Here is a 66,833-nt window from a genome sequence, read left to right as displayed (position 1 = left end):
AGATCCTTGATGCGTTGCTCCAGCCCTCTGATCTCCACCTTCATACGGTCCATGTCATCAATGGCCTAGCGCTTCCGAGTGGTCGTCGTCTTGATCTCCTTATCTCGTTGTTTGACCATCGCTTCAAGCCGAACGACCTTGCTCGCCAGCTCGGAAGCTCGTTTCCGTTCGGCTTCCAGTAATTTTTTGGCCTTCTCCAGAGCGGCCGCCGACTGTTGGCTGTCCCCCGCGGCCTTGAGTTTTTTCAACTCATCCTCCAGCTCGGCCAACCGATCGCTAATGGCGATCTGCTCCACCCAGTTCTGCTAGCAAGTGTGAACAGGTTAAAAACATAATTCAAATACGCAAACAAAGAAAAAGAGCATACCCCGGTGGCCTGTTGTAGATTGCTGTCGCCAAGCTGCCCGGGAGTCAGCATGGCTATTCGACGCCGAGCATCCACCCAAGCTTGAGCAAGAGGGCCCGTCAAGGTGATCTGCTGCTCAGGGACCATTGGCCGATCAGCAGCAGCCATGTACGCCTTCGAAGGAAGGCGCAGAACGGTTTTAATTAAATTCTGGCCGCTCGGCTCGCTCTGAGAAGCAGCGGCCTTACCGGATGGCCCACCGGTGGACGAGGAAGGAAGCTCGCCCAAACGCCTGATACGGCGCAGAGTTCTTGAAGGGCTGGACGGCGGCACCTCAGAGCTTGCCCTCGGAGAGCCATGTGGGGTCGGGGTACTCTCTAGGGAGACCGTCCCGGACAACACCGGAGCATCCGCACCCCGCTCGGGCTGTGGCTCATCAAGTGGAGTTCAGGCAGAGGCAGATGCCGGTCGTCGGCGCTTCCGAGTGACTAACGGAACATCATCGGCCGAACGGCCCTCTACCTCAGCTTGGTTAGAAGGTGCAGTGCCGTCCGCTGCCTCGTCGTGAGAGGTAGCAGCGGCTAAGGCTTCAGGGGCATCCCGAGTTCCCTCACCTGATTCGTCGGTCGGATCGGCTGGATCAAGGCCCCGCTCGGCAACCTCCTTGTTCTTCACCGCCTCAATCTGAGCGGCTTTCAATTTGAGCTTCTCGGTCGCCTTAGCGCGCCACATAACTTCAGCTGCAGAAACAAAGATTAAATCAATTAGAACAAAAGAAAAAGGAGGGACGAGAATTGCTTACTCATGCTGCAGGGCAGATCGGCTGCGGTGGAAGACAGGCCGAATATATACATTACTCCTGGGAGGAGTAGCTTGTCAATGTGATAGCGCTGACCCACCAACCGCTCGGCCGCATGAAGGTAGGCCGCATCACCTCTAAATTTGCCGAGCTCCGGTTGCGCCGGCATCGCCGTCTGCCACTTGGTACGAAAAGTTGGCCGCTCGGGAAAACGCACATAGAAAAAATGCTCCTTCCAATGTTTGTTGGAGTTCGGCATATTGTCAAAGAGGACGAAGCCTATCCTAGACTGGAAAATAAAGGTACCCCACTCGGCTTGCTTGGGATAAAAAAAGTAGTGAAAAATCTTGGGCTCGAGGGGGATGTTGTTCAGTTTAAAAAGGACTATCACTCCGCTCAACAGCCTAATGGAGTTGGGGACTACCTGGCCGAGCGGAATGCGAAAATAATTGCAAATTTGTAAGAAGAACTTGTGGGGGGGGGGGGACGTAGCCCGACCAAAAATTAGTCTCGGAAGAATAGAACGGTGCCGGGCGGCGGTTCGTCAGGCCGATCGGCCGGTGTGGCTAACACTATTTGGTGGTCGGTCGGCAGATCATATGTTCGAGTGAGGCGCAAGGCGTCCTCCTCGTCGAACCGGCTTTCCATGGTCGAATACCAAAGACCCGGAGCACCACCCGTCGGCTGTGAGGTGTTGGTCATGGTATAAGGCTAGGGATGGACGCGCGATGGAAGGAGGGAGAAGTAGAAATAGGGAAAGAATGCGAGATGATGAAAGAAATAGCTAATAGAGAGAAAAAAGGAGGGCAGCAAGGAAAAGGAATCCTTACGGGCGAAGAAGACGATCGAAGGAGGCTGTAGAGTCGTCGGAGAGCTGAAACGCAAGGTCGCCGGAAAAAAGGAACAGAGGGATGGCTGGAGACGATAAGGTCGAAATGCGGCGAAGAGCTGGGATCGGGAGCTTTATAAGGGCGGCCGCGATCAATTTACACCGTCCGATCCAGGTCGTCGATAACGAGGTCATCATCCAGCCGTTCATTTCAAACGGCGGCTGTCCCATCGGAAGTGACGCCACCGCCATACGCTGACAAACGCACGATCGCCACGTGTCAGCAGGATACTGGTCGCATTTAAGGAGCTCCTTTTACCGTGCGCAGCGCACGTGATGGGTAGTAGAGGCACGGACAAGATACCGCCAAACGGATGAGTATACATATGCCTGGCCGAGCGGCCTAATGCAGTGATCATTGCTCAGTCAGGTCGGCAGTCCAGTCAGTCGGACTTCGCCTCCTTCGACTAGACTCGAGGGGAAGGCAAGTGATCCGGTGGTAAGAGCCCGGGACCCCTAACGAGGGGTCAACGCCACGTGGAGGTCAAAAGGCCAGGTGGTCTGTCGGAGAAAGGTGAGCTGACCGGACTCATGAGAAAAGTTCGGGCCGATCGGTCTGCCAGTAAACATCTGATAGTAAAAGGCACCCTGACAGGAATCGGGGTTCCGACGCTCAATGAAATGGTAAACAATGGCCGAGCGGAAGGCCTAAGAGAAGGTAGGACGTAATGGGCGCGCCGCCCGGCCGGCGCAGGGAATTAGGGTCGTCCGGACGGCGTTCTTCGTCTCGTCGGCCGTGCGGATGTCCTGGCCGGCGAGGGGTAAATAGTGACCGGAACATCTGCTGACAGCCGTCAAGTCGTATGGCTAAGCCATACTCCTAGTCTGACAACGGGGTGTTCTGTTGTCCCATCAAAGGCGCGATGGGACTGTTGCAGTATGGCGTCAGGTAAGCTTTCTGACAAACACATACCGAGGTATGGGCTGCGGACACGTACATGCCTCGGTGGGCGTGTAGAAGCTCTTTCACCACTCTATATAAAGAGCCGCAGACTTCGCCGGAGGTAGCGTGAAACATCTCTGAAGCCACTCTTTTCCACTGTTTGCTTGCCTGACTTGAGCGTCGGAGGGTCGCCGCCGGGAACCCCTTCCCGGCCCGACTTCTGTGCAGGTTCGCGGGAGCTTCGGAGGCCTATGCCATCGACTAGGAGCGCGCCACGTGCCCAGCGTCCTTTGGTTCGACGATTCGGACAGGATCAAGCGGCATCTAGCAATACATCATTGCTACCCAAGTTACAAGAATGTTGAGATCCAACATCACCTTGTGACTATTAATTGTGACTCCTCACAATATATGACAAGTGTCCTTCTATCCTAGACATCTAGATTGATCAATGTGAGGCATAGACCGTGTCATCCTCTGACCAATCTAAATCTTAAACTCCAAGTAGACTCACTCAATCAAATGAGCTCAATATCTCATATTGACTCATTTGGGTATGGCCATACACTTCGTGGTCTTACTCTATCAAGAATATCGATGTCACTCCCGTCATATAGGAGGGATAGATCCCATCTACATCACTCACATCCCTCTGCATAATTCGTTACATACCCAGTAATCGCCTTTATAGTTCACCCAGTTACGGGTGACGTTAGACGAAACCAAAGTACATAACTCCTTATTGTAGGGATCTATGGTGACTTCAGGTCTAAGGACTAGTAGTCATACTAATAGCCACATGAGAAAGTATATGACACTCATATAATGATCCATGATACTTTCTCATGGCGGGTCATTCAGTATACATTCTCTAATGTATACCCATGTGTCAACTTGATATCTCTATATCCATGACTTGTGAGATCAAGTCATCGAGTTGACCTACATGTTAGTCTTATTACATTAACATTGTCCCTGAATGTTAATACTCGACTAGGAATGATTAAGAGTAGTGTTCCCTATATCATCTCACTATCGGTTCAACTAACCGATTGATATAGGTGAGAACCATCTACTCAAGGACATTATTATACTTAGTTTATTTGACACCAATACAAGTAAGTATAATAACCAAAATCCAAATGCCTTTATTAATATACAAGAATATGATATAATGAGTCCATACAATCATAAAATGATTGGCTCTAGGGCTCTAACTAACAATTGGAGGCACCTCGGCACTATTCATCCATGTGCCTTCAGTCTAACGGAGGCACCTCCTGTTGGACCCCATGATTATTTTGATATGATCAATCAAGTTAGTTAGGTCCTGTTTGTTTTTTTATCCCTGTGTCTAAGTGTGCAAGAGCTTAGGAGCACAGGAAGTCGAGCAGAAGACGCAGCTAGCGAGAAGGACGGCACAGGAAGGGAGTCGACGGGCTTGGTGCGTCCGAAGGAAGAGAGAACTGCGGAAGAGTACACCGGTGGGCGAGAAGAACGTGTGCGACTTTCGAAGGATGTAAAGACGAGATAGAAGCCTACTCGAGGAGAAGGCCGGGAATTGAGTTCGGGTGAGCCCTATTCTGGTTGGCCGCAATCACCCAAAAGATCGGAGCATCGGAAGCTAAAGCAAAGTGGAAAGGAGTTGGAAAACAGTCTTGAGGTGCCTCACACTTGTTTGAGGCACCTCACACTGGACTGAGGTACCTAATACTGGTTGGAGGCGCCTCAAGTAGTTTGAGGCACCTTCAACACAGCTTGAGGCGCCTCCAAGCTGGTTAACTCGACTGTTTGCTCGCAGATAGAGTTTTATTCGCTTGACTTGGTTAGAGGCGCCTTGGACTTTCGAGATAGGATTTTCAGGAGCTATTTAGAGGCCCCTAGAGCTAGGAAATATTCATTCATTCAAACATTCAACTCTATAATCAATTCCTAGCAACTAATAAGCGTTCTAAGTGTAAAAAGGCTTCTCCGCCTACAGTGAAGGAGACTCTGCTAGTGGAGCTGTTCAACCGCCTTCGATTAACAACCGTCTTGGTTGTAACCAAGTTAAATTTTTGTCTCCCTTTTCTTTTCTGTTATTTCATTATTTTTATAGTTGCTATTATTTTAAGTTGAAAGTCTAGAGGAGGGTATACTCTTATTTTCAAGCAATTCACCCCCCTCTTGCCGGCATTGCTGCACCAACAAGTGGTATCAAAGCCCGACCGCCTCAGAAGGACTAACCGCCAACTGAAGCACAAAGATCAAAACAATGACCGGAGCGAACATTCATCCCCCGAAGTTCGACGGAGACTTCACTACGTGGAAACGCAAAATGGAGGTATGTTTTAAGACCGAATTCGATATTCTTTTAATAATGAAATATGGATATACAATGCCGAAAGACAAAGAAGAATGCAACTGGACGAAGAAGGAGCAGGTCAATTTTATGGCCAACGGAAAGGCAGAATTCCACCTACTTAGCATGCTTCTGTCCCAAGAGGTAAGTCGGATCGAGAGCTACGATTTCGCTAAAGACCTCTGGGATAAATTCCTAAAAATTCACGAAGGTACCTCGGAAGCTAAGCTAGTAAGGCGCGACATCCTCCGGACACAACTAACAAACCTCCTGATGAACAACAGTGAGAAGGTTGCGCAACTCCAAGCGAGGATCAAGGAGCTGATAACGCAACTGACAAATCTCGGCGAAACGGTAACGAATCGAGATTTCATTCGGTATGCACTCAACGCCTTCTCCAGAACTCCAGAATGGACTTCCTTAGTAGATGCTTACTACATCTCTAAGGACTTTGAGGTAAGTAATTTAGAAAGTTTATTCTCTACCTTTGAACTTCACGAGTCTTGAATTGCAGAGCCTAAATAAGTAGAAAAGTCGAACCTCAACATTGCCCTATAAGCCGAAAAGGACGATCCCGACTCTGAAGCGTCAATCGATGAAACTGAAGTGGCTCTTCTAGTAAGAAAATTAAATAAGTTCGTTAAAACTAATAAGTTTAAATCGCAGCCGAAGAAACATCAATGGAACAGAAGGACAGTTCGATACTACAACTGCAACGAGGAAGGGCATATCAAGGATGACTGCCCCAAGTTGAAGAAAAGGCGCAAGGAGAAGCCTCAAAGATCGACGTCATCTGCACGCAAGAGTCTGAAGGCCACTTGGGATGATTCTTCATCCTCCGAATCAGAAGCCGAAGCCTTCTCAGGATTAGCACTAATGGCCAACCATCTCTTCGAAGATGACTTAAGCTCAGAGATGAGCATAAATGAAGGGGGAGGAACATCAGAAGAAGAAGAAAGCTACGACGAAGGGGGAGCATCACCGCTTAAGGTAAGTAAGGTACGTGATCTCACTCCTACTCAGTCATTTCGATTTATCAAATTGCTTATGAAAGATCTAGCAAAATTAGAAAAAGAAAATGCTGAATTAAAATTGAACTTAGCAAAAGCATGCCACCTAGAAATGTATGATAATTTAAATTTAGAAAATAAAAAATAAAAAATTGAAATTGAGAAATTGAAAAATAATGCATGCTTAAATAAATTTCCAAAATCTAAACTAAGGATTTATGGAAAATTAAATTAGTACATTAGAAAACATCAGGGACAACTTAGGAAAATTTCTAGAAACTATGTACCCCTAAGTTTATAATTAATCCAGTAAGAAGGAACCTTTATTGGGTTCCAAAATCTGTTTTAGACTGATTTTTTTCTTTAAATTAAGGATTTCAGAAGAAAAATTAAACAGATAATTTCTTTTGAGGCTTTGTCCAATGAAGTGGTTGTTGCTCCAATAACCAAGAAGGTCTAGTGTCTCGCCACGACCTGGAAACCAAAATATTGAAATGAAATGTTTAATTAACTTCTTATTAAAGCATTAAAATTAAAATTAGATAATGCTTCAAAAAAATTTTGAAATTTTTCAAAAAATATTTTCATACTTAGGAAAATATTCTTGTTTAAAATTTTTTACTTGGAAAATCTTTAGAACTTTTTTGCCTAAACTAAAAAGTCTTCTAAAGTTAAAATTCTTTTTGGTTTCACTTAAAAATTTTTGTAAAAAGTTAAGGAAAATCTTAGAAATTTTTTTCAAAAGACTTAGAACTTTTTAGAAAGACTTAGAATTTTTTATCTTTTTCAAATCTCTTCTTAATTACCTTAGAATTTATTTTGACATATTTTATACCCCGTTTTTACTGTGATCAAAGGGGGAAAAATAGATACAAGTTAGGTTTAGGGGGAAGTAAACTAAACTTTGGTTAACTTTATTTTACTTTGCTTTTCAACAATTAGTATTAGAACTAAATTTTATGCATGTTGCAATTTAGTTTAATTGCAAATTTAGACTTTAAATGTTAGTTTTGTAATTTCTTTAAATTACTACCTGTCTATTTTTTTCCCTAACTCAAACTTGGGTTGATGTACATCAAAAAGGGGGAGATTGTTGGACCCCGTGGTTGTTTTGATGTGATCAACCAAGTTAGTTAGGTCCTGTTTATTTTTTATCCCTGTGTCTAAGTGTGCAGGAGCTTAGGAGCACAGGAAGTCGAGCGGAAGACACAGCTAACGAGAAGGACGGCACGGGAAGGGAGCCGACGGGCTCGGTGCGTCCGAAGGACGAGAGAGCTGCGGAAGAGTATACCGGTGGGAGAGAAGAACGTGTGCGACGTTCGAGGGACGTAAAGTCGGGACGGAAGCTTGCTCGAGGAGAAGGCCGGGAATTGAATTCGGATGAGCCCTATTCCGGTTGGCTGCAATCACCCAAAAAATCGGAGCATCGGAAGCTAAAGCGAAGTGAAAAGGAGCTGGAAAATAGTCCTGAGGCGCCTCACACTGGACTGAGGCGCCTCATACTGGTTGGAGGCGCCTCAAGCAGTTTGAGGCGCCTTCAACACAGCTTAAGGCACCTCCAAGCTAGTCAACTCGGCCATTTAAGCGCGGATAAAGTTTTATCCGCTTGACTTGGTTAGAAGCGCATTAAACCTTGTTGGAGGTGCCTTGGACCTTCGAGATAGGATTTCCAGGAGCTATTTAAAGTCCCCTAGAGCTAGGAAATATTCATTCATTCAAGCATTTAACTCTGTAATCAATTCCTAGCAACTAGTGAGTGTTCTAAGTGTAAAAAGGCTTCTCCACCTACAATGAATGAGACTCTGCTAGTGGAGTTGTTCAACTGCCTTGGATTAACAACCATCTTGGTTGTCACCAAGTTAAATTTCTGTCTCCCTTTTCTTTTCTGTTATTTCATTATTTTTATAGTTGCTATTATTTTAAGTTGAAAGTCTAAAGGAGGGTATACTCTTATTTTCAGGCAATTCACCCCCTCTTGCCGGCCCCGCTGCACCAACACCTCCAATGTCTTTTTCGACAGCGATGCTACTGATGCTCAAGGCACCTTCACAGCCATTAAAGGTGCCTTGAGCATTGCTCATTGAATGGTCAATTACACATTGACTATTCTTTTCTTCACGCTCACTTGGGTGATGCTCCAATCGCCCGGAGTTGAGTTCACCCAAATTTAACTCTAACTTTCTCCTCGATCAAGCTTCCTCCCCAACTTCTCCTCCCTCAGAATTGTCGCGTCTGTCATTCTCACCCACCGGTATACTCTTTCATAACTTTCGTGCCTCAGATACACTCTAAGCATGTCGATTCACTTCCCATGTCATCCTTCTCATCCCTTGTATTTTTCACTTGACTTCTTGTACTCCTAAGTTCCTACACACTTAGACACAAGACATTAAAAAGATACAAGACCTAACTTAACTCGGTTGATCACATCAAAATCAACCTGGCATACTTACACTTACTGTTCTACATCATATTCATACATGGGATTTGTTGGAACCCCAAGGTGTTTTGATGTGATCAAACAAGCTAAGTTAGGTCCTGCGTTTGTTTAACCCTTGTGTCTAAGTGTGCAGGAGCTTAGGAACACAGGAAGTCGAGCGGAAGACGCGGCTAGCGAGAAGGACGGCACGGGGAGAGAGCCGACGGGCTCGGTGCGTCCGAGGGACGAGGTGACCGAAGAAGTGGGCGAGAAGAACGTGCGTGGCGCTCGAGGGACGAGAAACCGAGAAGGAAGGCTGCTCGAGGAGAAGGCCGAACATGGGTTCGGGTGAGCCCTATTCCTAAGGCCGAGATCACCCAAGCAAACGGAGCCGAAGCAAAAGACCCGGACGCTGAGACGAGCTGAACCGGAGTCAAAAAGTCAACTTATGTTGACCTTAGGGCTCCGGGCGCCCGGAATCGACTTTTCAACAGGATCAAGTTTTGACTCGATCCAACCGTTGGGGGATAAAATTTATCCCCCCAGGGCGCCCGGAACCCTTCCAGGCGCCCGGACCAAGACTATAAATATAGCTTTGGTCCAGAAGCTTAAAAATAATCAAGAACAACTACTTGTAATTCAGTGCTTTCATTTGTGTTATTTCTTTCTGTGCTTTCAACGCTGTAAGAGGCTACTCCGCCCAGAGGAGAATCAATTAGTGCGCCTTCTTTGCCTTGGATTAGCAATCCTCTTATTGCAAACCAAGTAATTCCTCTGTGTCTATTTTCTGTTTTAATTAGTCTCTGCCTTTTTAATTACAAGTTCTTTTAAGTTAGTTGAATATCCGAGAAGGGTTTATTGGTTTTATTTTGTAGGGAAATTCACCCCTCCCCTCTTGCCGGCCTCCAAAGGGACCAACACTGTTGTCACTAGGAAAACATGCCATTGGTTATCATTGGGTATATAAGATAAAAACTAAATATGATGGATCCATCAAATGATACAAAGTTTGTCTTATTGCTAAAAGATTATTCTCAAGAGTATGACATGGATTATCAAGAAATATTTGCCCTTATTATTAAAATAATGATTGTTCGTGCTCTGACTGATGTTGTTTCTGTTTCTTGATGAACAATATTTCAGATGGATGTCAAGAATGTATTTCTAAATGGTAATCTTCATGAAAAAAGTTTATATGGCATCTCCTCTTGATACTTCACACTAACCTAGTGAAGTTTTTATAAGTACCTTGTGGTAGTTTTGATATGATCAACCAAGTCAAGTTAGGTCCTGTTATATTTTGATGCCCTGTGTCTAAGTGTACAGGAACTTAGGAGCACAGGAGGTCAAGCGAAAGACGCAGTTAGAGAGAAGGACAGCACGGGAAAGAGTTGATGGGCTCAATGCATCCGAGAGACGAGGTGCTGTAGAAGAGTATGCTGACGGACGAGAAGGAAGCACCCGCTGTTTTTGAGGGACGAGAAGTCGGAGTGGAAGGTTACCTGAGAAGGCCAGAAGATGGGTTCGAATGAGCCTTATTTTGGATGGCCGAAATCACCCAAGCGAGCAAAACCGGAGCAGAAGACTCGAACCCAAGCAAGCGAAACTGGAGAGGAAGACCCGGACTAGAAATTCTATCAAATCGCAACATGGCGCGATCCGTTACGACGAGCATAAAATTTTATCCATGTCCAGGTGCCTGGAACCCTTCCAGGTGCCCCGATTAGAGTTATAAATACAGTCCTGATCTTAGAAGCTATAGAACAACACTTGTAATTGATTTTAATTGAATTTAGCTTTGTAGTTGTAAGCTCTGACTGCTGTAAAAGGCTTCTTCACCTGAAGGAGACATTAGAGAGCTTTCAAATGTCTTGGTTTAGCAATCCTCTCATTGCAAACCAAGTAACTTTTGGTCCCTCTGTCTTTTATTTAATTTGTGTATTATGTCTTTTTGTACAAGTGATTATGTTAATTAAGCTACAAGTTTCAAGAAAGGTGTTTTTGTTTTTACAAGGCAATTCATCCCCACCTCTCTTACCAATCGCTAGGGGACAAACGGTTTCTAGGCTTCGTAAGGCGCTTTATGGTCTCAAACAAGCACCTTATGCTTGGTTTGAAAAGTTCTCTATATTGATTACTTGGCTTGATTTTTATCCTAGTAATCATGATTCAACATTGTTTGTCAGATATATGAGTGAATGTCATATTCTTTTATCGTTATATGTTGATGATATCATTAATATCGGTGATGATTTTGATGAAATTGCTTCCTTAAAATCTGAGTTGACTCGTTATTTTGCTATGAAAAACTTGGGTATACTATGCTATTTTCTGGGCATTGAGGTCGCCTATTCCCAAAAAGGATATCTTTTATCTCAGTCAAAATATATATCTTATTTGTTTGAGCATGCACGTTTCACTGATAATAGAGTAATTGATAATCTTATTAAGACTAATGCTCGGTATTCTCCATCTGATAGCCCACCTTTGTCGAATCCTAGTTTGTACCGAACTATTGTTGGGAGCTTAGTTTATCTCACCATGACTCATCCAGATATTGCACATGTTGTTCATGTGGTTAGTCAATTTGTCACTACACCAACTATAGTTCATTGAGTTGTTATTATTCGTATTCTCACGTATCTTCGAGACACACAATTTCAAAGCCTTTTATTTTCTTCTACTTTATATCTAGAGATGCGTGTATACTTTGATATTAATTGAGCTTGTGATTCCACGGATCATAAATTTACCACTATTTTTACATTTTTCTTAGTGATTCCCTCATTTCTTAGAAAAATAAGAAATAAGATATTATTTCTAGATCTTCCATAGAAGATGAGTATCATGTCATAACCTCAACTACTTGTAAGATAATTGATTGCGTTGGTTGCTTACAGATATGAGTATCTCTCTTCATCAACTTACTCCGTTATATTGTGATAATCAGAGTATTATTCAAATTGCGCGTAATTCAATTTTTCATGAGTGAATAAAATATATTGAAATTAATTGTCACATTATTCGTCATTATCTTCAGCTTGACACCGTCAAATTATCATTTGCCCTTCTAATCTACAAATTATTTATATATTTACCAAGATATATTCTATTTTACACTTTCATTTTTTATCTAATAAACTCTCAATGTTTCTAACTGTAACATCATGTGTTTGAGAGAAGACGTTAAATTATATTATTATTATTAGATTTTATATTTATTAACTATCCAAGATAGATTAGTTTTTTTTTAATATTTAACCTTACTATATATAAGTAATTTACTGCGTAACTTTTCATTAATTTAATATTCATAATAAAGCAAACCCTAATTTTTTTTCTTTCATGTCTCCCCTAAATTCTCAATTTGTTTCATACATTTGAGTAGAATTCAGGGGATGCTTGCTGCATGTGAAGAGAACCATATCTGAAAAATCTGAATACGAATTTAGAATCTGAAATAAACACAATATGACTTGCTCTCACTTCATTGGCAAACAACCATCACATGCAGATTTAAAGTCCAAATACAATAAATTATGCAAAAATAAAATTAAAAAAAATATGAACTCACTACAACTATTTCTCCTGATTTTATTGGAACTTATACAGGATTTAAGTTGCAGCACTCCTTATCTGAGGACTCATTGAAGTCACACAGAAATCCTTAGTCCTGATGTGAACTAGAGGAATTGATGCTCCTGGTCCATGACTCATTTAGGGCTTGGAGTGACCTTGGAACAGGAGGAATGCCGACATCTAAATTGCCCTCTAGAGCTTGAACAATTTGACTCATCGTTGGCCTCGAGTTCTCGTCATCTTGAATGCACCAGCAAGCAAGTTTACAAGCTATTTCAAACTCTTCTGAGTTGGCTTTACCCTCTAGCCTTTGGTCAAGCAAAGTTTTGACATCTCCGATTACGAGTTTGTTTGTTGCGACTAAGGGGAAGAACTCGAAACTACTTTCTCCCGTATGCATTAGGTTTCTTTTTCCTGATATGATCTCGAACAACATCATTCCGTAGCTGTAAACATCTACTTTTGTAGTGATGGGCATACCTGAAATCCATTCGGGCGCAATGTACCCTCTACTTCCTCGAATGGTCGTGAGAACTTTGCTAAAGTTCCTTCCAACCAGCTTTGCTAGACCAAAATCAGCTACTTTTGGCAAAAGTGCATCATCCAACAGGATGTTCTCTGGCTTAATGTCACAATGTATGATGTTGTCCCTGCATTGCTCATGGAGATAGGCTAATCCTCTTGCAGTTCCAATAGCGATTTGATATCTTGTTTTCCAGTCCAAAACATTCAAGTTGCTACGAAAAAGGTGATCAGCTAACGAACCGCTTGGCATGAACTCATAGGCCAACAACTTCTTGGTCCCTTGAGAGCAAAAGCCGATTAGCCTAATGAGGTTTACATGTTGAATGGCTCCTAGTGTGCTCACCTCGGCTCGGAACTGCTTCTCGCCTTGGTAAAGACCCTCGAGCTTCTTCACAGCAATATCAATTGAGCCAGGCAACGACCCTTTAAACACGGACCCAAAGCCCCCTGCTCCAAGCTTTTCGGAGAAGTTTTTGGTGGCAATCCTCAGCTCATCATACATGAAGGAAACCAAAGAATTCTGCACAACTTTTGAGTTTTGAATAGCTCTCTTCCTCTCTCTCTTCCATACCAAAGCCCCAATTATGAACAAACAAACTACAACAGATGGCACGATGACCCCGGCAGAGATGTGTGCTACCATTCTCTTCTTGTTGATTTCAGAAGTTTGAAACTCAGAGGCAGCCAAGCGCAGGTAAAGAGTGCCTGCACCAAGCTCATTAAGTTCTTCCTGAAGATTGAGTAATTCTCCATGCCAAACAAAGCACCCAGTGGAGTTGAAGGAATAAGCATTACAAGAGCAATTACTCAAGCAAGCTTGTTCACAATCTTGGGAGTTCCCAAGCATGGCCAAACTGAGGGAGTTGTCAGGTAATCTAACATTTTCCATCTTAAAGAAACCATCTTCTTCAGAATTGTTCTGGCCACTGCACTGCAGAGAGGCCACCCTCTCACAACCCTGGCTTCGATCGCCCAAACTCCAATCTGTCTGAGACTTGATCGTGAAACCTTTAATGCAAGTGCAGAATGGCGTGGAGAGATCATGGCAGCTGCCGAAAGACCCGCAGACCCCATAAACGGAGCATTTGCTTCTCGGTTGAGCCCAGAAGAGCAGCCACGAGTTTGAATTCTCCATCCATGTCAGTTGCTGGATCTGGCCGGAATCAGGATCTATCACACATCTGGACTTGAAGTAGTTGGGATTACTGACACTGTACGTGAAGTAATTCTTATCCGTTTCATTGACCACTTGGAAGTTGTATATGTAAACGGGAACTAACTCAGGTATTTGGCTGAAGATCCGGCCATCCCACAGTCCACTAGTCCAGTATGTGCGAGACGAGTTCCAAAAGCTGAAGTACTGAAAGCTTCCTTCCTGATCCATCGCGAAGCTGAAGATTCCGGGAGCAGGGTCGATTTTGCTCTTCCAGGACGTGAGGCGCTGGGATCTCTTGGTGATCTTGTTGAACCCGAACTTGGCTCCGGGAAGCAGAGTGTCAGTGGGGTGGTCGAAGCTCTGCCAGAAGACGAGGGAGGAGTTGGATTCGTCCCTTAGCTGGAGATTGCCCGTATCAAGGAGGACAGCGACGACTGTGGAATTGGATGTGGCGGAGTTAGTAGACCATATGATACTGGCATTGAAGTTGTTGGCGAGGAGGACGAGGTTGCCATCGCCGGAGATTCTGAGCTCCGACGTGGTTGGGTCTGTGACTGGGGTGGCTCTGTTGGCCACCCACACGGGGGTGAACGCAGAGATCTTATTGTACCAGATGCCGATGTAGTAGCTGGGAGAGGAGCTACCTGGCGGCACGAAGAAGCCAAGTCTGAAGTTGCCATCTTTGGAGGTGATGTTTTGGTTCCCGGAGAGAGGCTGGTTTGCAGAGATTGTGTCAGTTGACGCGGAGGATGAGAGTTGAAGAAGCGAAAACGAGAGGTGGAAGAAGAAGAAGAAGAAGAAGCAGGAGGAGGCAATTGACGATGATGAACAAGCCATGGATTGCCTGCAAGTCGACTGATGGCTGCAGGGTAGCAGCCATATGTTGAGCTCCAAGCCTTAAAAGCAGCATTTACTTCTGTCTCAATCAACTGTTCCTTTATCCATTCGGCCATGGCAAAGTGCTTCCAAAGCTGGGTTAAAGAAGACGTCGAAGGAATTAATTAGTGTTCAAGATTGTGCCAACTGTTGCATAGGAGAAGAATTGAAGGAGTAGATGAAGCATGAGGCAGTTGTGATGATGAACAAGCCCTGGATGCAGCTTGATTGATGCACGAGCGTATTCGTCTTTGTCTTTTGCCATCTTGATTGATGCACTAAGCCGTTGCAGTAACACATTAAGCTCCAAGAAAAAGAAGTTGTGGGAGAGATTTTTTTTTTCTTGATCTTCTTGTTTTTCAATGATTTTTTCCTCGAGAATTAATGCATCCACCGGTCATTGCTGCCCCCATTCAACTGTCTTTTCGTATTTGCATTTAATTATTCTTTATCTCCAAATTCAATTCTGTCATACTTACTGTTGATGTGCTTGGTGATTGATTGTTATGGGTAAGGATGAGCATTAGATTAATTCGATACATAAATTAATCAAATTAAATAAAAATTAATTTAATATTAATTAATTGAATCGAATCAAAATTTTATTAAAATCAAATTAATTAAATTAAATTAAAAATAAATTATATAGATTAACACCGAATTAATCAAATTTATTTTAAAAAATAATAAAAAATTTTACATAAAATTAATATCGAATTAATCGAATGTTCACCTAGTTATCTGAAATTGAGGTTTTGTTTATAATGACTTAATTAATTTAATTAAGAGAAGTGTGGTATGGTTAAGAATTAAAAAGAGTAATTTTCTTGAACAATTTAATATCCTAGTAGAATGGAAGAAGATATAAAAGAGTTATTGAAATTGATCATGTCCAAATGAAAGAAGTTGGAAAGTCGGGAATGGGATGACTACTGACGAGATGAAGACTTTGATCCTGCAAACAAAATTAAAATCAGGGAAGGGGTCTCTGGCGTTGTCTCTCTGACACTCAAGTCAAAATCAGGAAAAGATAATGAAGTAATCAAGAAAAATAGAAAATCTTACATTCCTCATACCTGGCATCCCCTTTTATACCTTTTTCTGTGATTGTTCATCTGCCTTTATTTAATGATATTAATTGCTAGAGGAAGGCTTATTTGTCTTGACTTCTGTGCATTAATGATAAGTGTAGTGCTCTTCTTTGCCCTAGCTTCTTTGTATTTAATGATATATGACATGTTCCCTTTTGGTTTCTCATCTCTTCCTGTATAGTGTCATTCCTTGCACCGGACGGGCGGTCCGAGCGGCTCGTTTCACTACCAACCGGCTCATGATGCCTCGACCGGCCGGGTGATGTCCGCTCGATCAGTCCTTTGCTGACCGAGATAACTGTGAGCCTAGCATTGACCGCCTTGACTTTGACCGACACTGTGTCAATTGACCCGTGACAAGTGGGCTCTCCCTTATCACCACATCACAAGCCCCCCCCCCCTCAAATCTAGTTGAAGGAGACTACAGGTCTGACTGACTGGACAATAGTCCTTGGCTATTTTATACGTTCGATCAAAATATACGGTCCCTCATTTTTCGATCGGTGCATCAACCAACGCCACTCGTTCTGTCTGTCCATGGCCAATGGACGGTTGGAGGGTCTCTATGCCAAGCAGGGCAATGAGCGGTGACACTTGGAGAATTCTCCAAACACGCTTCTTTGAGCGGTCTTGGTCGTCGCTAATGTCATCCATATTTCTTGAAGCCCGTGCAAATCTTTGATAATCATGGTCGAGCACGCGACCATGCCTTTGTAATTAAACGCATTAAATGCTCCCAATGATCGAATGACATGTGTCTATTACTGTCGCCGTATGCCCGATGTGATGGGTGGATATATATCCATCGGTCCCGAGACATACGTCGTTTCGAAATGAACTGTCGGATCTACTTTTAGGATTTCGCACCGCCGCATCGAACGGTTGATAGTAACCTGCCGTGAGGTTTATAAGCTGCACGTGGGCCGTCGTCATCTCCACTTTGCGTTGTCTTCATCTCCGAGCATCTCGGAGAGACCGCACTTTGCTCCTTCACGATCTTCCTCTAGCGATCTCTGCAATCTTTCTAGTAAGCCATCGTCCCCCTTCGATCGAAGTTGTTCGTTGCTCTTAGTGTCCCCTTTCTGAGTCACATTTCATTGTTTCCCGTTAATTTTTGGTTTCGATGGCAAGCTCCGCATAGCCTCATGCTTCTGTCCCTGGGCTCTGGTACACACCCCTTAAGTCCAGGTTCGACAGAGGTGATGTTGAGAGTTTGAGAGACATTTTTGAAATTCCTTCTGATTACCAAATTGCCTGCCCTCGACTTTCGACCATCCGAATGAACCGTCCCCCGGTTTCGTAACCTTTTTTAGGGACAAATTTACTGTCGGTCTGTGATTTCTGATCCATCCTTTTTTCTCAGCCGTTTGCATATATTTTCATATCTCTTTACATCAATTAGTGTCAAACTCCTTTTGGCTACTGTGCAGGGTCATTGTCCTATTCCGCCTGCACGACATTCCCCTTACTCCTAGGCTCTTTCATTATTTCTACTATCCCAAGTTGTCCGAGCCAGGGACTTATCTTTTCCAAGACCGAGTGGACCTTGTTTTCTTTGATAAGATATCATTCTCCAATAAACATTAAAAGGACTACTATTTTTTTGTTCACTTTCCTGAGCGGCCAGACTTCCTGACTAGATGGCAATTAGAGGTGTCGAATCCTCCATAGCTCAAGAAATACAAGAGCCGCTCAGACTACCTTCACGCAGCTTCTTGCTTGGCCGGTCAGAAGTATTATATACACAAGTTATTGTTGGAGGGTGTTCAATACGTGTTCGTCCTGAGCCCGATCCACACAAGACTTTCATGTAGCCTAGGTACGCTTCTTTTTTGCCTAACTTTTGAATCTAACTGATTTTTTCCTTTCTTTTGCAACCAAAGTCATGTTGCATGCATGTCTGGTTGGCAAAGCCAAGCTTGTGGGCGCTGAGATCAATGCGGCGGTCGCGATCGAATTGGAGAGTTGCGATTTGTGGCTGATCGGCTCATACGAAGACCTGCTCAGAGAGGGCGAGGGAGCGCTAGCACTGGCTAGCGAAGGGATAGAAAGATGAATGCCCAGTGGTGGAGCGGTTGATGCTTCGAATCCTCTCCCTGCACGATTGTCAGAGATTCCTGCCGAGGGGGCATCGGACTCGACTTCTTCAGGGGAACCCCTGATAAGGAGCAAGAGGCACCGAGTGGAGGCAACATCACGATCTGCTTCCTCCATGTTGCGGACACCCACCAGCACTAGCCCATGCCTTCCTTCCATTGAGAGGGTTGAAAGCTTAACGCCAGCTCCTGCCACGGCGACTGTTCCCCTTATATCATCCGTTCGGACACCATCCCTATCCGGTCTACCCCAGGGAACCATTTGGCCAGTTGCCTTCATGCCACCACCGAAGATTCAAAAGTCAGGCTTCCGGCAGGCGTCAATGTCTCGACCATCTGGCAGGGCGACTTTGGCCCAATCAGCCTCGAGCGACTAGCGTCACATTATGGTGGTCCTCCATCTTTTGACTGAGGAATGGTGTAAGTCGGATGATGCTGAATCTTGAGCTCTCGAGCATCAGATAATCATACAAGGGCTACTCGCACAGACACTACAAAAAAAAAGAAGCTATAGGACAGGTTTATTTGACTTGTAGGTGCGGTTTTCCACCGCTGCTATAAATATTGCAACGGTTTGGCAAGTGCATTTGTTGCCACCTTTGCTAGGCCCAGTTAGAGTGGAAGATAAAAGCGGTGGTAAATGTTGTCCTAACCGCTCTAAAATGTTAGTTTTCCCACCGGTTAAAAACCACTCTAATATATCCTCAATTAGAGCGATTTCTGAAATCGATCTGAAATCTATATTTAGGTACGGTTGTTAACCGATTTTGCAATTGAGGATGTTGAATCAGTTGACCAACTGATTGTGAAACATGGATATTGCCATGATTTTTAAACCGCTGTAGAAGGTGAAAACTAGGAGCGGTTTACGAAACCGCTTTTGTTTGCACATATCAAGAGCACATAATAACCGATCCTAAATGTGGGTTACAAGAGCGCTTCTATTCACTGCTTCTATATGTGTTCATGTGGAACGATTTCGTAACTGCTCTTGAAAGTCATATTTCGAAGCGATTTTTTGTAATTTTGGAATGGTTTAACATCAATTTTTTTAATTTTTTGGAACGGTCTTTTGTAGATGGCAGATTTTTTTTTTTAAAAAAAAAACATTTATGTTTCTTTATAAATCATTCCATAACTCAACATAATAAATAGATGAAAAAAAACAATTACATTCCATCATTAAAAAATAATTACATAATCCTTACGAACAATGTCAATCAAAATAGCATATTATTCATCTAAAAACATATTATTTATTTCCAACCCTAATATAAATCAAAATATCTTTTTTTCAAATTATAGCTGCTACCATTTGATTTCTCTCATGGAGGAGGTCTACGGATATTTTCTTGAGCGTTTGATGGAATACTCATATATTGTTGCATGATTTCTACCATCACACTTGCCATCTACAAAAGAAAGCGGATTTTACATCATGCATTTATACAAGTAATTTTTAATAACTCATTTGTTAACATCAAACATGCTAATACCTGTCCCGGTAACATTTCGGGCCCTTGAGATCCCCCAGCAGTTCCAACCATCATACTTTGCATAATACGGATAAAATTTTGGAATTGTTGTTCCTGCATCCGCCTCATCGATTGCTCCATCTCGGTTTTCCTTTGTGCTTCACGTGCTTCCATTTCTGATTGTAGTCATGCTTCTCGCTCTACCTCCCTAGCTTCCATTTCCTTTATTTTTTCTTTCATTTCCTTGAACTTTTCTGTGGCATCCGAAGCAGTGTCATATCCTTGGCAATGGCTACGCTTATATTGGTCAGGAAAAACTTGGCTAGGCAGTGCACTAGCTCCTAAACATCGAACTCGGCCAGAATGCTCAGGCCCGAACACCTCACTGCATAAAAAATAATTAGTATCATAAAAGTTATAACTTTAGCAAAAATTAAATGTGCTCATTATTGAAATGCTTGCTCATGCACTTGTCTTGGATCTATTCCCTCCAGCATGTCTTGGAGATGACATTTCGCAGCCTCATTCAATAAAGTCTGACACAAAAATTGTGAATAACATTACAAAAATATTGACAAGTCATTTTTAAAAATTGAAATAGAATTCTTACCTCATGTTGTATAGCTTCATCAGCAATAGGAGACCTTCCTTTCTTTTTACTATGACAACTTAATTCTAATATTTCAATACGAGTAGGTTTTACACCATTTCCCTGAAACTAATCAACAAATTGCACCATCAAACTTAACTAACACCAACTATATTCTATTCACTTTAATCAATACTTTAAATCCCGGCCCAAAAAATATAGAATTTGTGAATTAAAAATTATATAGAACTTATATAAACAATCATTATATATAATGCTTACAAATTTATCTTCCAATGTTGGAATATTTATGCGTCCTTGTGCATGAATTCTTCATTTTTTATGAGCATTTTCTCTATTAATTTTTGACATTCTCTGCAATAGGTTAACAAAAATGCATCATATACACCCATCTATATGTACAAAATAATAAATTTATTATTACTACCTCATTCTTCTTCCAATAGTCACATAAAGTTTCCCAAACCTCGAGTGTCAGCTTATGAGGGACAGGACGAATTTGCAAGAGCTCATCTAAAGGAATATTTGGGTCATAAGACGTTGCCTTGACTTCGGCCCTCCATCGCCTCCATGCAACTCCCATCATTTTCATCACAATTTTTTTGTGGCGAGTAGGGATACAAAAATGTTCCTACGAATATTAAACAAATTATATTAATTTCTAATTGAAATTTGGAACTAAAAGATTCTCAACTTACAGTTACATATCCCCATGCAAAATCCAAACGATTTTTAGGTATTTTCCTCCAGTCTAGAAAACTAAGGGGTAACAAGTTTCCATTTCGAGCAATCGTTCCCACAAAATTTGAAAGCGTGGGTTGCATTTCTCCATAAGGTTGACCCCTTTCATTAAATCTTACAACTAGTAAGTCATTGGGACCTAATGAATGAACATCCCTCATCACTGTCCTGCCCCGTGTATTTTGGCTCCTTTGAGATGAACCTAAAAAAGTATTTAAAACATAATATTAATTCATTAAAAAACATAATGTTACTTCATTGTAAATTCAATTAGCTATTCATATCCCCAAAAAAATTCTAACCTTCCTCATTATGCTCAACATTGTGTTGTAAGTCCAATTCAGCATTTTGTGTTTCCGATGGAGAGTGCGGCAGTGGTACATCTTGTGGTTCATTTTCACCATTTAATCCTCTATTATTTGATTCTTCTCTTCTAGATCGTCCTCTGGTATTTTGAAGCAACTTTTGAATTCTTTTGTTCACCATTTTCAAAGTGAAGCAATTCCTACAAGAAATAGACAACAAGTGTGTGACATTTTTCAAAAGATGATTACATACTCATATTTATGTTGCAAATTCAAACTCTTATCCAGATTTTATATCTTTAAATTTTGACAATTCCAAAAAAAAAAGGCCAGAAAATTAATATCAGACAATTTTATCTACAAAATGGCGACAATAAATAAAAGCTAACAAAAGATAGTCAAAAACATAACGAGATATCAACATCTTTAAACCATGAAAATAAAAATTAATCACAAAAGCTAACAAAAGCTAACAAAAGGTAGTCAAAAACATAACGAGATATCAACATCTTTAAACCCTAAAATTAATCATGCCTAAAACAATGAAACTAGATTCAAATATATATATATATATATATATATATATATATATATATATATACTTCAAGCAAGAAATTATCTCCAAGAATCAAAATTAGTTGTAATGTTCACCCTGAGAAGTATCGGTAAAAGGAGATGAGTAGATGAAGCAATATATATCAATACATTAGATAGGTAAATTTAGGGTTCTAGAAATTAAAAGCGGAATCACGAAAAAAAATAGCAAAATAATATGAGCGCTAAAAAAAGGGGAGTCCTTTCATAGTCAATAACATGGAATTTTAGTTTTATTTTGGTAAAATTTTATGGTTAGAATCTTGGTGAATCATATTAAAATTGTGCAGGTATAGGAATTTTATTCTTTCTTAAAATAATTCACCAACGAGCAAATTTTCCATTGCATCCATTTATATAAATAAAATATGATTATACAATTTAAGTTTGTTTTTATTTGGTATACAATTTAATTAATGGAATTGTAAATTGTAGTTTTAAATCTATTTTAGTAATATATCAAAAAATTTATTTGCTCCCTTTCTCAGATTTATTTAGTATGTTCCAATTATATGCATCGATTATCTATTTTATTTATTTCATTAATTAAAGTATGTAATGCATCTCACATAAAAATACAAATAATAAAAATACACATGTTGCGTGTATTTATTTTATAAAAATTTTGATAAAGATAAGAAGATAAAATTATTAATAAGTTTTAAAATTATTTTAGGTATGAAAATAAAAATGGATATTAACGTAATTTAATTTTGGATTTCACCAAATCAATCGAGATTCGACAGTTTATATTATTATCTATAAAATAATTTTTAATAAAATTAGAAGATGGATTTCATGCGTATTACCTATACAAGTGAGTTAATTTCCGATGATAGAGAAGCCAATAATGGCGCAAAAATTGGATTGTTATTTTTTCTAAGTATCTCGATCGGAATGTTGGATTTTTAAGAAGTAAGGTTAATGATTCACGATTTGTTGCGTGTATGTGGCGCGCAGGATTAAAAATTGAGGAAATTTAAATATTAATAATAGGCAAAAGACCCTAGGTTAAAAAAATATGTGACTTTTTAGAAACGGTTTTATTGACCACTTTAAAAAGTCTAATAAACCGCTGCCAAACAAAAAATTGATTCGGTTTATAAAACCGCTCTTAAATTTCATGACGTTCATAACGATTTTAAATAATTGATGCTTCAATTAATCAGCTAGATCGGTTTTCCAACCGCTCCTATTACTCTTATCTTTTACAAGCGGTTTCATTTAACCACTCTTATTGCTACACGTATTTAGAGTGGTTAATCAAACGCTCTTAGAAGACCGGTCCTAAAACATTGGTTTTTTTGTAGTGAGATATGGGCTGACACCCAAGCCTGTGCAGCGGGCATGCCTCCAGGGGCGTTCGCGGATAATAATACCCAGATGTCTACTAGGGTATGTTTTTTTGCACGTTCTTAATTTATCTCCAATCGACTCTTATATGTTTCTAGTTCCTCGCAGTATTGGGTGGAGAGTCTGGTCATGTGCCAAAGGCTTACTTTTTTTAAGCAGAAGGTTAAACAGTTGAAGGCGCCGAGCGGCCAATCATCTACTTCTCAGGAGCAGCTGGGGCAGATGAAAACTGAGATGGCTCAGCTAAAGTCGATCTGGCTAGGAGCGCCGAGCTGCTGGAGGCAGAAAAAGGAAAAAATGCCGAGCAGACCACCCAAATAGCTTGGCTTAATAAACAAGCCAACACTTTCGAAGCCAAAATCCATTTGGCCAACACCAGGAAACTCCGGGCTATTGAAGATCTAGAGATCAAGAATAAAGAGTTTAGGGTGTTGGCTCAAAACATGAAGGATGTTGAGGTCGCGCTGAAGGCAGAGCGAGACGGACGATCAGCAGAGCAGACGATAGCAAAGGCCCAGCTCGCCGCAAAGGATGAAGAGCTGACCAACTTGAAGGAAGAGCTGGAGACCTCCAGAGCAGCCTTGGAGACTTATAAGGGAGCTGAGCCGAGTAGGTTTGACCTCATGAAGCAAGCCTATATCTACTCAGATGCCTTTAATAACAAAGTCACCGATCGGGCTCTTCATCTGTTTGACCTGGCGATTGAAGGGCCATTCGGCAAACTCAGGGAAGGTGACTACCTCTCCACCGCTCTATCAAGCCAAGTCATCAGTCATGTAACACCCCAAATTTCATGATTTAGAATTCTAAAAGACCTTATTAAAATCTAGAAATGTTTTAGAAAAATTCTAGAGATTTTTAGGAATTTATAGAGTATTTTTATGCAATTTTTGGAGTTCGTTTGGTATTTTTACCAAGAGGAAGAAGTAAAAGAAAAAAAATAATATATGTTGAAGCCGGGTTTTGAACCCACGATCACGGACACGAACCCGAGTCATCAGTCATGTAACACCCCAAATTTCATGATTTAGAATTCTAAAAGACCTTATTAAAATCTAGAAATGTTTTAGAAAAATTCTAGAGATTTTTAGGAATTTATAGAGTATTTTTATGTAATTTTTGGAGTTCGTTTGGTATTTTTACCAAGAGGAAGAAGTAAAAGAAAAAAAAATAATATATGTTGAAGCCGGGTTTTGAACCCAAGATCGACACGAACCCGAGTCTTAACAAACTCAATCAAACCATCTGGTCTACAGATGTTTTGTTAAAAACATATGGAGCGATATATATTTAAGTAGTAGTTATGAACAGTAAAATAAATTGGAAATAAAAGTGCGCGCTGAGGAATCGAAGAATAGATCCTGACCCGAGCAAAACCCTGCTAACCAACTGGGCTAACAGTTATTAATTAATCAAATAAAGGGAGAATTTTATTTAATGAGTAGAAGTTAATAACAAGAATTAATGGGCAGAAAATGGTTACAGCCGAGTTTCGAACCGGCGAGCCAAACCTTAAGCAGAACGCGGCCAACCAACTCTTCCACGAGTATTTCGTGAAAAGGTAGGGTACGAAATTTTCTTAAGCAAGGGTTAGTAATAAAAATAATCCTAGGTTATAAAAAGAGGTTAAGTTAAGAGAGGAAATTATTTCTCTCGATCCCTCTCCCCTTCTCTCGAGTTCGACGGCGCGACTCTTCTCGGCGAAGACGCAGCGAGCAGCCCGGTGTCTCCGGTGGCCGACGAGGACCTTTCCCGTGAGATCTTCACGTTCTCAAGACCCCTTCAGCGAGAGGAAGGTGTAGACGCAAGAGATCGCCGAGCAAGCGAGTCCACCCGAAACCATAGCGTCCTTCCCTTCCGGCTGTGAGTTCAAGAAACCGAGGTAAGTCGCTTACTCACCTGCAGTAGGATAGCTCCAAGGTTTAAATCTTGATCCTCTCCTTGTTTCCGAAGCTTTGCATAAATTTTCTTGCGTTTCCAGTGTTCGGATCTATTTTGTGCTTGTTGCCGTGTGCTTCAAAGAAAGGGAATAGGGTTTTGTTGTTTAACTTGTGCTTAATTGTTTTGGACCTTGTTTCCTTTTGTTACTGCATATTTCTGAATTATGGCCTGAAGATGATAGAATTTGGGGGCTTGGGTGCTTTCTGCCGTGGTCTTCATGAGGGAAAGGGAGAAGAAAACACTTTGTTTAGTTAGGATTTGTTTGTTTGTTGTTTGTTTTGTATAAGATAGGCAGCAGTGGTTTTCTTTTCTTTTGTGTGCTTGCTTCCGTGCCAAACAGGAACAACCTTGGTTTTGATTTAGATATGATCTTGTGGGCAAATTTAAAAGGTTTGAGCATGCGGGCTGTTTTACCTCAAGCTTTGTAGCTAGAATTCGGATTTTGATGTCCTAGGCAAGGAGCATGAAGAACAATTATGATTTTAGATTTCCAGTAGCAGCATTTCTGTTCTCTTTTGATTTCTGTGGTACCTAGCGTGAAGAACAATTAAGATTTCTGGTTTCTAGTAGAAATTTTATGGATTCCTTCAAGCTTTGGAATTAGTATTGTAGCTTTGGATTTGAAGTCTTCCTTACATCACTGATTGGTGGTTTTATTGTTGATATTCCTTCCTTGGCAGACTCGAAGAAAAAGGAATTGGTTTGATATAAGCTTTGGTTCTATATTTAGGAAGATAATTCTTTTACCGATTGTTGAGGTTAGTTTAGTCTAAAGGTGAGAAGTATGTGAGTGATTTAGTTATGCAAGTAATAAGTTCAGGATAGAAGTTTAGTTTAGAAGATGAGAAAAGAGATTTACATGTTGATCAATGTAGATTTTATAAAGTATTAATATGCAGAATTTTGATGGAGTTAGTAGGCAGATTTGATTAAGCTTAAGATGCAGATTTTGTTAAGCTTAGTATGCAGATTTTAGATAAGCTTAGTATGCAGATTTTTATAAGCTTAAGATGCAGATTTTTGTTAAGCTTAGTATGCAGATCTTAGATAAGTTTAGTATGTAGATTTTGTTAAGCTTAGTATGCAGATTTTAGATAAGCTGAGTATGCAGATTTTAGATAAGCTTAATATGCATATTTTAGTTAAGCTTAATATGCAGATTTCTGTTTAAACCTGTATGCAGATTTTGTTTAAGCATTGCAGTGTTAGAATTTATTTAAACATTTCAGTTTTGTAAGAAACATCCTTTTATAAGAAAAGTATAAGAAAGATTAAGAAAAGAAAGAAAAAGGCCAAGGCCTTAAGTAGATCCCAAAGTCAAGATTTTAGGGATTTTTGGCACACAAGGTGGTTATTAAAATGCCGAGGTATTATATATTAGAAGTATTAAAAGATAACAAGTATTTTACTTTTATCAGTGACACTGTACTGGACTCTCAGTTGTCCTTGGGTTGGGCTCCCATAGTCGTCCCTTGGTTTAGATAACCTAGTAGTAATGGCACGGCCGACGGTCGACGACCCGAGGGTCGCCAAATGGGCCGCCAAATGGGTCGGGTCGTTACAAAAGTAAAAGCACAGTTGCCGGGCCCAAGAGAAGTTGATTACTATTTTGAAGTATTATAAGTATAAGTTTTTGAACAAGTAAAACGAGTTTTACATAAACATAAAGTATTAAAGATTAAGTTAGAACAAATGAAATAAAGTTTCATATAGTTCTAAAAATCAGTAAGTTTAGTCCTTTATTCTACCATGTTTATCTAGTGGATGAGTAGTTTTCATGTTTACCTATTAGATGAGTAGCATGATTAGCTATTAGAATTACATGAGTAGATTTCTTAGCTTTTCTTTGCTATTAGTTTGACATGAGCAGTTATGTTTATGCTTTATTTCTTTTTAGAGCATATAATTTCTAGTTCTTTTCGTATACATGCACATTCGTGATTTTGTGAGTTAGATAGCACTTACTAAGCAAATTTTGCTTATAGATTGCACTTCCTCTTACTGCAGATACAGGAAAGGAAAAGATATAGAAAGGAAGGCGACAAGGAGGTGTTCGAAGGATGTGTGATGCCAGGACTATGGAAGCCTTAGGACTAGGAAAGAAGTTTTAATTTTAGTTTCCGCATTTTAGTTATTGTAAACATTTGAGTTGTATTTTAAGTTCATGTCATTTGAGATTATTCTGTTTAGATTGCATATAGGATGAGTTCAGTTTAGTAAGTAGATATTTGTGTGTTTGATACTTATTTAACTGCGTGGTTGATTGATATGTGTTCCAGCCTCTTGTGGCTGAGTATATATTGTATGTATTGTTGAACATGATCACCGGTACAGGGGAGACTCTGCCGAAATTTTTCGGTAGGGTTTCCATGTGGTTTTTAATCATACCGGTTAAGTAGAGTTAGTAGTTAAGTAACGGTCACTCTTAGGTAGTAGTAGTAGTAGTAGTAGTAAGAAGGGTAGTCGTTACAGTTTGTATCAGAGCAGGTCCCATTCTCCAGCATCAAGTAAGAAAGTATTTAATTTTCTTTTATGCTTTCTTTATTATTTGCAGTATAGAGAATCTGCTTATATGCGCTTAAGTAAGAAGAAAATTCATGTTTTAATTTTCTACGTTTTGATACATATGCTTAGAAAGAATAGAGACAATTTTAGTTTTGTTCCTCTTATATTCATATATACATAAGTATGTTTAGAAAGAATAGAGAAGATATCAGGTATTATTCTTGGCATAACTAGATGTCAAGATTGAGGACAAGACAGTGGGGAGTCAGAAACCCCAGTTAAGTAATTAGAACTAGAAGGACAATGATAACAAGAAAGACCCAAGCAGGAAGACGTTCGGGTAGTCTGTGAATATCCAGAGGTATTTCTAGAAGAGCTACCTGGACTATCTCCCAACAGAGAAGTAAAGTTTGAAATTGAGTTGTTTCCTGACACCAGCCCAATTTCAAAAGCTCTGTATTGAATTTCTCTAGCAGAGCTAAGAGAGTTACAAGAACAAATTCAGGAGCTACTTGACAAGGGTTTCATCCGCCCTAGTCATTTACCCCGGGGAGCTCCAGAGTTGTTCATTAAGGAGAAAGACATATCTATGCGGATGTGCATAGATTTTAGAGCGTTGAGCAAAGTAACGGTTAAAGACAAGTACCCTTTTCCCAGAATGGATGATCTATTTGATAAGCTAAAGAGGGCAATAGTATTCTCTAAAACAGACCTACGTTTTGGGTACCATCAGTTGGAAATGAAAGGAAGTGATGCACCAAAACAGTCTCCAGGACCAGATATGGACACTGCGAATTTGTAGTCATGCCATTTGGTGTGACTAATGCACCTATGGTCTTCAGAGACCTTATAACAGGCCTTCCAACGACCACTAATGAGTATGATGTGATATGAATGATAAGGACCGAGAAGTTAAGAGATTAAGGAACAAAGAGTACCGTTAGTGAAAGTCATTTGGAATCAGAAGTATGAGGAAGTTACTTAGGAGCATGAGGACAGTATGAGATAGAAATGTCCAGAATTATTCTAAGTTCGAGGACGAACTTTTTATAAGGGAGGGAGAATTGTAACACCCCAAATTTTATGATTTAGAGTTCTAAAAGACCTTATTAAAATCTAGAAATGTTTTAGAAAAAATCTAGAGATTTTTAGGAATTTATAGAGTATTTTTATGTAATTTTTGGAGTTCGTTTGGTATTTTTACCAAGAGGAAGAAGTAAAAGAAAAAAAATAATATATGTTGAAGCCGGGTTTTGAACCCAAGATCACGGTCCCGAACCTGAGTCTTAACGAACTCAGTCCAACCATCTGGTCTACGGATGTTTTGTTAAAAATATATGGAGCGATATATATTTAAGTAGTAGTTAGGAACAGTAAAATAAATTGGAAATAAAAGTGCGCGGCTGAGGAATCGAAGCCGAGATCCCTGACCCGAGCAAAACCCTGCTAACCAACTGGGCTAGCAGTTATTACTTAATCAATTAAATAAAGGGAGAATTTTATTTAATGAGTAGAAGTTAATAACAAGAATTAATGGGCAGAAAATGGTTGCAGCCGAGTTTCGAACCGGCGAGCCAAACCTTAAGCAGAACGCGGCCAACCAACTCTTCCACGAGTATTTCATGAAAAGGTAGGGTATGAAATTTTCTTAAGCAAGGGTTAGTAATAAAAATAATCCTAGGTTATAAAAAGAGGTTAAGTTAAGAGAGGAAATTATTTCTCTCGATCCCTCTCCCCTTCTCTCGAGTTCGACGGCGCGACTCTTCTCGGCGAAGACGCAGCGAGCAGCCCGACGTCTCTGGTGGCCGACGAGGACCTTTCCCGTGAGATCTTCACGTTCTCAAGACCCCTTCAGCGAGAGGAAGGTGTAGACGCAAGAGATCGCTGAGCAAGCGAGTCCATCCGAAACCCTAGCGTCCTTCCCTTCCGGCTGTGAGTTCAAGAAACCGAGGTAAGTCGCTTACTCACCTGTAGTAGGATAGCTCCGAGGTTTAAATCTTGATCCTCTCCTTGTTTCCGAAGCTTTGCATGAATTTTCTTGCGTTTCCAGTGTTCGGATCTATTTTGTGCTTGTTGTCGTGTGCTTCAAAGAAAGGGAATAGGGTTTTGTTGTTTAACTTGTGCTTAATTGTTTTGGACCTTGTTTCCTTTTGTTACTGCATATTTCTGAATTATGGCCTGAAGATGATAGAATTTGGGGGCTTGGGTGCTTTCTGCCGTGGTCTTCATGAGGGAAAGGGAGAAGAAAACACTTTGTTTAGTTAGGATTTGTTTGTTTGTTGTTTGTTTAGCATAAGATAGGCAGCAGTGGTTTTCTTTTCTTTTGTGTGCTTGCTGCCGTGCCAAACAGGAACAACCTTGGTTTTGATTTAGATATGATCTTGTGGGCAAATTTAAAAGGTTTGAGCATGCGGGCTGTTTTACCTCAAGATTTGTAGCTAGAATTCGGATTTTGATGTCCTAGGCAAGGAGCATGAAGAACAATTATGATTTTAGATTTCCAGTAGCAGCATTTCTGTTCTCTTTTTATTTCTGTGGTACCTAGCGTGAAGAACAGTTAAGATTTCTGGTTTCTAGTAGAAATTTTCTGGATTCCTTCAAGCTTTGGAATTAGTATTGTAGCTTTGGATTTGAAGTCTTCCTTACATCACTGATTGGTGGTTTTATTGTTAATATTCCTTCCTTGGCAGACTCAAAGAAAAAGGAATTGGTTTGATATAAGCTTTGGTTCTATATTTAGGAAGATAATTCTTTTACCGATTATTGAGGTTAGTTTAGTCTAAAGGTGAGAAGTATGTGAGTGATTTAGTTATGCAAGTAATAAGTTCAGGATAGAAGTTTAGTTTAGAAGATGAGAAAAGAGATTTACATGTTGATCAATGTAGATTTTATAAAGTATTAATATGCAGAATTTTGATGGAGTTAGTAGGCAGATTTGATTAAGCTTAAGATGCAGATTTTGTTAAGCTTAGTATGCAGATTTTAGATAAACTTAGTATGCAGATTTTAGATAAGCTTAGTATGCAGATTTTTATAAGCTTAAGATGCAGATTTTTGTTAAGCTTAAGATGCAGATTTTTGTTAAGCTTAGTATGCAGATCTTAGATAAGCTTACTATGCAGATTTTGTTAAGCTTAGTATGCAGATTTTAGATAAGCTGAGTATGCAGATTTTAGATAAGCTGAGTATGCAGATTTTAGATAAGCTTAATATGAATATTTTAGTTAAGCTTAATATGCAGATTTCTGTTTAAATTTGTATGCAGATTTTGTTTAAGCATTGCAGTGTTACAATTTGTTTAAACATTTCAGTTTTGTAAGAAACATCCTTTTATAAGAAAAGTATAAGAAAGATTAAGAAAAGAAAGAAAAAGGTCAAGGCCTTAAGTAGATCCAAAGTCAAGATTTTAGGGATTTTTGACACACAAGGTGCTTATTAAAATGCCGAGGCATTATATATTAGAAGTATTAAAAGATAACAAGTATTTTACTTTTATCAGTGGCACTGTACTGGACTCTCAGTTGTCCTTGGGTTGGGCTCCCATAGTCGTCCCTAGGTTTAGATAACCTAGTAGTAACGGCACGGCCGACGGTTGACGGTCGACGACCCGAGTGTCGCCTAATGGGCCGCCGGGAACGCGCATAAGAAAGTACAAAGCCTGGGCCCAAGAGAAGTTGATTACTATTTTGAAGTATTATAAGTATAAGTTTTTGAACAAGTAAAACGAGTTTTACATAAAAATAAAGTATTAAAGATTAAGTTAGAACAAATGAAATAAAGTTTCATATAGTTCTAAAAATCAGTAAGTTTAGTCCTTTATTCTACCATGTTTATCTAGTGGATGAGTAGTTTTCATGTTTACCTATTAGATGAGTAGCATGATTAGCTATTAGAATTACATGAGTAGATTTCTTAGCTTTTCTTTGCTATTAGTTTGACATGAGCAGTTATGTTTATGCTTTATTTCTTTTTAGAACATATAGTTTCTAGTTCTTTCGTATACATGCACATTCGTGATTTTGTGAGTTAGATAGCGCTTACTAAGCAAATTTTGCTTATAGATTGCACTTCCTCTTACTGCAGATACAGGAAAGGAAAAGATATAGAAAAGAAGGCGACAAGGAGGTGTTCGAAGGATGTGTGATGCCAGGACTATGGAAGCCTTGGGACTAGGAAAGAAGTTTTAATTTTAGTTTCCGCATTTTAGTTATTTTAAACATTTGAGTTGTATTTTAAGTTTATGTCATTTTAGATTATTCTGTTTAGATTGCATGTAGGATGAGTTCAGTTTAGTAAGTAGATATTTGTGTGTTTGATACTTATTTAACTGCGTGGTTGATTGATATGTGTTCCAGCCGCTTGTGGCTAAGTATATATTGCATGTATTGTTGAATATGGTCACCGGTACAGGAGAGACTTTGTCAAAAATTTTCAGTAGGGTTTCCATGTGATTTTTAATCATACCGGTTAAGTAGAGTTAGTAGTTAAGTAACGGTCATCCTTAAAGTGTAGTAGTAGTAAGAAGGGTGGTCGTTACAAGTCAGGACAAGCTGACTGCATCGCTGCTTGATGATAGATTAGATTATTTGGAGTGAGCCAGTTGAGAGTTACCTCTATAAAATTTTGAAGTTTCAATTAATGCTTGTCCGTCTGGCGAGCGTTATATTCTTGTATTTTAATTTTTCAACTTGATTTTCAAGTGTCATGTACTTTCGATCGGTAAAGGTTTATCTACTTAGCCGATCGATCTGATTTATTCTCAAGGTTGCTTGACCACTTTAGAATAGATAAAGGTTTAAGGTCGCCGCTCAATCGTCGGTGAAGACTAGGGTTTAAGGTTGTCTTTCGACTGCTGACGTAGACAGGGGTTTAAGGTCGTCGTTCGACCACTGATGATGACAGGGGTTTAAGGTCGCCGCTCGAATGTCAGTGAAAACTAGGGTTTAAGGTCGCCGCTCGACCGCTGACGTAGACAGGGGTTTAAGGTCGCTGCACAACCGTTGGTGAAGACTAGGATTTAAGGTCGCCGCTCGACTGCTAACGTAGGCAGGGGTTTAAGGTCGTCGCTTGACAGCTGACATAGACAGGGGTTTAAGGTCGTTGCTTGACCATTGATGTAGACAAGGGTTTATAGTCGCCGCTCGACTTTCAACTTGGTTGGATCGTCCCAAGAGTCTGGAAAGCTTTGGTTTTTATTCATGTTGGCCTTGCATTCATAAGGCATATACACAAGTATATTTATATTTGCTCACACACCTCTCACCCGGTCTTGTAGGATTGAAGATGATTCGCACTCCACGGCCGCTCGAGTCGTTCCCCGTTTTCATCTTCCAAGTAATAGGCCTCCGAGCAGAGTTTTGTATGACTTTGTAAGGTCCCATCCATGGTGCCTCGAGTTTGGTGACATCACCGACCAGCTTGATTTTCTTCCAGACCAGATCACCAACCTGGAAGAACCTCGGGATCACCCTCCTGTTGTAATTCTACCTCATCCGCTGTCGATAAGTCATTAGCCGAACGGCTGCTTTTTCCCACACTTCATCCACCAAGTCGAGCTCCATTAACCTTCGCTTGCCATTTCCCTCATTGTAAAGTCGCACCCGGTCGGATTCTACTCCAACCTCTACAGGATACACCGTTTCTCCTCTGTGCACCAACTGGAATGGTGTTACGCTGGTCGGCTCCTTTGGAGTCGTGTGAAGTGCCCATAAGACACTTGGGAGCTCGTCAACCCAGCTACCTCCTACGTAGTCGAGCCGAGTTTGTAAGCCTCTAAGGATCTCTCGGTTTGTGACCTCCGCCTGATCATTACTCTAGGGGTAGGTGACTGATGTGAAGGCCTACTGGATGTCATATCTTTCACACCACTCCTGGAGCTTTTGACCCGTGAACTGCCTCCCATTATTCGAAACGAACCGGCGAGGGATGTCGAACCGATAAAGGATGTGCTGTCAAATGAACTTGATGACCATCTACTCGCTTATCTTTGTCAGGAGTTCAACCTCCACCCATTTTGAAAAGTAGTCCACAGCAACGAGTAGAAACCTTCACTGACCGATCGCTATGGGAAATGGTCTTACGATGTCCATGCCCCATTGGTCGAACGAGCAGGATACCATGGAGGACTTCATCTCTTCGGTTGGTTGGTACGAAATATTGTGATAATTTTGGCAGGATAGGCATGTGGCTGTTATCCGAGCGGCATCCTCTTGGAGAGTTGGCCAAAAGTATCTGGGCAGAAGAATCTTTTGAACTAGCGAACGGACGCCCAGATGGCTTCCACAGGAGCCTTGGTGCACTTCTTGTAAGATATATGCTGCGTTCTCTGGTCCAACACACTTGAGCAAATGCCTAAAGAAGGTTCTTTTGTACAGCTGATCTCTGACCAAGGTGAACTATCCGACCCTCTTCTTTAATAAACGTGTCGCTTCCTGGTCAACCAGCATACTTCTCGATCGGAGAGATTCGATTAGTGGTGTTCTCCAATCGCTTGGAAAGATAACTCCCTCCATTCGATCAATATGCGCCACCAATGAAACCTGTTCGATCAGCTGGCTAATCAAGACCGGTGATAATGAACTAGATAACTTAGTCAGTTCATCTGTTGCTTGATTGTCCGTTTGGAGAATCTTTTGTATAGTGACTTCTTGAAAATGTGTCTTTAATTTCTCGAAAGTTTCTGCATATAACTTGAGTCGCGGGTTGCTTATCTCGAACGCCCCCATCAACTGTTGGGCGGCCAACTAGGAATCTGAGTGAATGAGGAACTTTGTGGCTCCAACATGTCGTGATGCTTGTAAACCGGCTATCAAGGCTTCATACTTAGTCTTATTGTTGGTGGCGCAGTAATCCAGTCGAACGAAAAGTTGCATTTGGTCTTCCCTTGGGGAAATTAGCAGGATGTCGATCCTGCTGCCTTGCCGGGTGGAAGAGTCATCAACATATATTCTCTAAGTTGCTTTTGACTCGTTGTTCTGGATCTCCGTGATGAAATCAGCAAAGGCCTAAGCTTTTATTACCGTTCGGGGCTGGTATTGGATGTCAAACTCACTTAATTCAGTAGTCCACTTGATTATCCAATCAGATGCTTTTGGATTGAGGAGAACTCTTCCCAAGGTACTATTGGTCATCACGATGATTGGATGGGAGAGGAAGTACGGGCGGAGTCTTCAAGCGGCTAGTATCAAAACGTAAGCTAATTTTTTTCATACCAGTGTAGCGGGATTCAGCGTCTTTCAATATATGACTTAAAAAATACACGGTTGTTCTTACCCATTCTTCTTAACTAACGTCTAGCCGACTGCATTTTCGGTGGACGAAAGATAAATCTAGAGTGGCTCTCCTGCGCTCGTCTTAGCTAATATAGGTAAGGAGTTGAGATAATCTTTGAGTTCTTCGAACTTGGGTCACACTCCGTATCCCACTAGAATTTAGTCGTCCGACGTAGCACCTTGAAGAACAGTAGGCTCCTGTCGGATGATTTGGATATGAATCTGGACAGAGTAGTAATATGCCCGGTTAGTCTTTGGGCTTCCTTCAAGTTGCGTGGTGGTGGCATATCTTGTAGAGCCTTGACCTTGCTCGAATTCGCCTTGATCCCTCGCTAGGTGACTATATATCCCAAGAATCGATCACTTTTGGCACCGAACAAGCACTTATTTGGGTTCAGCTTTATTCCATAAGCCCTCAAGGTTTGACAGATCTCCTTGATATCTGTGTAAATATCAATGGCTCTTGGAGATTTTATGAGTATGTCATCGACATATACCTCTATGTTTCAGCCGATCTGCTTCTGAACACCTTGTTCATGAGCCACTGGTAGGTGGCGTCGGCGTTCTTTAGTCCAAACAGAATGATGTTGTAGGAGAATGTTCCGTCAGCTGTGATGAAGTTGACCTTTCCTTGATCTTCTCGGGCGAGCGGTACTTGGTGATAACCTTAATATGTGTCGAGCATGCAAATCAGCTCGCAGCCGGCTGTAGAGTCCACCATCTGGTCTATCCAAGGCAACGGATATAAATCCTTCAGGCATGCTTTATTTAGGTCGTGAAAGTCTATGCAGACCCTCCATTTGTTGTCCGGTTTGGGGACCAGTACGATATTAGCAAGCCAGCTTAGAAAATGTACCTCCTGTATGTGACCGGCCTCCAGCAATTTTTCTATCTCCACTCAGATGATCAAGTTCTATTCTGTGCTGAAGTCCCTTTTCTTTTGCTTCACTGGCCGAGCGTCCAGTCGGATGTGTAGCTCATGCTGAACCACACTTGGCAAAATACCGAAAAGCTCGTGTGTCGTCCAAGCAAACACATCATGATTCTGTCTGAAGCAAGCTACCAGTTCCGTCTTTTTCTCGTCCTCCAGATCGGCAGCAATGAAGGTAGTTGTTCCGGAAAGTAAAGGTGGATCTGAACTTCTTCTTTTTCTTTATAAACTAGAGTGGGGGGTTTTTCAACGATGGCGTTCACCTCTAGGCGAGGGATCTTCCGAGCGGCTCGTGCTTCTGTTCTAACCATCTCGACATAACAACGCCGAGCGGCTAACTGATCTCCTTTGACTTCTCCTACTTTGTCATCCACCGAGAATTTGATCTTCTGGCAGTAGGTGACACCACCACTCGGAACTCATTGAGTGTCGGTCGGCCCAAAATAACGTTGTAGGCCGAGGGCGCATCTACTACTATAACATTTGCGGTCCTTGTCCGCTTCAGGGGTTCTTCTTTGAGTGAGATGGCCAACTTGATCTGACCGATCGGCAATACTTCGTTGCCCGTGAAGCCGTAGAGTGGTGTCGACATGTGCCGTAGAGTGGTGTCGACATGGGCAGTAGTTGATATTTACCGAGGTACCTGTATCAATAAAAGTTTGATGGACTATGTAATTGGAGATTACTACTCGGATAATTAATGCATCGTCGTGAGAGACCTCCACTCCCTCCAAATCCTTAGGGTCGAAGTTAATCTCGGGTCCCTCAACTTTTTCCTTGTTGCAGCCAATAGAATGTACCTCGAGCCGCCAAGCATACAACTTCCTTGCTCGGTTAGAATCTCCACCGGTCGGCCTGTCGACGATCATTCCTACTCCCCTCGAGCGGCATTACTCTAGTTCTCTTCTTTCCTTACGAACGATCTAGTTTGTTCGGAAGAGGCTCGGGCAGGGATTCGGTCCTGATGGTGGTGACGTGGCTCGGTCATCCTCTCCTTCCTTCGTTCTGTAGATCGGCTTCGATGACGTCGAGCTGGAGGCGGCGAACAGCAGTGGTATCCGCATGGAATCGGCCTATTAGCTGCCTCGTAGCAGTCCCTGATGTTGTGTGTCGTTGACTGGTGGAAACTGTAAAACATTGGTGCCCACCTTTTGCCTCCTGGATGAGCGGCCGCAACTTGTTGTACAACATGTGGTTTAGTCTCTTGGTGTGAAGGGGCTCCCGACCGAGGTCTTTTTAGTGGTTGGTAACTGCTCGACAGACGCCGCTCGGATGCCACTGCAGGATCGACGATCATCTCTTTCTTCCTTATAGCCTAGGCTTCTTCCACATTAATATACTCGTTGGCCTTCTTTTGGAGATGACCAAAGTTCTTCGGAGGCCGTCGAATGAGCGATCGGAAGAACTTTCCCTTGGTGAGCCATTGGGTGAAGACGTTCACCAATGCATATGAGGAGATTGTTAGAATGTCCATCGCCACCTGATTGAAGCACTGGATATATGCTCTCAAGGCCTCTCGGGGCCCTTGCTTTAGCGAGAATAGGTTCACGCTAGCCTTCTGGTGGCGGCGACTACTAGCAAAGTGGTGGAGGAATGCCGCTCGGGAGTCCTTGAAGCTGTATATACAACTGTTCAGTAACCGCTTGAACCACCGTTGCGCCGATCCAGATAAAGTAGTAAGGAAGACTCGACATTTCACCCCGTCCGTGTACTGGTGACGGATGTTGGAACCCCAAGGTTATTTTGATGTAATCAAACAAGTTAAGTTAGGTCCTGTTTGGTTTAACCCTTGTGTCTAAGTGTGCAGGAGCTTAAGAGCACAGGAAGTCGAGCGGAAGACGCGGCTAGCGAGAAGGACGATACAGGGAGAGAGTCGATGGGTTCGGTGCGTCCGAGGGACAAGGTGTCGCGGAAGAGTACACCAGTGGACGAGAAGAATGTATGCGACGTTCGAGGAACGAGAAACCGGGGAGGAAGGCTGCTCAAGGAGAATGCCGGAACTTGGGTTCGGGTGAGCTCTATTCCGGATGGCCGAGATCACCCAAGCTAGCAGAGCCGAAGCGGAAGACCTAGACCGAGACGAGCATAACTGAAGCAGAGGAACCGGACCATAAAAAGTCAATCCTGTTGACTTTTGTGGTCCGGGCGCCCGGACTCTAAGGCTCCGGGCGCCCGGAACCCAAAGTTTATCAAAAGTGACGTGGACATTGACCGACACGTCGGGGATAGAATTCTATCCCCCTTGGCGCCCGGAGCCCTTCCAGGCGCTCGGAACAATGCTATAAATATAGCACTAATTTCAACAGTTAAAACAACAACTTGTAATTCCATTTCTTCTGTTCTACTTTTGTTTGTGAGCTGTGAACGTTGTAAGAAGCTACTCCGCCCGAAGGAGATCTTTAGAAAAGTGCGCTTCATTCTCCTTGGATTAGCAATCTTCTAATTGTAAACCAAGTAATTCTTCTTGTGTCTATTTCCTTTTTATTAGTCTCTTTATTTTTAATTACAAGTGTTCTTATTCAAGCTATAAGTCGAGAAAGGGTTGATTTATTTTTTAGGATAATTCACCCCTCCCCTCTTATCAGCCTCCAAAGGGATCAACAAAGGATTACCGCGTTGTCAAACTTGGCTAAATGGTCGTCAGGATCGGTTGTTCCATTATACTCTCTGATCGTTAACGGGGTATAATGCTTTGGCAGAGGGTCATTTAGGGTTCCCTCAGAAAATTATTGATTGACCCGCTCGAGCGAATTGTCTTCCCTCAGCGCTTTTCCTTTTCGTGCATCCCGAACGGGCACCTCATCTAAGGAAGATCCTCGGTCTCTATCCGCTCGGCCTCTTTCTATTGGGTGAGCCCATGATAGTGCGCAGTTACAGGGGATTGGAGCTTTACGAGTGTTCCCATAGGAGCCGATCAGTCTCCTATTTGGCTCCCGAGCGAAAAGTTGATTTGCTCGATCTTCTCTTTCTCTTTCACTCTTCCGACCTGCTGCAGAGGCAGCTGGCTCATGTATTGGTTGATTGACCAACACTTGTTGTTGTTGCTCCAGTATTTTCGTTAGGGCTATAAACAAGACGAGCCGAGCCGAGGTTTGGGGTGTTCAAGCTTTTTTGATAAGGTAACCAAGCCGAGCCGAGCTTAAAATAAACCAAGCTTTTGAAATGAGTGTTCAAGCTTGGCTTGGTTTATTTTTTATAAGCTTGAACTTGTTTGAAGCTTGGCTTGAGCTTAGTTCATTTAGATATTATCAAGCTCTCAATTCAAGCTTGGCTTGAGCTTGGTTCGAGCTTACTTCGTTTAGATGTTATCAAGCTCTCAATTTAAGCTTATTTGATTGTTTGAAACTTTTAGTTGTTTGATTGATTATTGAGCTTGATAATTTAAATTTTTTTTTTATTGTTTATTTAGCATATTGAAAAGAGTTTTATTAATGAATATGGTTTGTGAACATTGTTCATGAACGTTGTTCACTAACATTGTTCACGAACGTTAACGAGCTGAACACATATGTGTTCAAGTTTATTTGTTTAGCTTAACGAGTTGTTCATGCTTGTTTATTTAATTAATCTTATGTATATTGAATGAACATAAACAAGCTCTTACCAAGCCGAACACCAAGCTTGTTCACGAATGCTTGGTTCATTTACAATCCTAATTTTCGTCGCTCGAGTTTGTATGAGTGCATCGAGTTCTTCTTGCATCAGTGTCATCGTTGTGAGTCGTCCAACATCTTCCATCTTCTTCTTCGGATACAGGCAGCGTTCCCACAAATGGTGCCAAATTGATCCTGCCTGAATGAAGGAAGCTGGAAAGCCAGGAATGGGATGACTGCTGACGGGATGAAGACTTCGATCCTGCAAACAAAACCAAACTCAAGGAAGAGGTCCCTAGCGTTGGCCCTCCAACGCTCAAGTCAAAATCAAGAAGAGAGAATGAAGTAATCAAGAAAAATAGAAAATCTTGCCTTCCTCATACCTGACATCCCCTTTTATACCTTTTTCTGTGATATTTCATCTATCCTTATTTAATGATATTAATTGCCAGAGAAAGACTTATTTGTCTTAACTTCTGTGCATTAATGATAAGTGTAATGTTCTTTTTTACCTTGGCTTAAATGATACATGTCATGTTTTCTTTTGTTTTCTCGTCTCTTCCTGTATAGCGTCATTCCTTGCGCCGGACGGGCGGTCCAAGCGGCTCGTTTCATTATCGATCAGATCATGATGTCTCGACCGGCTGGGTGATGTCCGCTCGGCCACTCCTTTGCCGACTGAGATAACTGTGAGTCCGGCGTTGACCGTCTTGACTTTGACCGATACTATATCAATTGACCCGTGATAGATGTACTCTATTTTATCATCGCATCAGATATGTTAGTAGTAAAGTATATAGATATTTAAACTATTTGTTGTTAATTTTAATATGTTTCTATTGAATGTTAATAATTGAATAAAAAGAAGAAAAAAAATTAGTATAAAAAATATCCGATCATAGGTATAAGTAATAGGTATAAGTATAAAGATGAATATGATGGATATGAAAATAGAGAATATAAAATTTGAATCCAATGTATTATCATCCCTGCTGAGATTAGAATATAAAATTTAATTAAAATCATGATAATGAAAAATCTACTTATAAACTACTTTTCTCACCGGGAGAAAATGTTAAAATACTGATTAATGAATGTTAAATATATAGATTTATGGATTTAAATTAATTTATTTGTACTAAAAAAATATCATGGATTTTGAATGTTTTTTCAAAGTTGTGTTCAGTCAAGAGCATTTATCTGTTTCTCATGTTGCATTAATATGAAAATCAACAATGTATAGTTGCTAAACTCTTTCCCGTTATTGAAATCTTACCATTGCAATATATTATTTATAGATTATAAAAATAGATAAGTTAGTTTTTATCCTCAATTATTAGTTCTTAATTATCCTTTTAAAATTTTTATTTCTATAATCCATTTTTACACTATAAATTAATTTTTATTCTAATTACATTACACGCATATACACTATTTAATATTTGGTTGAAATCAATATTTTTTATGCACCTTTCCCTTTAATATAAGACTTAGGAATTATCATAATTTTATTAAAAACAAAAGATTATATTATTTTATAAAAAAATATATACATATTGACTAGATATTTATTCCATTTGTTTTTTAGTTATTTTTTAATATGAATGTAAAAGAGACTCACAAGAAGACTGAAGTTGTAATTAATCTAATCCTCTTTTTTTTTTCGTTAATTTGACAGGACTTTGAGTTTGACTTGTTTTAATATTTTACCTGGTCATCTATGACTTTTCAAGACTTTTCTTGCCACTTTTTATGTTTGTGATTAGGGAATGTGTCATTCATATTTATGATCAGATCGTGATCGTAATCTATTCGTAAATAGTTATGATTTCTTTCTGGGTTTATCATCCCCACCAGATTATAGTTTTTGTTCGGAGCGGAGTGCCGGAGGTCCTCGGAGGACACTCTCGCTCGGCACCCAGTAACCTGACCACTTATCCACCATCGGAGGCCTCCGGGCGATCTCCAACCGTCCGCTCTGAATAAAAATTATAATCTAGTGGAGACGGTGAATCCAGAAAGGGATTGTAACCATTTGTGACTGGATCATAGCTACGATCCAATCGTAAATACGAATGATATATCTTTTTGGATTATAAAAAAAATGATCCAAGAGATCTATGTTTTATTTATCTTAATGTAATAGCGACGAGAAAGATAAATGACAAATATTTAAAATTTTATAATTTTGATTTGAAAAAAAAAAGGCAAACGTCAAAAGACGCTTCATTTTTTCCAAATTATAAAGGCGCCCACTTTTATCTCTTCTCACTATTTATCCTCTGCTATTTAATTTTATTTAATTATTATTTCCATCTAAATTTTAGTTTAAATTTTGAATCACTCAACACGTTATAACCGTGACAGTTTGATAGCGGCTACTCATATTATATTATAACCGTTATAATTTTATACTGCTACAAAATATGCTTAAATATTAAAACATTTCATATTATAATAATTATTGACACGGATGTGGATGAGGGGCATAGAGAGAGTTTGAGGAAAGGAGAGGGGTAAAAAGATCTTTTCACTGTGTAGGCATTAAAGGAGGGGGAGGACACTGTTCACAAGTCCTTCTCCGTGCTTTCGGTCCGCCGTCAAGGAAAAAAGAAGGGGAGGGCATTTTCTTCCTCCATCGCTACTCGCCGGCGCGACGCCGGCCTCCGGCCATCCTCTTCTTCTTCTTCCGGCCAACGCCTCCTCTCCTCTCTCTCTCTATTTTTTCTTCCGCGGGTAGACCACGTCAAGCTCAAAGGGGGGACTGGTTTTGTGGGTTTTGGGTTGTTGCCACCAAGGAGAAGGCTGTCTTCTGCCTTTCCACAGCTCTCGCCGACGAGGATGTCGGTCTCCGGCTGCTCCTTCCCTTTCTCCTTCCAGCAGGCCGTTCCACTCCTCCTCTCGTCGGAGCTACTTGCCACAGCCTCTTCTCTTCCTCCTCCTACTATCGCCGGAGCTAGCCAAGGAGGCACCACCTCCCCTTGCATAGACAGTCGGAACCCACACTCTCGCTACCAGCTTCGCCGGAACCTCCCCTCCTGCCGCTGTTCCCAAGCACAGGTTCGTCTACCATAGGCGTAGGCCCTATGGTGGCTGATCTGATGGCGTTCCCTTTTTCGTTGTGCTCTGGCCTTCACGTCAATTTGTGTGTGTGTGTGTTATGTACCGACCTTGGCATTGATCTGATTTGTGCTTCGTGTCTCGACTTGTGCGCCGGTGTATTATTGCGGCCTGCGTGCCGATCTCGTGTCCCGGCCTGCATGCCGATCGTGCTTCCGACATATGTGTCGATCGTGCTTCCCGGCCAGCATGCCGATCTTGCTTCCCGACCTACGTGCCGATCTTGCTTCCCGGCCTGTGTGTCGATCTTGCTTCCCGGCCTGTATGCCGATCTTGTGTCCCAGCCTATGCGTTGCTATTATTTCCTGACCTGGAACTTGTCTTCCAGATTCAGACCGCGTTCGGTTGCGTGCCTCCAGACCCGGCTCCACATCCGACTCCCGTTCGGCTACTCTTCCAAGTCCCGACCACTCGAGCAGCGTCCCATCCGAGGGCGCCCCTCTGGGCTAGGGTACGTTCTCCGTTCATATTCTATGCATATTTCATTATTTTATGACTTAGTCTTGTACTCATATATTCGTTGGATCTGCCTCGAGTATCAGGGTACCGGGGGCCGGGTCAACCCGGTCGCTGGCTGCAAGTAGCGTTGACCAGAGGACTTCTGAAGACTTGGTCAACATAGAAGCCATCTTAGCACACCCCCCCTCCGGGACATCGCGACTTGGTCAACATTGTCGCCACCTCACCTGACGGCCCGTCTGACTCAGATTCTGGACGGGATCAAATTTGGCGCCGTCTATGGGAATCTCCTTCACCTATTCTGGAACGTGAAGATGGACGACATCGGGAGGTTCTCTGCCATTATCACAGTCCCAGAGGATCCCGACAGACATATTATCTTCTACACTCACTCCACGGGTATTCGGGAGTCGAGGAATTGAGGTGGAGTATCAGCTGGTCGACAGGTTAGTTTTTTCATTACATTTTTTCCCTGACTCCACGGGTATTCGGGAGTCAAAGGATCGAGACCAACCCTTAGCCAGTTGGCACAGCTCCCCGATCAGGTACGTTACCAGCTCTGCTCTTTGTTTACGGTTATAGGAGCTGCTATAGTTCTCTGATAAGAGAGTAAGATCCTAGCACTTGGTCAAAGACTAGGACCTTCGATTTTTGATCGGACACTAGGGGCCTAGCTCCCCACTCATACACTAGGGGCACATCTCCCCACTCATACACTAGGGACACAGCTACCCGCTCTTACACTAGGGACAACTCCCCGATCATTGACTCGTAGTACGACTTCCCGATCAGGATCTAGGGGCCTCACTCTTTGATTACAGGCTAGGGTCCTTACTCTCCAATCAGGGACCAAGGGCCCAGCTCCCCGATCAGGTGTGCTACAGGCTCTGCATCCTTCACCAGGAGGCTCTGCATCCTCTTACTGCTATAGGCTCTGCACCTTTCATCATGGGGTTCTGCATTCTTTTACTACTATAGACACTTCACTCTATTATTGCTATATGCTCCACCTGTTTTGCGTGTTTTTTTACGTCTACAGGCTCTGCTCCCTTCACCCGCGGTGCTCTGCTTCCTTCTATTGCTACGGACTCTGCTCCCTTATATTGCTATGGGCTTCACTCCCTTGGACGGTCGGGGCTTAGATTATTCTTCTCCCTGACTCCGTGGACATTTGGGAGTCAAGGGATCAACATTATTTCTCTTACTAATTGTATGGGCATTTGAGATTCGTGCCGGCCGGTTGACATCACTTCGCCATCAGGTATGATAAAGGCTCTATCCTCTCATATTGCTATGGGCTTCAAGGCTTATCCTCCCCCGATCGGGGTCGAGTTATTGTCACTGGTCTCGGACCAGAGTATCACCACCGGTCTCGGATCGGAGTATCGCTAACGGTCTCTCAGTCAAGCTTCCAGACCAACTCTCGGTCGGGCTTTCAGATCAATGCTCGGTCTAGCTTCCAGACCGATTTCTGGTCAGGCCTCCAGATCAAGTCTTAGTCAGGCCTTCAGATTGTTTCCTGATCAGGCCTCCCGATTGTTCCCTGGTCAGGTCTCTAGATCAAATCCTGGTCAGACCTCTAGATTGCTTCTTTGTCAGGCCTTCATATTATTTCCTGGTTAGACCATCAGACCTTCATATTATTTCTTGGTTAGACCTCCAGATAAATTCCTGCTCAAGTATCCAGGGCAAGTCATAGTCAGACCTCCAGATCAATTCCTGGTCAGGTCTCCAGATAAATTCCTGGTCGGGTCTCCAGATCATTTCCTGGTCAGGCCTCCAGAACATTTCCTGGTCAGGCCTCTAGAGCATTTCTTGGTCAGGCCTCCAAAACATTTCTGGTCAACCCTTCAGAGCATTTCTTGGTTAGGCCTCCAGAGCATTTCTTGGTCAGACTTCCAGATCATTTCCTGGTCAGGTCTCCAGAACACCTCTTCGTCGGGTCTCAGACATCATCTTAGTGCGATTTATAAGTGAGCATGCTTTCACGCCTCCAGACTCTTGCCCCAGTGCGAGTTATAAGTGAGCATGCTCTCACGTCCAACGACCGACAGGTCGGGTCCCAGACTCTCGCTTCAGTGCGAATTATAAGTGAGCATGGTCTCACGCCTCCAGACTCTCGCCCCAGTGCGAGTTATAAGTGAGCATGTTCTCACACTTCCAAACTCTCGCCTCAATGCGAGTTATAAGTGAGCATGTTCTCACGCTCAACGACCGGCAGGTCGGGTTCCAGACTCTCACCTCAGTACGAGTTATAAGTGAGCATGCTCTCACGCCCAACGACTGGCAGGTCGGGTTCCAGACTCTCGCCTCAGTGTGAGTTATAAGTCAGCATGCTCTCACGCCCAACGACCTTTCGGTCGGTGCTCATCGCTCGCTCACAGTTCTACCTAGCACTCATCACACTTGATTCACTTGTCGTCTTGCTCGGCATTCTCAGTTCGCGTTTTCGCTCACCATCGTTGCTCGATCGGCACTTACTGTTCACTTGTCGCCCTGCCCGGCACTCTCAGTTCGCATTTTCGCTCACCGTTGTTGCTCGATCGGCACTTACTGTTCACTTGTCGCCCTGCCCGGCACTCTCAGTTCGCATTTTCGCTCACCGTTGTTGCTCGATCGGCACTTACTGTTCACTTGCCGCCCTGCCCGGCACTCTCAGTTCGCGTTTTCGCTCACTTGTCATTTCTTACTCGTCTTTACCTTTCGTCCTTTCTCTGTGCTTCTGGGGGAAAAAGTACCTGACTTGAGCGTTGGAGGGCCTGACCCGGGGATTTTTTCACTGACCTCTGGTCTCTAACGACTCGTGGGCTCGTCTGAGTGTGCGCAGAGCCCTAGCGTCATCATCCTGGTCATCACCCTTCGTCATCAGCCCGTGTGAACCCTTCTGGAGAGTGCCAGGTAGACCGGACGTCGCAGCGACTTTCCGTCAACCTCCAGTACATCGAGGCCCACCTTCATCCGACTCAGCTTCCGGACGTGATCAAATTTGGTGCCATCTGTGGCATGACTGTTTCACGTTTCGTGCATCGCTGGTGCTTGGCTGTTTGCTCAACCACTCGCTGGTACCACTCAGCTACTCGCCTTACGACGATCAACCTATCGCTTAAGGGCTTTCTCGGTTGTGCACTAGACATCGCCCACCCGTTCTTATCCGGCTCGGTAGGCATTCTCTCTATTTCCGGGTTGACATTTTTCGATTGCCCGGTAACGATTTATTGTCGCTCGGTCACGATCATGGCTTGGCTCGTCTGTCATTCTCTTTATTGTCAGGTCGCGATTTACTGTCACTCGGTCGACACTCGCTCGATCACGATCATGACCTGCTAGTCCATCATTCCCTTTATTGTCAGGTCGTGATTTATTGTCGCTCGGTCGGCACTTTCTCGGGCGCGCATTTGGTTCTACTTATCTGTCCGTCTACTCGCTTGGCATTATCTCGGTCGCTTATTTTTTGATTGTCCGGTTGCGATTTATCGTCGCTCAGTCGGTATTTTTTCGATCGTGCTCACAACCTGGCTAGTCTATCACTCTCTCTATTTGCCCGGTCACAATTTCTTGTCGCTCGCTTGATTCTATTTGAGTCACTTGCTCGGCATCGCCCCAGCTACTCGTTCGATGTAACAAGACGAACTCAGTGATCTGATTCCGTGTTCGGTAGCGGTTCTGTTTTGGGTTTGGTCTAGTCAATCGGACTTGCGCCTCCTTCAACTAGACTTGAGGGGGAGACTTGTGATACGGATGTGGATGAGGGGCATATAGGGAGTTTGAGGAAAGGAGAGGGGCAAGAGGGTCTTTTCACTGTGTAGGGCATTAAAGGAGGGGGAGGGCACTGTTCACAAGAGGTCCTTCTCCGTGCATTTAGTCTGCCGCCAAGGAAAAAAGGAGGGGAGGGCATCTTCTTCCTCCGACGCTACTCGCCGGCGCGACGCTGACCTCCGGCCATCCTCTTCTTCTTCTTCTTCCGGCCAACGCCTCCTCTCCTCTCTCTCTCTATTTTTTCTTCCGCGGGTAGACCACGTCAAGCTCAAAGGGGGGGGGCTGGTTTTGTGGGTTTTGGTCTGTCGCCGCCAAGGAGAAGGCTGTCTTCTGCCTTTCCACAGCTCTCATCGACGAGGATGTTGGGCGCCGACTGCTCCTTCCGTTTCTCCTTCCAGCAGGTCGTTCCACTCCTCCTCCTCTCGCCGGAGCTACTTGCGACAACCTCTTCTCTTCCTCCTCCTACTATCGCCGGAGCCAGCCAAGGAGGCACCATCTCCCCTTGCATAGACAGCCGGAACCCACACTCTCGCTACCGGCTTCACCGGAACCTCCCCTCCTGCCGCTGTTCCCAAGCACAGGTTCGTCTACCATAGGCGTAGGCCCTATGGTAGCTGATCTATTAGCGTTCCCTTTTTCGTTGTGCTCTGGCCTTCACGTCAATTTGTGTGTGTGTGTGTTATGTACCGACCTTGGCATTGATCTAATTTGTGTGTCATGTCCCGACTTGTGCGTCGGTGTATTATTGCGGCCTGCGTGCCGATCTCGTGTCCCGGCCTGCGTGCCGATCGTGCTTCCGGCCTACGTGCCGATCGTGCTTCCGGCCTACGTGCTGATCGTGCTTCCGGCCTGCGTGCCGATCGTGCTTCCCGGCCTGCGTGCTGATCTTGCTTCCCGGCCTGCGTGCCGATCTCGTGTCCCGGCCTGCGCGTTGCTATTATTTCCCGACCTGCAGCTTGTCTTCCGGATTCAGACCGCGTTCGGTTCCGTGCCTCCAGACCCGGCTCCACATCCGACTCCCGTTCGGCTAGTCTTCCAGGTCCCGACCACTTGAGAAGCGTCCCATCCGAGGACGCCCCCTGGGCCTGAGTACGTTCTCCGTTCATATTCTATGCATATTTCATTATTTTATGACTTAGTCTTGTACTCATATATTCGTTGGATCTGCCTCGAGTATCGGGGTACCGGGGGCCAGGTCAACCCGGTCGCTGGCTGCAGGTAGCGTTGACCAGAGGACTTCTGAAGACTTGGTCAACATAGAAGTCATCTCAGTACACACCCCTCCGGGACATCGCGACTTGGTCAATATTCTCGCCACCTTATCCGACGATCCGTCTGATTCTGGACGGGATCAATTATGAAATTATAATTATTATAACTCCATATTCAACTGTAATAATTAAAATTACATAATTGTTACAATAACCTCAGATTCAATTTAATTCAATTGTATCAGTTACAATTTCACAATGCTATAACACATCTTATCTATTTAGAATTTAGATAGAAAATAATAATAAAAATAATACTGAAGATAAGAGGATTAAAGTATATGATTCTATAAATTCGATAAAAAAAATGAAATTCATTACTTAGTGGTCCTCACGACTATCCATATTATTAAGAAAGAACAAATTAGAAAATTAAAATTAACCCATATGAGATGATAATTTTTAATCTTAGTCATCCTTATTTAATTTTATAAATTTATTATATGATAACTTTCTGGGAGCGTTAATGTACGTGATTGAACAATGAGAAACGACTTTTTCATAAAAACAAAAATAATAAAAAAAAATGAGGCGCTTTTTTTATGATTCAGAAAAAAGAAGGGCCCTTTTAAGTTTTGTCTTAAAAAATATATTATGTTCATGTTTATATATGAATTTAATTTTATTTGAATGAAAATAATAATAATAATAAATGCTTATCACGTTGTTTTGACTATTTTCGGAATTTTTGAGTGGCGTTGAAGAAGTCTGTGCCCCTCTTTAGATTCTGGCGACGCCATAATTAAATCTTCCACATAACCCCACTTCCAATTCAATCTCTTCAAGCTCAAGTTCCACAACAGCAGCAGCCATGGCTTCCTGCTCCACATCTTCATGCCTCATCTTCTCCTTCTCCCTGTTTCTCCTCATCCTCTTCTCCTCTGCGACAACTGACACAATTTCTGCAAACCGGTCTCTCTCTGGGAACCAAAACATCACCTCCAAAGATGGCAACTTCAGGCTCGGCTTCTTCGTGCCATCGGGTAGCCCCTCCCTCAGCTACTACGTCGGCATCTGGTACAATAAGATCCCTTTGCTCACCCCCGTGTGGGTGGCCAACAGAGCCTCCCCTGTCACAGACCCAGCCATGTCGGAGCTTAGAATCTCCGGCGATGGCAACCTCGTCCTCCTCGTCAATCACTCCAATACCGGTGTCATATGGTCTACTGACGCTTCCACGTCCAACTCCACGGTCGTCGCTGTCATCCTTGACACTGGTAATCTCCAGCTCAGGGATGAATCCAACTCCTCTCTCGTCTTCTGGCAGAGCTTCGACTACCCCACCGACACTTGGCTTCCCGGAGTCATGGTCGGGTTCAACAAGCTCACCAAAAGATCCCAACGTCTCACTTCCTGGAAGAACAAAGTTGACCCTGCTCCTGGACTCTTCACTCTCCAGAGCGCTCCAACCGGTGCAACCTCTCAGTATTTGCTTTTCTGGAATTTGTCGAAGGAATATTGGACCAGCGGAATCTGGGACGGAGACGTCTTCCCTTCTGTCCCGGAGATGAGCTGGAGAGGCGTCGTCAGCTTCACGTTCATCAACAACACTGAGGAGACCTATTTCATCTACTCTGCCAATGATCCCAACCTGAAGATTAGATTTGTCATCGATTCTGAGTCCGGCCAGATGGTCGTTTTAACGTGGATGGAGAATACACAATCATGGATGTTCTGCTGGGCTATCCCCAAGTTTAGCTGCTCAGTGTATGCGAGCTGCGGACCTTTCGGTAGCTGCAGTTATATGAGCAGGCCTTCTTGCAGTTGTGCCAGGGGTTACAGAGTGAGGTCCCAAAATGAGTGGGATTTTGGTGATAGAAGTGCAGGATGCGAGAGGATCACTCCTTTGCAATGCGAACAAAACGCCAATAATTCTGGGAAAGATGGCTTCTTTGAGATGACAAACGTTAGGCTACCTGATAGCCCCAACACTTTGGCCATGGCTGCAAGTAGGGAAGGCTGCGAGTTGGCTTGCATGAGTAATTGCTCCTGCAATGCTTATTCCTACAAAGGTAGTAGCTGCTTTGTTTGGCATGGAGGGTTACTGAATGTGCAAGAACAATATAATCAAGCTGATGCAGGTACTCTTTATCTGCGCTTGGCTGCCTCGGAGTTGCAATCTTCTGAAAGAAACAAGAAGAGAGTGGTGAGTTTGGTTATCATCGGTGCCATTGTTCTAGCCATCTTGTTTTCTAGCGTTCCTGCCATTTTGATTGTGATGAAGAAGCGAGAAAGTAGGCGGATGATTGAGAAAGCAAAGGCTATGCAGAGCGGTCTCGTCTCGTTCACGTACAATGAGCTGCAGCAAGCCACACGGAAGTTCTCAACGAAGCTCGGGGGAGGAGGCTTTGGATCCGTGTTCAAAGGGTCTTTGCCGGGGTCTAATGATATCGCCGTGAAGAAGCTCGAAGGCCTTGGTCAAGGAGAGAAGCAGTTTCGAACAGAGGTGAGCACTGTCGGGAGGATCCAACATGTCAACCTCGTTCGTCTACTTGGATTTTGCTCTCAGGGATCGAAACGGCTTCTCGTGTATGAGTTCATGCCAAATGGATCCTTAGACTCCCATCTCTTCCGCAACGCCCCTTCCTCTCATTTGAGCTGGAAGACAAGATACCAAATCGCAATCGGCATCGCGAGAGGAATAGCCTACCTACACGAGCAATGCAGAGAGTGCATCATACATTGCGACATCAAGCCGGAGAACATTCTCTTGGATGCCTCGTTCAACCCCAAGCTGGCAGATTTCGGTCTCGCGAAGCTCATGGGACGAGACTTCAGTCGAGTCCTCACGACTTTGCGAGGAACCAAGGGCTATCTCGCCCCCGAATGGATTACCGGCGTCGCCATCACAGCGAAAGCCGATGTCTATAGCTACGGAATGGTGCTGTTGGAGATCATCTCGGGAAGGCGAAACCTGGAGCAAACAACAGCAGAAGAAGCTGGCACAAGGTATTTCCCAACGTTTGCGGCGAGCAAACTGATCGAAGGCGACGCTGCGGGTGTGCTGGATAGCAAGTTGGGGCCAGAAGAAGTTAACATAGAAGAGCTGGGCAGAGCTTGCAAGATCGCTTGCTGGTGCATTCAGGATGACGAGAGCTGCAGGCCATCGATGGGGCAGGTCGTTCAAGTGCTCGAAGGGATAATCGATGTCCATGCGCCTCCCATCCCAAGATCACTTCTTCTGCTTGCTTCTGATGTTCCTCAGCCTATCAATTTCTTCTTCGAGTGCACATCAAACCGAACCAATTCAAATTGCTCCGGGACCAAAAGCCACACATCAAGTAGCTCTATAATAAATGAGAAATCTTAAGGAAAATAATCATGAAATCTATCCATCTATATATATCATAATTTTCTTAGACCACCAAAATATATAGATAGGTGACATCTGAAATAAAATTATAAAATATAAATATAATAAAACAAAAGTAAAATAAATTAGGAATCGATATATTATATCGAGATCATACAACAACTCTATGTAAAGTCAGGACCAATTATAATATCAAAAAGATTCCGGCGCTACAAAACTAGAGGCCATGAAATGTAGAAAGTTGTCCAAATGACTAAGTAGATAATAAAAAAAGATGTACATGAATTTAATCTTATTTAAGAAATCAAAGGAGTAGAATAAATCACCATCTTTTATTATAAATTTACGTTATTTTTGAAATTCTCCATTATATATATATATATATATATATATATATATATATATATATATATATATATAGTATCATTATCTATAATCAGGTAATATTTTTATATTAGAGTTTAGGATCTTCACTTTATTATCTGATCCGGTAGCAAAGGAGGGGTTCCGTACGGACAGAGGTTAAGGACACGTGGAGGTCAGTGTCGAGACGATCGACGTAAAAGGTGAGCCGAGCGGGAGGCTACCTTGCCGAGCGGCCGCGGTAGAAGGCCTGCGAAGCGGGAGGCCACCTTTCCGAGCGGCCGTAGTAGAAGGTCAGGTCGGCAAGGAGATAACTCAGCTAAGGCTAAGGTTCGAGTTTTCGACGCTCAGGGATTCACATACGACAGTTGACTGGGCCGAGCGGACGCCCAGCGGGGCCGTAGGCTAACATAGGCGCTATTCAGCCGAGCATATGGCTGAGTGGCCCACTCGCTCGACCCGACCAAGTATGGCCGAGTGTCTCTCCCGCTCGGCTCGAGAGAAGACAGAAGGTGCAGAAGAGTACAAAGGGGACGACCAGAGATATCCTTTTCGAGACATGTGCCGCCGACAGACAGCATGGTCGGCGGCTGAACCAGACAGAAAATCGTACGATGGAAGTTTCCACCGTCATGTCAGAGATATGTTCGGACAGTTGCGGTATGACGTCAGACGTGCTTTTCTGGCACATCCATTTTGAGGTATGTTTGGGGAAGCGCTCACGCGTCAAGGAGCGTGCACGCGCCTCCCCGGGGGCCTATATAAGGACCCTCAGACTTTGACTGAGGTATGCAATTAGATACACTGTAGCTACAGCTCCTTATTTCGCCTCATCTTTCTTCTCGCCTAACTTGAGCGTCGGAGGGTCGTCACCGGGAACCCCTTCCCGGCCCGACTTCGTTGCAGGTTCGCCGGAGGTCCACGTCATCCCTGCGTATACACAGAGTCAGCAGAGAGCGCCACGCCCCCAGTTTCCATCAACTCATAGCTCGGACAGGATAATGGGTGACATATAATATGTCGGTTCGGCGTTCTTCGTAGGCTCGTGTCTGATAATGGGTGACAATTCATCGGTCAGCAGCTTGGAGAATGGTGTGCAGGGTATGGCATCGAGCAGCATTTCACTTCTGTGGCATATCTTCAGAGTAACGGTCAAGCCAAAGTAGCCAACCAGGAAATCCTTCGAATTCTTCGTGTTCGGCTCAATCACATTGGGGGAAGTTTGGTGGACGAGCCGCCAGGCGTACTCTGGGCGATCCGAACGACCCCAAAGGAAGGAACGGGTCTTACTCCGTTCCACTTGGTATATGGAGGAGAGGCGGTCATCCTGGTCGAAGTGGGCACAGAGTCTGAACGAATCCAGAACTACGACGGAGACAATGCCGAGCGGAGATTGCTCGAACTAGATCTGGTGAACAAGGCGCGAGCCAAAGCAGCCGTCCGGCTAATGGCGTACCGACAGAGGATGAAGCAGAACTACAATAGTCGAGTAATTCCCAGAGCATTCCAGGTCGGCGACCTAGTGTGGAAGAAGGTGAAACCAGTCGGCGATGTAGGCAAGCTGGAGGCCCCCTGGGCAGGGCCTTTCAAAGTCATCGAGAATCTCCGATCGGGCGCCTACTACCTGGAGGATGAGGAAGGACGGCGGCTAGAGCGACCATGGAACGTAAATCATCTCCAGCCGTACCGAGCTGGGTGAAAGATGTAGGACCGTTAGATTCGATAGAGGGGGGGGGGTGAATATCGATTTGAAAAGTCGAGTAAAAATACGCAGCGAAAAAGTAAATGAACACAGTTGTTTTTGCTTCGTTCGGAGCCTGTGACGACTCCTACTCGAAGGCCCGTGGTCCTTGACCACTTTCGTTGGGCAATCACTAACAATTCGAATATAATTACAAAATGAATACAGGGAATGCTAGTGAAACAAAGTAATACCGACAAGGAAATTAACTAAAAACCGAAGGAGCACTTTGTCGGAGCTTTGTTGGCGTCGCAGTAGAGCAGCAGGACCAGCAGTAGAAGAGTTCTCAGATTGATGATTGATCATCTGAAGCTCCTGCCTGGGGCTTCTTTTATATGTTGCTCCGGGCGCCTGGATTCCTTCCGGGCGCCTGGAATGTGATGTAGCTGCTCAAACCGAGATGCTCCACGTGGCGACGACTTGGCTGGATATAATTTGCCTTCCGGGCGCCCGGACCACCTTGTTCCAGAAAACTCCCTTTTCCTGCAAAATAAAGTTAGTCCGAGGCAATATATATCCTGCAACATAGATTGTTAGCACATTTTATAATAGTATGAATGAGCACAAATAGTATGACTTAGATTCCGTCTTTCCGAGACCGGAATCTAGTCACGATCTCGACTTAGACATCCGAAATGGATCTAAGCCGGATCGACGCCTAATGTTCCCTTCCCGGGAACGCGTCCTCGCAGTCACTCCCCTCCAGTGACTTACCTCACTTACCTGCCAGACGTCCGGTCATCCCTTCGACCCGTCTAGACTTCTTGCCAGCTATCCGGTCAGCCCGTCGACCTAGCTGGACTTCTTGCCAAGCGTCCGGTCAGCCCGTCGACCCACTTGGACTTCTCGCCAGCTATCCGGTCAGCCCGTCGACCTAGCTGGACTTTGTGCCAGACATCCGGTCAGCCCGTCGACCTGTCTAGACTTATTCTGTACACTCGATCAGAGTGTTAGATCAACAATAAACTTAACTTAACCTATTTGTCATTCATCAAAACCTGGGTTAAATCGTTAGTTCTAACCGCACCAACAATCTCCCCCTTTTTGATGGAATGACAACCTGGTTAAGTTAGTGAAGACATTTGCAAGAAAAAAAAACAGATAACATCATTATGTGGAGGTTTTTAAGTTAGTTAGTATTTTCAAATTGGTTTAGCTAACTTAACCACCTAACCCTCCCCCTTTGGCATTCATCAAAAATAAGCATGGATTAAGTAAGCATACACATAGATTTCAGACAAAGTAAGAAATAATGTCAAGTTAATCTGGGGGAGTTTAAACTTTTGAAAACTTGTTTAAAGTATTATCTTTTAGCTTTTAGAAAAATAGCTAAGTGTAGATAGTCTAATTTTCAAGCATAAGTGTATAAGTTCTAAATTTCAAGATCAAGTTTTAAATTTCCACAATTTTCAATAACAAAGCAATTTTTTTTTCAAACTAATTTTTGTAAAATTTAACTTTCAAATCAAATTGTCAAAATTAAGTAAAATCAAATTTTAAGAACTAGATTTTTAAATTTCAAGTGTAGATAGTCTAATTTTCAAAATCAATTTTCAATAAAAAGTAAAGCCCAATTCTTAAAAACAACTTAGTTTTATAAGAGTTAGTTTTCAAAAGAAATTTTTAAGAAAATATTTTTCAAACACAAATTTTAAAATATTTTAAATAAAGGGAAAATTTTAATTAATTCCTCCCCCTGAACCTAACATAAAATTTTGCAAATATTTGCTAAAAATATTCAAAGTAAATTTTTTTTTAAATGAGGTAGAATTTTCTAGAGAGATTTTAAAGAGAAGATTAAAAAATAACGCTTAAGGAGATAATTAAAAAAAAAACCTCCCCCTGAATTTGATATTCCTTTAATTTCTTAATCCTCCTTATTTATTAATTTTTCTAGGGGATTTAAAAAAATTGAACCTCCCCCTGAATTGGTTACTCCCCTTAATTTAATATTGTAAGACCGTTAGAGTCGATAGAGGGGGGGGTGAATATCGATTCGAAAATATCGAGTATAAACGCAGCGGAAAAGTAAAATAGACACAGATGTTTTTTTACTTCGTTCGGAGCCTGTGACGACTCCTACTCGAAGGCCCGTGGTCCTTGACCACTTTCGTTGGGCAATCACTAACAATTCGAATATAGTTACAAAAATGAACACAGGAACTGCTAGTGAAAATAAAGCAATACCGACAAGGAAATTAAATAACCGAAGGAGCGCTTTGTCGGAGCTTAGTTGGCGTCGCACTGAACGTCGAGCAGCAAGACCAACAGTAGAAGAGTTCTCAGATTGATTGATTTATTCTGAAGCTCCTGTCTGGGGCTTCTTTTATATGCTGTTCCAGGCGCCTGGATCCCTTCTGGGCGCTTGGAATGTGACGTAGCTGCACAAACCATGATGCTCCACGTGGCGACGACTCGGCTGGATATAATTTGCCTTCCGGGCGCCCGGACCACCTTGTTCCAGAAAACTGCCTTTTCCTGCAAAACAAAGTTAGTCCGAGACAATATATAACCTGCAACATAGATTTTTAGCACATTTTATAATAGTATGAATTAGTGCAAGTTAGTATGACTTAGATTCCGTCTTTCCGAGACCGGAATCTAGTCACGATCTCGACTTAGATATTCGAAATGGATCTAAGCCGGATCGACGCCTAATGTTCCCTTCCCGGGAACGCGTCCTCACAGTCACTCCCTTCCAGTGACTTACCTTACTTACCTGCCAGACGTCCGGTCAGCCCGTCGACCTAGCTGGACTTCTCGCCAAGCGTCCGGTCAGCCCGTCGACCCGCTTGGACTTCTTGCCAGCTATCCGGTCAGCCCGTCGACCTAACTGGACTTCTCGCCAAGCGTCCGGTCAGCCCGTCGACCCGCTTGGACTTCTTGCCAGCTATCCGGTCAGCCCGTCGACCTAGCTGGGCTTCGTGCCAGACATCCGGTCAGCCCGTCGACCTGTTTGGGCTTCTCCTGCACACTCGATCAGAGTGTTAGACAACAACAGACTAACTTAACCTGATTTGTCATTCATCAAAACCTGGGTTAAATCGTTAGTGCTAACCGCACCAACAAATATCTCACCTTTAATACTAAGGTTTGGTTGTGTTAAATTTCAAAGTCCTAACACATTTGTCTAATTTAGTAATACATATATTATTATCTCTGTATCCTTGGTATAACTGTTTATTTGAATTTGATTAATCAATTATTAATTAATTTTAGATTCAGGTGCTTAACTTTAGTTTAAGGTTAAATAAGATAAGATTTTATTAATTCAATAACAGTTAAGCATTATCAATAATTTATTGATTAGTTTTTACTTGATTTAATAATTTAATACTTAGTGAAATAATTTAAATTTCATATTACTTATAGAGTTGGTCAATGAGAGTGTTAGTTATAATTATTATTTTTTATTTATTTATTTATTTAATAATTTTTTTAAAAGGGATTTCTAAAACAGCATTTAAAAGGAATTTAAAATGATTTTTATAATATGTTTTATGTCAATTAATATATGTTTGATTCAGTTTTGATTTTAGATTTAAATTAATATTAGTGGTTAATTTAAGTTTAAGTTTAATTTTAAGTTTAAGTTTAAGTTAAAATTTTTAATTTTAATTGTAATTTCAATATTAAGTTTTAATTTAAGATTTAATTTTTAGTTAAGTTAAATTAAAAATTAATTTTAAGGTTAAAATGATGTTTAAGATTAAAAATGAGTTTAAAGTCAAAATAATAATTTTTAAAGTGAAAATAATCTATAGAAATAATTTATTATTATTATTTTTAAGTTAACAAAATTTCATTATAGTGAAAGAATAAGAAGAATTTTTCAAAATGAAACATAATTTTTAAAATAGTTTTTAAAGAATTTTTAAAATAATTTTTAAAGAATTTTAAAAATAGTTTTTAAAGAATTTTTAAAATAGCTTTTAAAGAATTTTTAAAATAATTTTTAAAGTTAATTTTAAAATAATTTTTAAAGAATATTTAAAATAGTTTTTAAAGAATTTTTAAAATAATTTTTAAAGAATTTTAAAAATAGTTTTTAAAGAATTTTTAAAATTGCTTTTAAAGAATTTAAAATAATTTTTTAAGAATTTTTAAAATATTTTTTAAAATAGTTTTTAAAGAATTTTAAAAAATAGTTTTTAAATAATTTTTAAAATAGTTTTTAAAGAATTTTAAAAATAGTTTTTAAAGAATTTTTAAAATAGTTTTTAAAGAATTTTTAAAAAATAGTTTTTAAAGAATTTTTAAAATAGTTTTTAAAGAAATTTTCAAATAATTTTTAAATTGTTTTAAAAATAGTTTTTTTTTTAAAAAAAAATATTTTTTTAATAGAATTTTTAAAATAGTTTTTAAAGAATTTTAAAAAATAGTTTTTAAAGAATTTTTAAAATAGTTTTAAAAATAGTTTTTAAAGAATTTTTAAAATAGTTTTTATAGAATTTTTAAAATAGTTTTTAAAGAATTTTAAAAAATAGTTTTTAAAGAATTTTTAAATATAGTTTTTAAAGAATTTTTAAAATAGTTTTTAAAGAATTTTTATAATAATTGTTTTAAAATCATTTTGTAAAAGTTTTTTTTTTTTAAAAAAAATATTTTTTAGGTTAAAATAATTTTTAGGTTAAAATAAATTTTTAAGTTAAAATTATAAATTTTTAAGTTAAAATAATTTTTAGGTTAAAATAAATTTTTAAGTTAAAAAAAATAAGTTTAATTTTTAAAATAAATTTTTAAGTTAAAAAAATTAAGTTTAATTTTTAAAATAAATTTTTAAGTTAAAAAAATTTAATTTTAATTTAATTTTAATTTAATTTAAATTTAATTTAGTTTAATTTAATTTAATTTTAATTAGTTTTAATTTAATTTTAAATTTGAAATTTAATTTGAAATTCGAAATTTAATTTTAATTTGAAATTCAAAATTTAATTTTAAGTAATTTGAAATTCGAATTTTAATTTTAATTAATTTTAATTTAGTTTGAAAATTAATTTAATCCTTATTCATCTCACCCGATCTAGATTATAAATCAGGGAATCCTATAATTTTGTGAGATGAATTAGATTTTATTACAGAGTTTGGTTTAACTTGTGTTAGATTCAGGTTTAGCTTTGGTCTCAACAAATAGGCATTCTTCGGATAAACTTCTAAGCTTGGTGAGTCACTTGGACGTCATTAGAAGTAACCAATCTTTCGAGGTTTTCCGAATAGTCCTATCCACGGAGCTTAGTACTAAACCTTGGTCTAACTAGTTAGGATCCATTTAAAGGTAGCTTCGGTCGGTTCCACTTGGCCAAATGCACCAGATTGAAGCCATATCTTTCTAGACATGCGATGCCCAAGCTTCCCCAACGTACTATCATCAAAAACCTTCACCAGTACCATGATTCAAGTTAAACTTGAACCCTCTTTAACTAGTCCTAATTACCCTGTCGGGTATGTTAGTTTTGGAGGTGCCAGCTATTCTGAAGCCTCCCCCCTGAATTATTGGCCATTAATTTAAGATTTTTGTATAATTAGAGTTGGTTTTAGTTAAGTTTTAATGTTTAGTTTGTAATTTAAATTTAAGTTTTTAATTTTGAATTAATTAAATTGGTCAAATTATCTTTCTTTAAGAGAGTGTATTTAATATTTGAATTTTCTTTCAATTTCAATTTTATTGGGTTAATTGAATTATCTTTCTTTAATAGCTTATTTTTAAAGTTTAAGTTTTTATTTATTTTTAAATTTAAATTAACTAAACTGTTTGAATTATATTTTCTTAACGGTTTATCTTTTAGCTTTTTATTAATTGTTAATTTTGAAATTTCTAAGATTATTTTTGTTTAATTTGTTATCTTTAACATTTAATTTTAAGTTTGTTAAATTCCGTTTTGATTTTATCAAAGTGTTTGATTTTATCCTTATATTTTCTTTATTTTTTAAGTTGATATAATTAGTGGAATTTATTAGATTATTCTTATCGTTAAAACTTAATTTTTTATTAATTAAATTATCTTGGGTTTGGATAGGATTTTCTAGATTAATATTGTCTAGATTATTAAATAATTTATTAATTTTATCTAGATCAATATTGACCTTGTCATCTCTATCATTTGAGTTTTCAGATTTGTTTAGATTTAAGTTTGAATTTTTTAAATTAATTGGATTTGTTTTATCAGATAATATCCTAGGGGTATTTTTGTAATTATTGTCAACTACATTATTTTCACATATATTTTTAGAGATAACCAGATCAATGCTCATATTTTTTAAACTACTATTAGCAGGGGTATTTTGGTAAATATCACTAACCTTGAGCGCAACTCCTAATTCAGTAGGCTTTTCGATTGAATCTAACCCGAGTTCGGATTCGATTTTTACTTGATCCTCGAGCTCCATCGGCTCCTCGTGAAGTTTGATCAATTGGGTCCAAAGCTCATGTGCATCTTTGTACTTTTCTAGTCTGCATAAAACATTGTTAGGTAAAACATTACAAATAATTTTACTTACATTTGTGTTTAGTTCTGAGTTCTGAGAAGGTTTTCTCAATATCAGCCAATAATCAAAGTTTACACTTCCTAAGAAGCATTCCATTAATCGCTTCCAATAATTGAAATCTTGATCGTATGGTGGTGGTTCGTGGGGGTTCCGTCCTTCTTGAAGAGTCATTATTCTTGCACACAGAGAAACAAAAAAAAAATCCCAAGACTTGCTCTTGGATTAGCAGTGTTGGAAAAAATAATATTTCACTATTTTCGGAAAAAATAATAAAATATTATTAAAATATTAATAAAATATTTTTAAAAAATATTATTTCAAAATTTTGAAAATGTAATATTTTTTAAATACTAAACAATGGTGAAAAGATGGCAATGTATTTTTTAAAAACCGTTTTGGAGGGAAAAAATGAAAGACGTAAGGTTTTATTTAAAAGACAAACGATATCTAATTTTTCTTTTAAAAAGTCCCCCCTTTGCCTGATTGGTGGTTGCATCAAATCATAGCGGTACATGCTCTGATACCACTTGTAGGACCGTTAGATTCGATAGAGGGGGGGGGGTGAATATCGATTTGAAAAGTCGAGTAAAAATACGCAGCGGAAAAGTAAATGAACACAGTTGTTTTTACTTCGTTCGGAGCCTGTGACGACTCCTACTCGAAGGCCCGTGGTCCTTGACCACTTTCGTTGGGCAATCACTAACAATTCGAATATAATTACAAAATGAATACAGGGAATGCTAATGAAATAAAGTAATACCGACAAGGAAATTAACTAAAAACCGAAGGAGCACTTTGTCGGAGCTTTGTTGGCGTCGCAGTAGAGCAGCAGGACCAGCAGTAGAAGAGTTCTCAGATTGATGATTGATCATCTGAAGCTCCTGCCTGGGGCTTCTTTTATATGTTGCTCCGGGCACCTGGATTCCTTCCGGGCGCCTAGAATGTGACGTAGCTGCTCAAACCGAGATGCTCCACGTGGCGACGACTTGGCTGGATATAATTTGCCTTCCGGGCGCCCGGATCCCCTCCGGGCGCCCGGACCACCTTGTTCCAGAAAACTCCCTTTTCCTGCAAAACAAAGTTAGTCCGAGGCAATATATATCCTGTAACATAGATTGTTAGCACATTTTATAATAGTATGAACAGATATAGTATGACTTAGATTCCGTCTTTCCGAGACCGGAATCTAGTCACGATCTCGACTTAGACATCCGAAATGGATCTAAGCCAGATCGACGCCTAATGTTCCCTTCCCGGGAACGCGCCCTCGCAGTCACTCCCCTCCAGTGACTTACCTCACTTACCTGCCAGACGTCCGGTCAGCCCTTCGACCCGTCTGGATTTCTTGCCAGCTATCCGGTCAGCCCGTCGACCTAGCTGGACTTCTTGCCAAGCGTCCGGTCAGCCCGTCGACCCGCTTGGACTTCTCGCCAGCTATCCGGTCAGCCCGTCGACCTAGCTGGACTTCGTGCCAGACATCCGGTCAGCCCGTCGACCTGTCTGGACTTATCCTGTACACTCGATCAGAGTGTTAGATCAACAATAAACCTAACTTAACCTATTTGTCATTCATCAAAACCTGGGTTAAATCGTTAGTGCTAACCGCACCAACAAAAGATACGCTAGTGTAAGGCATTTCATGTATGTTCCATTTGTATGTATCCTTCAGCTGTTGGAGTAAAGATTAGCATAGGGTATGAACCATGTGTGCCGGACGGCAAACCCCTATAGGGTCGAAGCGGTGACCATAAATATCCCGCTCGGAAGACCGTCGAGCGGCGACGTTAAACTCTATAGTCAGACCGGCGACTATAAACCCCTCGGCCTGAAGACCGTTGAGCGGCAACGTTAAACTCTAGAGTCGGACCGGCGACTATAAACCCCCCGGCCTGAAGACCGTCGAGTGGCGACGTTAAACTCTAGAGTCGGACCGGCGACTATAAACCCCCCGGTCTAAAGACTGTCGAGCGACGACGTTAAATTCTAGAGTCGGATCGGCGACTATAAACCCCCCGGTCTGAAGACCGTCGAGTGACGACGTTAAACTCTAGAGTCAAATCGGCGACTATAAACCCCCCGGCCTGAAGGCTGTCGAGCGGCGACGTTAAACTCTAGAGTCGGACCGGCGACTATAAACCTCCGGCCTGAAGACCGTCGAGCGGCGACGTTAAACTCTAAGGTCGAAGCGGCGACCATAAATATCCCGCTCAGAAAATCGTCGAGCGGCGACGTTAAATTCTAGAGTCGGACCGACGACTTTAAACCCCCCTGCCTGAAGGTCGTCGAGCGACGACGTTAAACTCTAGGGTCGGACCAGCGACTATAAACCCCCCGGCCTGAAGACCGTCGAGCGGCGACGTTAAACTCTAGAGTCAGACCGGCGACTATCAACCCCCCGGTCTGAAGACCGTCGAGCGGCGATGTTAAACTCTAGGGTCGAAGCGGCGACCATAAATATCCCGCTCGAAATACCGTCGAGCGGCGACGTTAAATCCTAGAGTCGGACCGGCGACTATAAAGCCCCCAAGTCCAGAATGCGTGGAGCGGCGATTGAGAACATGACTTATAGATTGACTAACGACAATTAGTGGGTCCAGCCTTGGCATCGCAAAAGCCCAAGGAAACTTACGAAGGTGATATGGCATTAGACATCTTAACGGTAGCGTGAAAGTCGAGAGGAGCATGATTAGACAAAAAGACGGGCATAGATTCATTCAACAAAATTAGCCGAACGGCGATTACAAAAGGATGTTATAGGCCGGACGCCCAACAAACATTCAGGACTTCACTCTAAGTAGTTAAAAATCTCGTCTGGAATGGTGGTCAGGAGGTCCGCATGGTCGCGAACGGGGACAATAAAGTCTTCAAGCAACTGGCCCTTTTTCTTCAGATTGTCGGCTGTGGCGGTGATAGCTAGCTCGAAAGCATGGACGAGCCGAGCGCAAGCCTTCTCTACAAACTTCTCCGAGCGGATGTAATTCTGCTGCATGATAGTGACTCGACTCGGCTCGACATCCTGATATTCTTTGAAGGCAGCGCGAGAAGCATCCAGCGCTTCTTGGAGTGTCTTCAGGTCAGTCTGAAGGGCGGCCACCTCCGTCGAGCGGCCATTCTTCTCGGCAGCCAACAAGTCAGTCAACTCTTTGACTTTGGCCTCAAGGGCCCGGGCTTCAACATTCTTCGCTTCCAGGTCAGTGACGGCCTGATTTTTCCTGTTAGTGGCCAGAGTAATCTTCTTATCGTAGGTCTTGACCTGGGTCTCGAGCCGGTCTACCATGGTTTGCAAGCCCGAAGATTTATGTCGTTCGGCCTCTAGCAGTTTGTTGGCCTTCTCCAGATCGGCCTTCTGCTCTGCGTAGGAAGGGCTATGAAGAGGGGTCCCCCCAGAGACCTTAAGCTTTTTGAATTCCTCTTCGAGGAAAGCTAAGCGGTGGCACACCGCTATACTCTCGACCCAATGCTGAGATTTAGTTAAAAATGTAAAATACCGAACGGAGGATAAGAAGAAAAAGCTTGTAAAAGTTATCCCAGTAGCTTGTTGTAGATGGTTGTTGCCGAGCAGCCCAGGTGGCGTCACGCCCACGCGCGCTCGGGCATCCTCCCAGACTTTTGCGAGGGGCCCCCGAATGGTTATCAAGTGTTCGGGGCTTGACGGCTGGTCAGCCTTGCGCAAATATTCCTCGGTCGGCAGGTGGAGCAGAACCTTGATAGTCCTATGTCGGCCTGAAGTGGACTGGGCGGACGCAGAAGGAGTAGAAGTTTGTCCGACCGACTCAGAACGGATGAGAGAGCGCTTGATTATCTGGCGAGCTGGAGGGAGTGATGTAATAGGCTGAGCAACGACGGGGTCGACAGGCCAGTCTCCTTAAGATTGAGTCCGGTCAGACGATAGCGCTTCCACAGATGCAGGAGCTGGGGGATCGTCCGTCTGTTCGGAAACGTGAATGGCAGAGGTTGCTGAGCGGGTGGGGGTGCCCGTTCGACGACGTTTACGCCCAACCAACGGAACTTCATCATTATCAGAGCCGGCTTCCTTGGGCCGAGTGGCCGATGGCGCACTCAATGGAGCGTTCTCCCCAGCCGCGTCGGTGGTGACCGTCCGCGCGGCCGACGCCTCGCCCCCCGTACGTACCTCTTCATTCTCACCCTCGTGAGAGCCGATCAGGGAGAGGCCCAGCTTCTCCGCCTCCTGCGCGGCAGCCGACTCTATCTCGTCGGCCTTGCGCTTCAGCAGGCCAAATACCACTGATTTCATCATAGTCTCGGCTGTAAGAAAAAGAAAAGAAATCAGTTAAACGCCAAGAAAAGGAGAGAAGGTTATTCCTTACCCGGGCCGTTCGGAAGCCGCGTTCGGATCGGGCTTAATCTGAATAGGTACATCATCCCTTCGGGCAGCAGCTTGTGTATGTCTAGCTTCAGCCTGGCCAGCAAGTTCGCCGCATGCAGAAAAGCGAGTTCAGTCCGGAACCTTTTCAGTTCGGGAGGAGTCGGCAACGAAGTTTGCCATTTCGTCCGGAAGGACGGTGGCTCGGGAAAATGAAGGAAGAAAAAATGCTCTTTCCAATGCTTATTGGAGGTAGGCATTTTATTAAAGAAGACTAGACCGATCCGAGCTTGAAACAAGAAGGTACCCAGCTCGGACTACTTGGGGTAGTAAAAATAATGGAAGATTTGGGGCTTAAGGGGAATATTGTGTACCCGGAAGAGCACAACTACGCCGCACAGCAGCCTAAAGGAATTTGGTGTAAGCTGGCCGAGCAGAATACGAAAATAGTTGCAAACTTCTAAGATAAATGGGTGGATCGGAAACCTAAGGCCACCTACGAACTGGTCGCAGAAGAAGGTAACAGTGCCGGTCGGCGGGTCATGGGGCCGGTCGGACGACTCGGCCAGAATCAGTTTATGGTCATCAGGGATTTCATAGGTGTTAAGTAATTTGATGGCGTTTCCCGAATCAAATCTACTCTCCATGGTTTGATACCAAAGACCGGGAGAGGGGCAGAAGAACTAGCCATTGCCACCAGGATGCAAAGCAAAGGGAAAACAGAAGGCAACGGAGAAGATGAACGGAATAGTGCCTGCGATGCGCAGACACCACCGGAATGCAAAGAAAAAGCGCGAAGAAAACAAAAAGGGAGTGAGCAAAGAGTTCTTACAGAAAAGAGGATGGCTGGAGAAGAGAGCGAAGGGCCGGAATGTCGAGAACGGGTTCGCCGGAGAACGAAGCAGAAACCTTCAAAGGCACGGGCGCGATAGAGTCTCGAGCTGCAGGGACCGCCCGATCCAGGGCACGGGATCTGAGGAGCACATCTGCCCATTGAATTCAAAGCGGTAGGGGTCACATCGAGTCTGACAGCTCGAGCAGGCGATGACGGCCGCCTGGCCACGTGGCATCACCCCATTGGGTGCATTTAATGACCGCTATTACGCAGGCGAGGGCGTGTGCTCGGCCTTAATGGCAGGGATTTGCACGAGTTTCGAGGAAATTCGGAGGACATTGGCGTTGACCGACGTTGGGTCGGCAAGACATCCACCGGCATGTCGAACTCTTCAAGTGTCAGTGGGTTCTAGGCTGAGCGGCATTCTCATCAGATACAGAACGACCGTCATGTCGCCAGACCGATAGTCCAGTCAGTCGGACTTTCAGCCTTCTTCGACTAGACTTGAGGGGGAGGCACGTGATCCGGTAGCAAAGGAGGGGTTCCGTACGGATGGAGGTTAAGGACACGTGGAGGTCACTGTCGAGACGATCGACGTAAAAGGTGAGCCGAGCGGGAGGCCACCTTTCCGAGCGACCGCGGTAGAAAGCCTGCGAAGCGGGAGGCCACCTTTCCGAGCGGCCGTGGTAGAAGGTCAGGTCGGCAAGGAGATAACTCAGCTAAGGCTAAGGTTCGAGTTTCTGACGCTTAGGGATTCACATACGACAGTTGACTGGGCCGAGCAGACGCCCAGCTGGGTTGTAGGCTAACATAGGCACTATTCAGCCGAGCATATGGCCGAGTGGCCCACTCACTCGGCCCGACCAAGTATGGCCGAGTGTCTCTCCCGCTCGGTCCAAGAGAAGACAGAAGGTGCAGAAGAGTACAAAGGGGACGGCCAGAGATATCCTTTTCGAGACATGTGTCGCCGACAGACAGCATGGTCGACGGCTGAACTAGACAGAAGATCGTACGGTGGAAATTTCCACCATTATGTCAGAGATATGCTTGGACAGTTGCGGTATGACGTCAGATGTGATTTTCTGACACATCCATTTTGAGGTATGTTTGGGGAAGCGCTCACGCGTCGAGGAGTGTGCACGCGCCTCCCCGGGGGCCTATATAAGGACCCCCCAAACTTTGACGGAGGTATATAATTAGATACACTGTAGCTACAGTTCTCCTTATTTCGCCTCATCTTTCTTCTCGCTTGGCTTGAGCATCGGAGGGTCGTCGCCGGGAACCCCTTCCCGGCCCGACTTCGTTGCAGGTTCGCCGGAGGTCCACGTCATCCCTGCGTATACGCAGAGTCAACAGAGAGCGCCACGCCCCCAGTTTCCATCAACTCATAGCTCGGACAGGATCATTATCATTTGTTATCATCAATTAAAATTAATTCTCTAGTCTTATTATTTAATCAACCTGTATACAAGTTATCTATAGTAATATCAACATTCATATCAGTGGTATAAATATGATAAATCAACTAAAAAGTGAATCACTGGAGCCAATATCATCAGACTGTAATATCATATGTATAGGCTAAAAACTTCCTCAAAGTATAATACTGTTACATATGTCATCTGACGTACGGTCTATCAGCCCTCACCGGTGGAAGACATAATAAACACTGACCGAGGGCTATATCATGCCACCACGTCTCGAGTGTACGATCAGGTACTCTGGACCGCGGACCGTCGCGCTACAACAATAACATGTGGACGGTCCAGTACTCCAATATAAAGTTCTGGTATAAAGTTAGGCTCATAGTCTTCACTTTTTAATATTTTTAATTTG

The 66,833-nt window shown here is 42.3% G+C and overlaps 3 protein-coding genes across 3 annotated transcripts; 1 reads left to right on the top strand and 2 right to left on the bottom strand.

The window, feature by feature from the left end:
* Nucleotides 1-12,158: 12,158 nt before the first annotated feature.
* LOC122056100 (G-type lectin S-receptor-like serine/threonine-protein kinase At2g19130) lies at nucleotides 12,159-14,848 on the bottom strand. Its single transcript, XM_042617887.1, has one exon. The coding sequence runs from the start codon at nucleotides 14,782-14,784 to the stop codon at nucleotides 12,355-12,357; it is 2,430 nt and encodes an 809-aa protein (XP_042473821.1). The 5' UTR covers nucleotides 14,785-14,848; the 3' UTR covers nucleotides 12,159-12,354.
* A 5,083-nt stretch (nucleotides 14,849-19,931) lies between these two features.
* On the bottom strand, nucleotides 19,932-21,322 carry LOC122054733. Its single transcript, XM_042616170.1, has 5 exons — nucleotides 21,139-21,322; nucleotides 20,794-21,038; nucleotides 20,523-20,726; nucleotides 20,096-20,203; nucleotides 19,932-20,021 (listed from the first exon to the last, which is right to left on the bottom strand). Exons 1-5 carry the CDS (start codon nucleotides 21,320-21,322, stop codon nucleotides 19,932-19,934), a joined length of 831 nt encoding a protein of 276 aa, XP_042472104.1.
* A 27,319-nt stretch (nucleotides 21,323-48,641) lies between these two features.
* LOC122056099 (G-type lectin S-receptor-like serine/threonine-protein kinase At2g19130) lies at nucleotides 48,642-51,314 on the top strand. Its single transcript, XM_042617886.1, has one exon. It carries the CDS (start codon nucleotides 48,747-48,749, stop codon nucleotides 51,243-51,245), a length of 2,499 nt encoding a protein of 832 aa, XP_042473820.1. The 5' UTR covers nucleotides 48,642-48,746; the 3' UTR covers nucleotides 51,246-51,314.
* The last annotated feature ends 15,519 nt before the right edge of the window (nucleotides 51,315-66,833 follow it).

Source organism: Zingiber officinale, chromosome 3B, assembly GCF_018446385.1.
Source record: "Zingiber officinale cultivar Zhangliang chromosome 3B, Zo_v1.1, whole genome shotgun sequence".
Taxonomy (NCBI): domain Eukaryota; kingdom Viridiplantae; phylum Streptophyta; class Magnoliopsida; order Zingiberales; family Zingiberaceae; genus Zingiber; species Zingiber officinale.
Note: the sequence above shows the minus strand (reverse complement) of the source record. Positions and strands in the feature narration are given on the sequence as shown.

What these genes read in the sequence shown, in the direction of transcription:
- LOC122056099 (XM_042617886.1), top strand. Translation starts at nt 48,747, where the DNA reads ATGGCTTCCTGCTCCACATCTTCATGCCTCATCTTCTCCTTCTCCCTG.
- LOC122054733 (XM_042616170.1), bottom strand. Translation starts at nt 21,322, where the DNA reads ATGGTGAACAAAAGAATTCAAAAGTTGCTTCAAAATACCAGAGGACGA. An exon ending in ACTATTGGAAGAAGAATGAG is followed by an intron (nt 20,204 to 20,522) that starts GTAGTAATAATA and finishes TTTGTTGATTAG; the next exon opens with TTTCAGGGAAATGGTGTAAA. An exon ending in ATGAAGCTATACAACATGAG is followed by an intron (nt 20,022 to 20,095) that starts GTAAGAATTCTA and finishes TTTTTGTGTCAG; the next exon opens with ACTTTATTGAATGAGGCTGC.
- LOC122056100 (XM_042617887.1), bottom strand. Translation starts at nt 14,784, where the DNA reads ATGGCTTGTTCATCATCGTCAATTGCCTCCTCCTGCTTCTTCTTCTTC.